We start from the raw sequence: 71376 nt of genomic DNA on the forward strand, positions 1-71376 counted from the left end.
TCGTGGCTCCACCCGAGACTAAAGGGGGTCTTTAATCCCGGTTGGAGCCACGCACCGGGGCTAAAGATCCACCTATATAAGCGGGACTTTGAAAAATTCCCACCCAAATCGACCATTTCTCTTCTTCTTCCCCTCGTTCTCCTGCCCGGCGCGGCACACCGACGACCTCGACGACGCCGTCAGGCTGCCCGCCGTCCTCCTCGCCGCCGCCTGCCGTCCTCCTCGCCCTCGCCATCGTCCTCCTCGCCGCCGCCGTCCTCCTCGCCGCGCGCCGCCGTCCTCCTCGCCGCGTGTCGTCGACACCTCCGGCCGGTAAGCCCTCCGCTCCCTCCCCAACACTCCGGCCAGTAGAAGAAAAGAAGAAAAAGGAGAAGAAAAGAAGAAAAAGGAGAAGAAAGGAAGAAAAAGGAGAAGAAAGGAAGAAAAAGGGAAGGAGAAGAAAAGAAGAAAAAGGAGAAGAAAAGAAGAAAAAGGAGAAGAAAAGAAGAAAAAGGGAAGAAAGGAAGAAAAAGGAGAAGAACGGAAGAAAAAGGAGAAGAAAAGAAGAAAAAGGAGAAGAAAGGAAGAAAAAGGAGAAGAAAAGAAGAAAAAGGAGAAGAAAAGAAGAAAAAGAAAAAGATTTTTTTGTCATTTAATTCCTATTGTTATTAGGTTTGTGCTAGATTATTAGGGTTAGTAATATTTAGAATTAGGTTAGGGTTACAAGAAGAAGAAATATGAACAAAAATAAGAAAATAAGATTAGGAAAAAAGATAATAAGAAGAGGAGGAGAAGAAAAGAAGAAAAAGGAGAATAAAAAGAGGAGGAGAGGAGAAGAAGAGGAAAAATAGAAGAAGAGGAGAAGTAGAAGAAGAGAAAAAATTAGAAGAGGAGGAGAGGAGAAGTAGAAGAAGAGAAGAGGAGAAGTAGTAGAAGAAGAGGAGAAGTATAAGTAGAAGAAGAAGTAGAAGAAGAGGAGAAATAGAAGAAGAGGAAAAAATAGTTTAGGGTTACAAGAAGAAGAAATATTTTTTTTGTCATTTAATTTTGCTATTGTATAGTGTATATGCTTAAGTGTTAATAGTGTTTCTTAGATTATTGCTTAATTTTGCTATTGTATATGCTTAAGTGTTAATAGTTTAATTTTGCTATTGTATATGCTTAAGTGTTAATAGTTTATTTTTAGCAAGAAAATTAATATAACTAGTTTATTTTTTTAGTTCATTTTACGATGCCTATCCCGCATCCTCGTCGTCGACTCGGCGGAGGACACCTGCTTGAGGAGAGGGGCCCTGTCCGGGACTGGGCTCCGCCCGGCTGGTATTGGGAGGTGCTACCTTCCGAGGGGCGTAGATTGGTGAGGAGCCAGCCCGTCGTTGACCCGATCCTTGTTTGGTGGCGGTCGCGTGGGCCAGTGAGGGTGCCGAGGCTTCCGGACACCGCGGAGGTGGTACGTCACCGTGTCAGCGAGGAGGATGAGCACGTCCGTCGCTACATGGTTGCGTTGGAGGGCAGGTTCGAGCATACCTGGCAGGTTCTTCGGGGATCTCACTGGAGCTATGATCCTGTGATGGTTCCTTCTCTTTGGGTGACCACCGCCCGCGCCGATACCCGTCGGGCGCTACGGTTCTAGATGTATCAGTGATGCTATATGTATGATAGTATTCGAGGAGTATTAGTGATAATATTCGACGATGTACGGACAAAAGAGATGATGTATTTGCTTATAATTGAATGCATGCTAATTTGAATACTACTTTATTTTACGATTTGGTTCTAGCCAAGACCCGGAACTAAAGGTCCTCCTATATAAAACGACACTTCGAAGTTTCCAACTCCTCTTATATAGTTTGTTAGTTTATTAGTTAATCAAATGTCCGTTTTTTGCAGAACTATGGATCCACATATCAGGAACCTCGAAGAGGAAGAACTTGTCGAAGATATAATCAAAGACGGCCCCGACGTTGAACCAGCTGAATCTCCGTCGTCATATCTAAACCCCTCCAGATATGGAATGGAGGTCGACCGACACGAAGATGAAGCCGATGGGGCACGAGATAGGTCCAATGACGGAGAAGGTGATAGCTCCACTGATGGAGAAGCCGGTGGAGAAGCCGGTGAAGAAATAATAAAGTCCGGCGAGGTATACATATGAAGTTCGACAATCACTTGTAATATGTGAAAAATATTGGAGATAGCTCTATATTGTGTACATATACATTCATTTGACGAATGTTTCTCCCTCTTAGGCCTCCACATCGAGCAAAGCTACGAAACGAGGCCCGACTAGAAAGTTGGATGCACGGACGCATTACACCTTTGTGGTGATATTGCCTACGGGCGAACCCAAGCTTCCTAAGAATGCTGCTGACACATTCAAGAAGCAATGCGGAGTTCTCGTTAGGGATCACGTCCCGATCAGCGTTCGGGAGTGGAACAAGCGCAAAGGGACAGCCGATAGTGACTATGTCGCCGAAAGGTATAAAGATAATCTTTGGAATGATCTCATGTCACATTTCAACCTACCAGAATGTGAGAATGAAGACGCCGCAGACAAACTGAGGGCCAAAGTCAAGCAGTGGACTCTAAAGAAGATGGCCGAACTGTTCCGTAACTGGAAGAAGAAGCTATGGAAAAACTATCTGAAGACAAAGAAAGTGCCAGTATTCGAGGGGTATCTAGCCAAGCAGGCGAATCACTGGAAGGTATTTCAAGAGTACAAGGAGTCAGAAGATGCCCAGGCATTATCAGAAAAGAACAAGATAAATGCCGACAAGAAGAAATATCACCACAAGCTGGGGCCAGGGGTCTATGAGACTGCCATCCCAAAGTGGGATAAGAAAGAGCAAGATCTGCTAGATAAAGGCATCGTACCTGAACCAATCCGTGATGAGTGGGAATTGAGAGCAAGAAATTGGTTCCTTGCGCATGACGGTTCGTACGACGAAGAAACATGGGACCTCATCTGCAGTGACGGTCTTAGGATACCCAGGGAGAATTGGAAAAGGATAGTGAAAGAAATTAAGGAGGGAAAAAGAAAGTTCACTGCAGATAGAGAGAAAGATTTTCTCACACTGGTCCTCGGCAATGACGAACATGGAGGACGAACGCGAGGCTTCGGTCCTTCTTACCCGTGATGGCTTGGGTTTGCCAGAGACCAAAGCCGAGAGAGAGCAAAGAAGCGGCAGCAGGATGAGGAGAATGACAAGTTCAACCAGTTGCTTGCGAGGATTAACGAGCAACAGAAGCAGATTGATGAGCTTAGAGGAGCAGCGCGCCAGGAAGATCCTGCATTTCATATTACCGGCGCCCCATCTAAGCGGAAAAGCAGTGTGGCTGAATCTAAGGCCCCGCCCGACGATGAACGAAGAATGATAGAGGGCGGTCCCGGCTACCCCGTGGATGGAATCAAGGAGTCAACATCATGTGAACTCCATCAGAAATTCAAGAACATATCCATGAAGGTGGCCGTCGGACAAGCTTTACCTTCTGGCCCTGATGCACGCTGGCATGGCCGTGAGACTCCAACTGGCTTTGCTAAAGTCGGGGTGGATGAAATCATGGCGGGATTTCATGATATGGAGCTCGACATAGCTGGACCCGAAGATGAGAGGACACTCGGAGAAGTACTGGGTGGAGTCATCCTATGGGACAAGAACTACATCAAGCTTCCAGGCTCGGCCCCAAGGACAACACCGCCTCCGAGTCGTCGCAGGTCACCTACACCTCCATTACCTCCAAGCCCTCCACATGACGTCGGCCAGCACAACACGAGTCCATCTCGATCACCGCCGCCGGACTTGGGTCCTCCGTCTCCGCCGCCGCCCGCTCCGGATACTAAGCGGAAGCGTGCCACCAAGAACGCTCCGCCGACGATTTCTAAGCGACGGAGCCCCCCAAAGCGCAAATGGTCGCCCCTCCCAAAGGTACCTCATGCTAATCTTCCTATCAGACCTTATGATCGTACCCCCGAGGAAAACGCCAGGATAGCAAAGGAACATCATGATGCGCAGATGAAAAAGAAGGAACCCGAGCCCCGCCCGGAATACACCGAGAAGCAAATAGCATTTGCAAAATACTTCACGACCCTTCTATCACAGTATGACTTACACCATAAGCCTGATGACTATACACGCACATTGCAGAAGGAAGTGAAAAAGAGCAGATCACGTGCAAGTGCAAGTGGGAGCAAATCAAGTTCAACCAGAAGCAAGAAAAAATCAGACGTTCCTCAGCTTGGACAACAGGCCAAACAGTCGATCCCACCCGTCAAGGTGTTAACCGAGAATGTCCCCCCTCCGGTGCAGGGGCAAGATTTCGAATTAGCAAAGAAGTGGGCGGCTGAATGGGGTATCTCGGTTGAAGCCATTCTGGCTTCCCAAGACGACAGGTTATCCAAGGTTGGGGTAGCCCCTAAGCCACAGTTTTTCATGGGAGCGCCTTTGGTCAGCAAAGATGATCTCCCAACAAATATGCGTTACTTGCATGCATGGTACTTAAGTGAATCAAAGAATAGGAGAACGATGATCGTGGTGAGTGTCCCACGGGAGTACTACGGCCGCTCCGAAGAAACCCATATCGACTTTGATGAACTCTTCCAGATGTACAATGGCGACGCCCTCGACAAATCGCTTATGAGTTGCTATTGTTTGTAAGTTTTTCAATTCATTGTCTACATATAACTTGTTTAGTTATTTCAATTCATTGTCTATATATAACTTGTACTCTATTATGCAGAATGAAGATTCTGGATTGTAAAAGAAAGAACATCCTAAATATTGGGTTTATTGACCCAGATAAAATACATATAGCGACGTTAACTGATAAACCCAAGGAGACGGAGGAAAACCTTCTAAGGTTTCTAATAGATCAAAATTTCTGTGACCACATACTGTTTCCATACAACTTCAGGTGAGGGTCTTTACTCTGTTGTGTCCATTCACTTATAAGTGTAATTGATAAGTTACTGACACACACACATATATGTATATATATATACATGTGCAACTTCCATTGAATTCTGTTGGACATTCAAATTGATACGGGAAGAGTTGATGCCTTCGACCCATTATCGAGACCCTTGGAACAGTTCCAAAGCCTGCAGGACATGCTCCAAGGGTAATTTCAATCATTCTTGCGCTCTATCGGTCTCTTTCGATGATTTTCTGATATATCAATTAATGAAAAACTTAGCAAATCATTATCCTTGTCGGGCAGGGTTTGGAAGCGGTTCAAGTGCGTGACTCCCGGTATCGAGCCTGAGAAGCTGACCTTTAGAGCGGCTCAGGTAAGTAGTAGTATGATATACTTCTATTTTCAATACATTTATGATGCTAGATTATTATTTTGATTATATATATTCTATTCTCGTAAAGTGCAACCAGCAGCCACGGGGAACGCATCTATGCGGATACTATGTTTGCGAGACCATTCGCACGTTTACCTCTGAGCACAAGGATCACAGATTCGACGTAAGCAATGAACATTCACACCTCTATTTTTACCCGTCATTCTTTGTTATCATGATTGATATTCATATTCATCTCCTCTTCTTATATAGTACACGGCCATGAGGACGGAGGTCCTACCAGAGCAACGCGCGATTGCTGTTGCAGAGGAGCTTGCGACCTTTCTGAGGACGGAAGCTATAGATGACAAAGGACAATTTAGTGTAGCTAGGGGCCATTACTCATGTTCGTCCACGTAATCGAATAGACGGGCTCTAGTCCCGATAATTCAGATCTCCATATAATTGTATATGTATGCTCGCTTGTAAGATAAGTTAATCTTATATATATATATGCATAATTATTTCTATTTAAATTATATGAAAACTAATTCCCGAACATCAAACGAGGCATCACGTTAATCTTCCGAACACCTAAACCCTAAAACCCTAAAACCCTAAAATAATTTCATTCAAAAAAAACCCAAAAATAAACAAAATCTGAAACTCTTTAGTCCCGGTCCGTGTAACGAACCGGGACTAAAGGGCCTGCCCCTGGGGCGCTACGAGGCGCCCACATGGAGCACCTTTAGTCCCGGCGTGGAACATGGCCGGGACTAAAGGTTAGGCCTTTAGTCCCGCCCCTTTAGTCCCGGTTGGTGAACCGGGACTAAAGCCCCTTACGGGCCGGGACTATAGGCCCTGTCCCCACTAGTGCTTGTTTAGCCCTAGGCGTAATCTCGTACTAGTTGCGCCACTGGTTGAGTGAACGTGTAAGGTTTGTACCGTCTGCAAAGTGCTAGCACCCACATATTATTCAAAATTTTCTTCTAAATGTCATGAGGCATGAGACACAAATTTTATCAAGAATGACCCTTGGTATATACTCTTTTGGCTCTCATTTATAACACATTCATGCAATTTTAATAATACTCTTTTGGCTCTCATTTATTTGTTGGCATAGAGCATCGTATCATATAGAAGTGTTATTCAAACATAGCTCTTTGAATATCCAACAAAATATTGGTTGCCTGATTTATATATAAGAAGATTCTTATATGTATTTAGAATACATGATTTTAATTTGATCGACTTCTTTGAACTTTTTTGTTGACTATGATATTTCCTTAGGTTCACCTTGACCTTCACCGCCCGTGTAAGAGCTTAAGTCAATATATGTTGTATCATCAAAATCTGTAGCCTTGTACATTTTTTTGTCTATACATACACTTTAATTTCGGGTTGCCAAAGGCCAGCTTCGGCGAGTGGCGTGGCTTCATAACAATTGCCCGTGAAAATAAGCTCACGGCCGATTATATATTATATTTTTGGCTGAAGTTAACACCAAAGCTTCTACTGGTAAATATTAGGGTCTAAATCCTAATGAAGTCTTGTTGACCTCAAGTATTGGCTTTACAAAAAGAGGTTATTTTTTTGCAATAATGTATGAGCAAGAATTTTAGAAACAAATGTTCTATTTTTGTTATCCATGTAACATAACTATATATCGATTCATTGTCCATGGCAATGCACGGACATTTTACTAGTAGCTATCAATCGATTCTTGTTTTTGTGTGGGTACTTGCCTTCTCCAGCCAAAGCAATAGGATGTTGTGCATGTATCGTGAAGGGTTGGCTAGTTAGGTCTAGTGATACAGTGCAAACTTCGTGCTAACTCATCGATCAAGATCAAGCCAGCTTGGGACACAAACCAAGTCGACCAGCGTTGCTTCGTTTTGTTGTCGTTCATTGTTGATCGTCATCGTCGTTGAAAAGTACTCGCCATCGGTTTAGGGCGGCTCCTCGTGTCGGCTTGCTGGAGCACTTGGAGCTCGGCGGCTTCTTCAATAGCGATCCAAGGTCGGTGTTAAGCTTTATGTACTAACCAACGCAACCAAAAGTCTGAACTGATGAAAAAAACTAGTGCAATTCACATATACCGTAACAGTCGGATGTTGATCAGATGCCGGACTGCCGGTCTAGCTGGCCATCGTGCACTTGGAGCTTGCTAGCTGCTATTCGCGCCTCTTGCATGCACATGCGCGCTAGCTAGCCCGCCTGTGCGTTAGCCGCGCCCCCGTGCGCGTCGGATGTGAGGCTTCATTGGAGGGCGTCGACAGCGAGCGGGGAGCAGCAGGCAGGCGTGGGCGCCTGTTTCACGCCGCACCATCGTCATTCGTCTCTTTTTTCACATCCTAAACTGTCAGTTGTCATGTTTTTTGCAGTGATCAACTGTTTAGTGTGATTTTGCAGTGATACATGACAACTGTTTAGTGTGATTGTAAGCAGATGGCAACTCTCTCTCTCTTATCGAATATGTTGTTTTGTCATGTTTTTTTTTAGTGTTTCTGTGACAACTGCATAGTGTGCTTAGAAGCATATGGCAACTCCAAAATATTATTTTGCCTTGCCTTTTCAGTGTTACATGATAAGTGCCTAGTGTTAGTAGGTGGCAACTCCTAAAGTTTTTAAATCATGGTAACTGTAGTAGACTAGGTCATACATGGCAACATCTGCAGTTGTTCATAAATGACAACTGCACTTAACGTGATGACAACTGCAGTTGTTCAGACATGACGACTGCAATTGAGCAACCATGACAACTGTAGTTTAGCAACCATGGCAACTGCAGTTAAACAAATATGAAAGAGGGTCCATATAGGTTCCTCTCGGGACAACCACTCGCGTCGCCTCCAGGAGGGGCGACTCGGGCGCCCTAGCCGTCGCCGTCCTCGACCTCCCTCCTCCCCTGCTTCCCCGCCGCCGCCGGAGGAGGCCGGCGAGCGAAGCTTGCCCGGCGGACGGCGGACGGCGGGCCTTCCTCCCTTCTTCACGAGGGGATCCTCTGGCTGAGATGCGACGGCGTCCCTAGACGTACGGCATGGAGGCGGAGTTGGCACGCTCGAGCGGCGGCCCGATGGGATCCTGGCGGCGCTGCGGGGGCTGCCGGCGGATCTGGGGTTCACAACCCCAGATCGGTTCTCCTCCTCGGATGATGCTGGATCTGAACAAGGTGGTGACGCCATCCCCTTCGTCAGGGATGACGGTCAGGTGGTGGGTCCTTGTGGCATTGCCGGTGGCGGCGGATCTTGGGATCCCGCTCCTGGGGACGTCGCAGGATGTGGTGGCCCGTGCAGGAGAGATGGGTTCTTCGAACAGATCTGGGTAAAAGCTTGCTTTCGGCTACTGCCAAAGCCGACGATGGCGGCGTTGTCTACGTCGTTCCCTTCCTGAAGGCATCGCCGAGGAGAAGTTCAAGGCCACTCTTTTCTACCTCCGAGGGAAACCCTAGATCAGTAGATCGGATGACGGTGACGCTCTGGTGTCGTTTCCCTTTTGGGGGCGTCATTCATGGAGGTACACACGGGCTCGAGGGATCATTGGCCGGCATCTACGGTGGGGCGGCGTTCCTTGTGACACATCGACGTCGTGGAGTCTCGGCGGCGAGGCGCAGCAAAGTCTCGGCGACGGATGTGTGATGATGAGCACGCGTAGGGAGGAGGCGATGTCTGGTGTCGTGGGGGCATCGACGGCAGGTCTTGCAAGGTCGATGCGTCAGTAACTCTTCTGAAGATGGATTGATGAAAAGCGGCGGCGACGACCTATGAGGGTGCGTTGGACCGGTTTGTGCCCCTGACCCGGTATGTGGCTCGGTCGGGGCCTCCGGCCTTAGATGTTAGGCTAGGTGAGAGGTCTGGGTATGTGACTCACACTTTCTGCACCCATTCATCATTGGATGGGAGTACCGACAAATATTGTCAAGAGGGCGGCTTGAGATATATTGATGTATTTCTTTGTAAGATCTTTGTGAATAATTAATAAAATGGTTGCATGCATCTTCGAGATGCAGAGGCCGGGGGTTATCCTTCTTTTCTATAAAAAAAACTGGTTTGGGGATGAGGACGCGTGGTGAGTGTCACGCGGGCGTGCGGGGCCGTAAGGTAGGAGGGGGGCGTGCGGACGTGTGGGTGTTACCTGTTTTGCCCACAAGTAGGCATGTAGACGGGACCGCGAAGCAGGAGGCCGGACATGTGGGCATTACGTGTTTTACCCACACATACGCGTGTGGGCTGGTTCTTTTAGATACCATACGAAACTTATGCAAGACCCTTTAATGTCCACATGTGTGGGCAATATCATGACCCTTTTCTTTATTTTCTTTCACGGTTAAGAGTTTATGCTCATCTCTCCTAAGCATGCACCATGCATTTGAGATGAGGCCAGCTGTTACCATTGGTATTTAATAGCATGGCTTGGCGCCTTGGTGTATAAACTGAGACAAGAACGCAAATGAGCACAAGCTGCAACTGTTGATAGCGACTCAAAGTCTCTCTCTAGCTACTTACTACTTCTAGAAAGTAAATATCAATGGGATATTAGAAGAAAACTGAATTACAGGATGTACGCTAGTGTGATCTTGCTCTATACCGGACCAATTTGAAGAAATTGTTCACTTGCGGAATCAAGAGAGATATCATTAAGACAACAACATGTGGGGGTAAACCAGACCCTTCATAGCAAGTTCGCAAGGTTGCATGTGTAGAACAAAACTCGACACACAGCAAGTTCATAAGCTTGTTTCTCTGCAACATAAGCCAAGATAGGGCTAGGGATTGACAGTCGCCGAGGATCCGAGCTTTAGTCATGAAGTTGACTTCTACCCCCTTATTTGTATTAACAACGTCCATTCAACTGTAACAACTAAGGTTGATGGTCTATTATTCTTTTCCACCTAGGGTTACCCAGGTCATCCTTTTCACACTTTAGTGACAACACAGAGTTTCCATTAAGGTTTTCTCATGGTTATTTGTAGGATAAAGACTCTAAAACTATTGATGGACACTCTAAAACTCTTCACATTATGTACGATGAACTGTCCCATCTTTTCTCTTTTTTGAGGGAGGCTGTGCTTACCCACATGCATCATGCATGTGAGACGAGTCCAACAATAATGCTTATATGATACAATGGCTTGCCATAGTTTCCAGGTTGCAAGAGTCACACACAAGTGTCATTTTAGAAGCAAACTTCCAATGGAGTATTATAAGATAACTGAATTCGGTAAGACCGGTGTTATCTAGGTCTGTAAGTGGATGAGTTGTCTACTAAGTTGGCATGGTTGGTTCTTGGCACTGGGTGTGAAGTGTGGTCATGAAACCAAATGTTTGCAGATTGGATTGGGTAACAATATGCTATCCTTTTACTGGATTCACATTGTTTGTACGCCAAAAAAAATTGTTAGGGAAAATCACAACCACACGCCTAAGGAGTCACTTGGTGAATTTTGGCGAGCAGTAAGGTGCGACATCGTCTACCACGTCGACCAATTTCCTTAGCTGCAGCATTCGACTTGCGCCGTGTTCCTAGCCCGGTGTCTTCACTCAACGCGGCATGGACAGGTTTGTTGGCTTCGGTCTCGTACGTACGAACGCCGACGAGTACTTTCCATCGAGTTCCGACGGGCCGATCCTTAAGTGACGCACGTACGACACGTACAACAAGCATGTAAACAGGCAACTGGATGGATCGATTCAGCGTGAACTAGTAGCAAACTTGCAAGGCTAGCTAGCCAAGCTAGCTCATGTATCCCGGCGAGACCGAGAGATCGCTTTCTATGTAAGATACGATGTACGCAACAACAATAGATGCGAGTTTATGGCAAATCAGGTGCGACACGCACATGTTGTTTTTTGCTTTGATCTTTCTTGATCTGGTGTTACAAGCACCAACCCTAGAGTGCCTTTTATACACATTCATAAGGGACTATGGAAATAGACTAGGACTAGGTATCCTAATACTAGTAGGACTCGGTTTGGCTTTTTTCCCAATCCACTGTGTACATGGCAACGTGATTAACTCACATTCACCCCCTAATCACGATGTCCTTACTTCCAACCTGGGTCCCAAACAGGATTGTTGCTTCTCATAACTGTTATCATCGATATGGCATTTGACGTCGCTTGCAGCATTTTATGGATCGTCTTTATTGTCGTCGGCTCGTCCGTAGCTTGATGACAACACTCCTTTTTGGTCGTGTCTTCAATCTTCACCTCTTCTTTGTTGCTTTGTAGACTGTCCTTCGGATCATCGACGGCACATCTTTTAAACCTGAGCGTGACCATACTTTGCTCCAACTTTGAATTCCAAGCTCTTGGCGCTTGCATCAGCCCGTAAAGTGCCTTCTTGAGCTTGTCAACTTCCGCTTGTTCGTCTTTCTTCTCGTAGCTGAGGGGTTGTCCTACGTACACTTCTTCTGTGAGATCGCCGTTGAGGAAAGCGGATTTAACATCCATATGATGAACCTTCCAATCCTCTTGTGCTGCCAAAGCTAGGAGCACTCTCACTGTCTCGAGTCAAGCAACTGGTGCAAACACCTCATCATAGTCAACTCCTTGACGTTGTACGTACCCCTTTGCAACGAGTCTTTCCTTTTACTTCACAATGGCACCCTTCGTGTCCTTCTTTAACTTGTAAACTCACTTCAAACCAATCGCCTATTGGATCGGAGGTCGGTTTACCAAAGTCCACGTGTCATTGCTCTCAATCGCCTTCATCTCCTCATCCATGGCGTGCGTCCAGCTTGGACTTTTGCTCGCCTCTACGAAGTTCGCTGGCTCCTCAACTCCGAACAGACATAGTCCGGAGTACTCGAGCGTAACTGGCTTTGTGTACTTGTAGAATTTCTTGAGGGTCTTGTAGCGACGAGGCCCTCAGGAGTCCGTTGTGGCTTGCGAAGGAGGAGACACAAATTGTGTCGGTGTTGATGCACTTGAGGAAGATGGCTGAGATCCGGGCATGTCATCGACATCCGCGTCGTCGGCGTAGTTGTCGTGACCGTGACCATCATCTTGATTATCATCGTCACTATGCGCCTCGTTGTCGATGTTGTCGTCGAGATCCCCGGCCCGTGTCGTGTGCGTCGTTGTCGCTATCTCCTTGCGACCTACGCGTGTCGCCATTGGTGTCGGCACCATGATGATCACTACCATGGTGGTCACCTTGGTTGGTCGTCTTGCCAACCACCTGGACATCCTCCCCTGCATCATCATCACTTGGAAATTCAACCGTGAATATGTTACCGTTTGGAGTATCGTCGGCTAGGGCGCTCCAATTCCACGCTTGGTTTTCTTCAAACACGACATCGCGTGAAATCCGTAGACGCTTGGTTTGTGGATCGTAGAAGCGGTATACCTTGGTGTCGGAACTCGTCTCGTATCCGATGAACACCATATTGGTGCTACGATCGGCAAGCTTTGACAGGTGCGGCTCCGCCGTCTTCACATGTGCCACGCACCCAAACGTCCGTAGATGAGACGCATTCGGCTTACGTCCGTAAATGGATTCATACGGAGTCTTGACGATCACCGCCTTTGTTGGAGCCCGATTGAGAAGATAGTCCGCCGTCGAGACAGCTTCTCCCCAAAAAGTCCCGGGGAGGTTCTTGCTCTTGAGTAAACTCCTTGCCATGTCAACGATGGTTCGATTGCGCCTTTCAACGACCCCGTTCTGCTGTAGCGTGTAAGGTGCCGTGAGGAACCTTTTTATGCCAATCTTCTCGCAGTAGTCGTTGAACTCGTTCGACGTAAACTCTCCGATGCGATGTGTCCGTAGAGCTTGAACCTTCAGCTTGTGCTCCATCTCCGTTGCAGCCTTCAGCTTCTTGAACGCTTCAAACGCCTCATCTTTAGATCGTAGGAGAACGACCCACATATATCTCGAGTAGTCATCTACCACAAGGAAGAAGTACTTCTTTCCTCCGTGAGTTGCCGGGGTGATAGGGCCACATAGATCACCATGGAGCAGCTCGAGTGCATCACTTGCACGATAGGTAGACTGAGCAGGGAACGGCCCGCGGTGCTGTTTTCCAACCAAGCACCCATCACATACTCGATCAACATGGTCGATAACTGGCATCCCGGATACCATCTCCATCTTTGACATCTTCTTCAAGGCGTAGAAGTTAACATGTCCAAATCTAGCATGCCATAGCCACGAATCATCATCACTCTTGGCGAGCCAACACTTCGGTTGAGATTGATCAAAGTTGAGGATATAGAGCCTGTTCCATGTGCGAGTAACACGAGCTAGCACGTTTCGGAGGTTGTCGAAGATCGTCATCACTCCGTTCTCGATACCCATCTTGCATCCATTCTCGTCAAGCTTCCCAATAGAGATGATGTTGTTGCAAATCTGCGGGATGTAGTACACTCCGGTGAGTATGCGATATTCGACAGATCCTTGCCCGCAAATCTCCACAGCTGAACCATCACCGAACTTGACCGAGCCTTCAACATCGTATTCCAACTCGAGGAATTTCTCCTTGCACCCCGTCATGTGGTTACTGGCACCCGTGTCAAGATACCACGACACGTTCTGATCACCGGATAACTTCGGTGTCACTTTCTTCTCATGAAGTAGCACCTTCCAGCTTGGTTTCACAACCACCGTTTCGGCGAGATCACAAACTTCGACCATCAGAAGACCTGGACCTTCGCCTTCCTGCTTTGCCAAATTTGCCTTGATCTCCCGCTTGTTAGGCTCCGGACAATCCTTTGCAAAGTGACCCATCTTATTGCAGTTATAGCACTTGACCTCAGACAAGTCCAAGTTTCGTGGCTTCTGCTCTTTAGATTGGCCCGCCTTACCACGACCTTGTGGTTTGCCTTTTCCTTTGTCTTTTCCGGTTTGTCCATCGCCTTTCATGTTACTTGAGCCTTCGCCCCCGTCACGCCTTCTTTTGCTACTTGGGGCCTCCCAATCTGCGCGCGAGTACATGAGTTGGTCACTACCTCCTCCTTTGCCTTTCCGACAGCCACGAGCATTCTCTTACCATGTCCGCAAGTGTCCGATCGCCTCTGTTATGGTCATGTCGTCGATGTCGTAAAGCTGCTCGAGCGTGCCGATGATGTACGTGAATTTATCAGTCACCGAATTGAAAAATTTCTCCACAATCTCGGTCTCATCGAGCTTTGCACCAAGCGCGCGGATCTCTCCCACCAAAGTAGTAAGACGCATGGCATAGTCGTTCACAGATTCAGTTTCCTCCATATGCAACTTGCGAAATTGGCGCTTCAGCACTTGTGCCCGAGCCTTGGTGACGCGATCTTCTCCGATCCTCATCTCCTTGAGTGCGTTCCACGCCTCTCTTGCCGTCTCAAACTCCGCCAATGTCATCAGCACGGAATCCGGCACGGACTGGGCTATGGCGGCCATGGCACCTTCGTCGGACTCGTCATCGACGTCGTCGTTCGTGATTGCTTGCCACACTTGGAGGGTTCGGAGAATAATCTTCATCTTCACCGCCCACACACCATAGTTAGCGTCGGTGAGCATCGGGTACTGGATGGGAATGTTGCGATGCGCCTGGACGTTGGCGCCGCCTGTTCCCCCACCACTGATCGCTGACTTGCCGTCCTTCTTCACCTTGTCACCGTTCTTGTTCGCCTTGGGACCGCCTTTGCCGGACTTGACCGACTCAGCATCGTTGTCCGTCATCGTAGATCGTAGATCGTCGAGGCTCTAGATACCAATTATTGGCTTTGGCCCCGTACGTACGAATGCCGACGAGTACTTTCCGTCGAGTTCCGACGGGCCGATCCTTCAAACGACGCACGTACGACATGTACAACAAGCAGGTAGACAGGCAGCTGAATGGGTCGATTCAGCGTGAACTAGTAGCAAACTTGCAAGGCTAGCTAGCCAAGCTAGCTCATGTATCCCGGCGAGAACGACGGATCGCTTTCTACGTAAGATACAATGTACGCAACGACAGTAGATGCGAGTTTATGGCAAATCAGGTACGTGTCGCACCTGTTTGTTTTTTGCTTTGATCTTTCTTGATCTAGTGTTACAAACACCACCCCTAGGGTGTCTTTTATACACATCCATAAGGGACTATAAAAATAGACTAGGATTAGGTATCCTAATACTAGTAGGACTCGGTTTGACTTTTTTCCTAATCCTATGTATACATGACAACGTGATTAACTCATAAGGTTGGGCGTCCGTGTCAATCACTATGCAAGTGGCACCCACTCCACGCCGACGTTCTCAGCCTCCACTAGGTGAAAACCGCGTCCACGTTCAACTTAAGCACATCTCCACGCATGACATACTACCATGCAGCGGCAGGCTCTTGGTTTGTTAGGATCACTTACGTTTTGGTGAATCTTTTTGGGCACCAAGCAAACTCGCGGTTTCATACTGTAGCATAAATTTAACATGAAGGGTCTCTTTTCTCTTCAACTTTCTCATGCATGATTATGTAGCTCGGACGAATGGGATAAGGGGCCCTCAAGCTCTTTCCTGTGATTTCTGTACGAACGGTTTTCTTTCTTTTCGTTTGAGTTTCATATTTTACGTTTATTTTTAATAATATGGCTACATGCATCGATTGATGCAGAGGCCGGGGGCTCGTTTCCTCCTTTTCAAAAAAAAAAGATTATATATGCTCAACTGGTATCTAGAGCCTCGACGATCTACGATCTACGATGACGGACAGCGACGCTGAGTCGGTCAAGTCCGGCAGCGGCGGTGCCAAGGCGAACAAGAACGGCGACAAGGTGAAGAAGGGCGTCAAGTCAGCAACCAGTGGTGGAGGAACGAGCGGCGCCAACGTCCACGCGCATCGCAACATCCCCATCCAGTACCCGATGCTCACCGACGCCAACTACGGCGTGTGGACGGTGAAGATGAAGATTATTCTTCGATCTCTTCGAGTGTGGGAGGCCATCACGAACGACGACGTCGACGAGGAGCGCGACGAAGGTGCCATGGCCGCCATAGCCCAGTCTGTGCCGGATTCCGTGCTGATGACATTGGCGGAGTTCGAGACGGCAAGAGAGGCGTGGAACGCACTCAAGGAGATGAGGATCGGAGAAGATCGCGTCACCAAGGCTCGGGCACAAGTGCTGAAGCGCCAATTTCACAAGTTGCAGATGGAGGAAACTGAATCGGTGAACGACTACGCCATGCGTCTTACTACTTTGGTGGGAGAGATCCGCGCGCTTGGTGCAAAGCTCGAGGAGACCGAGATTGTGGAGAAATTTTTCAGTTCGGTGACTGACAAATTCACGTACATCGTCGACACGCTCGAGCAGCTTTACGACATCGACGACATGACCATAACGGAGGCGATCGGACGCCTGCGGACGTGGGAAGAGAATGCTCGTGGTTGTCAGAAAGGCAACGGGGGAGGTAGTGACCAACTCATGTACTCGCGTGCAGATTGGGAGTCCCCAAGTAGCAAAGGAAGGCGTGATGGCAACGAAGGCTCAAGCAACGCAACGCGCGGACAAACCGGAGAAGGCAAAGGAAGGGAAAGCCACAAGGTCGTGGTAAGGCTGACCGATCTAAAGGGCGGAAGCAACAGAACTTGGATATGTCCGAGGTTAAGTGCTATAACTGCAACGAGATGGGTCACTTTGCAAAGGACTGTCCGGAGCCTGACAAGCGAGAGATCAAGGCAAATTTGGCAAAGGAGGAAGACGAAGGTCCAGGTCTTCTGATGGCCGAAGTTTGTGATCTCGCTGAAACAATGGTTGTGAAACCAAGCCGGAAGGTGCTACTTCATGAGAAAAATGTGACACCTAAGTTATCCGGGGATCACAACATGTCGTGGTATCTCGACACGGGTGCCAGTAACCACATGACGGGATGCAAGGAGAAATTTCTCGAGCTGGAATATGATGTTGAAGGCTCGGTCAAGTTTGGTGATGGTTCAAATGTGGAGATTTATGGGCAAGGATCTGTCCTCTTCGAGGGTCTCACAGGTGAACATCGCATACTCACCGGAGTGTACTACATCCCACAGCTTCGCAACAACATCATCTCTATCGGGAAGCTTGACGAGAATGGATGCAAGGTGGATATCGAGAACGGAGTGATGACGATCTTCGACAACCTCCGGAATGTGCTAACTCGTGTTAGTCGCACACGGAACAGGCTCTATATCCTCAACCTTGATCAATCTCAACCGGAGTGTTGGCTCGCCAAGAGTGATGATGATTCATGGTTATGGCATGCTAGATTTGGACACGTTAACTTCTACGCCTTGAAGAAGATGTCAAAGATGGAGATGGTATCCGGGATGCCAGTTATCGACCATGTTGATCGAGTATTGACGGGTGCTTGGTTGAAAAACAGCACCGCAGTCCATTCCCTGCTCAGTCTACCTATCGTGCAAGTGATGCACTCGAGCTGCTCCATGGTGATCTATGTGGCCCTATCACCCCGGCAACTCACGCTGGAAAGAAGTATTTCTTCCTTGTGGTAGACGACTACTCAAGATATATGTGGGTCGTTCTCCTACGATCTAAAGATGAGGCGTTTGAAGCGTTCAAGAAGCTGAAGGCTGCAACGGAGATGGAACACAAGTTGAAGGTTCGCGCTCTACGGACAGATCGTGGCGGAGAATTTACGTCTAACGAATTCAACGATTACTGCGAGAAGATTGGCATAAAAAGGTTCCTCATGGCACCTTACACGCCGCAGCAGAACGGGGTCGTTGAAAGGCGCAATCGGACCGTCGTTGACATGGCAAGGAGTTTACTGAAGAGCAAGAACCTGTCGGGGACTTTTTGGGGAGAAGCTGTTTCGACGGCGGTCTATCTTCTCAACCGGGCTCCAACGAAGGCGGTGGTCGGCAAGACTCGTATGAAGCAATTTACGGACGTAAGCCGAATGTGTCTCATCTACGGACATTCGGGTGCGTGGCACATGTGAAGACGGCGGAGCCGCACCTCTCAAAGCTTGCCGATCGTAGCACCAAGATGGTGTTCATCGGATACGAGAGCAGTTCTGGCACCAAGGCATACCGTTTCTACGATCCACAAACCAAGCGTCTACGGATTTCACGCGACGTCGTGTTTGAAGAAAACCAAGCGTGGAATTGGAGCGCCGCAGCCGACGATGCTCCAAACAGTAACATATTTGCAGTTAAATTTCCAACTGATGATGATGCAGGGGAGGATGTCCAGGTGGTTGGCAAGACGCCCAACCAAGGTGACCACAATGGTAGTGATCATCATGGTGCGGACACCGAGGACGACGCGCATAGGTCGCAAGGAGATAGCGACAACGCCGCGCACGACACGGGCAGAGATCTCGACGACAACATCGACAACGAGGCGCATAGTGACGATGACAATCAAGATGATGATCATGATCACGACGACTACGCCGACGACACGGATGTCGATGACACACCAGGGTCTCAGCCGTCTTCCTCAAGTGCATCAACACCGACACAATTTGTGTCGCCTCCTTCGCAAGCCACAACGGACTCCTCTGGGCCTCGTCGCTACAAGATGCTCAAGAAAGTCTACAAGTACACAAAGCCAGTTACGCTCGAGTACTCCGGACTATGTCTGTTCGGAGTTGAGGAGCCGGCGAACTTCGTAGAGGCGAGCAAAAGTCCTAGCTGGACGCACGCCATGGATGAGGAGATGAAGGCAATTGAGAGCAATGACACGTGGACTTTGGTAACCCGACCTCCAAACCAAAAGACGATAGATTTGAAGTGGGTTTACAAGTTAAAGAAGGACACGGAGGGTGCCATTGTGAAGTACAAGGCAAGACTCGTTGCAAAGGGCTACGTACAACGTCAAGGAGTAGACTATGATGAGGTGTTTGCACCAGTTGCTTGATCGAGACGGTGAGAGTGCTCCTAGCTTTGGCAGCACAAGAGGATTGGAAGGTTCATCATATGGATGTTAAATCTGCTTTCCTCAACGGCGATCTCACAGAAGAAGTGTACGTGGAACAACCCCTCGGCTACGAGAAGAAAGGCGAAGAAGGGAAAGTTTACAAGCTCAAGAAGGCACTTTACGGGTTGAAGCAAGCGCCAAAAGCTTGGAACTCAAAGTTAGACCGGAGTTTGGTCTCGCTCAGGTTCAAGAGATGTCCCCTCGAGCACGCAGTCTATACAAAGAACTCCAAAGGTTCAAACCTGCTAGTTGGAGTTTATGTCGACGATCTGATTATCACCGGAGATAGCGTACAAGAAATTGAACGTTTCAAGGCGCAAATGAAGAACAAGTTTAGCATGAGCTATCTGGGATTACTCAGCTATTACTTGGGCATCGAAGTGAAGCAAAGCTCCGGAGAGATTTCCCTATGTCAATCGGCTTATGCGGTCAAGTTATTGAAAAAGTGTGGCATGTCAGATTGCTACGAGACACAAGTTCCAATGGACCAACGTCACAAGTTGAGCAAGCGTAGGTCAAATCCGCCGGTGGACACCACAATGTATCGAAGCGTTGTGGGCAGCCTAAGATATTTGGTGCATACCCGACCTGACTTGGCTTATTCAGTCGGGATCGTGAGTCGTTTCATGGAGAATCCGACAACCGAGCACATGAGCGCGGTCAATCAAATCTTGCGCTATGTGAAAGGCACCATTAATCTTGGTTGCACGTACAGAAAGGGAAAGGAAGGATTGATCCTTCGTGGATATTCAGATAGCGACATGGCAGGTGATGTTGATGACCGAAAGAGCACAACGGGCATGGTTTTCTACCTTGGCCCGAATCCGATTAGCTGGAATTCTCAGAAGCAAAAGGTGGTGGCACTGTCTTCATGCGAGGCAGAATACATAGCGGCAAGCACGGCGGCTTGTCAAGCAGTGTGGCTGAGAAGACTCCTAGCTATTCTTGCAAAGCGGGAGGTGCAGAAGGTGTCACTGAAGATCGATAACCAAGCTGCAATCTCGTTGTGCAAAAATCCGGTTCATCACGAAAGGAGCAAGCACATAGATACCCGGTTCCACCATATCCGGGAGTGCATTGAAGAAGGGTTGATCGAGGTTCAACATGTGAACACGAAAGACCAACTTGCCGATATTTTCACCAAGTCCCTCGGTCGACAGAAGTTCATCGAGATGAGGAGGAAAGTCGGAGTGCAAGAAGTGAAGTCAAGCAACAAGATTAAGGAGGTGAATGTAGAAGTTAATCATGTTGTTTCTTTAGGATTAGGAAAGAAAGCCAAACCGAGTCCTAGTAGTATTAGGATTCCTAGTCCTAGTCTATTTCACTAGTCCCTTGTGGACGTGTATAAAAGACACCCTAGGGGTGTTGATTGTAACACCAGAAAAACGAAAAGCAATACAAAGCAAAGGTTCGACACGGGCCTTTAGCCATCAAATCCATCGATCGGTTTTATTCGTGTCGCTAGTTACGCAAGTTCCGTCAAATAGCCGGTCGAAGCAAGAATCGCGTAGGCATGCCTGTACAGCTGCATACGCACGTTCAAAAGCATGAGTTAATGCATTTGAGATGAGCCCAGCCGTTTCCCTGTCTACGCCTTGGCGTCGTGGTGCCTAAGCTGGGACAAGAAAGCATATCCCACAAGCTACAAATGTAGACAGCGACTCAAAGTCTCTCCCTAGCTGCTTACTAGAAGCAAACTACCTATGTGATATTAGAGGATAACTGAATTATTTGTTGTACCTTAGTATGAACTCCAGTGTCTTACCCGGCCTACAACCCATTATAGTAAACCCGTTCCTCCGATCCGGTTCATGAGCCACATAGTTTGCATCTCTGAATTGAAATTGAGTTGAGCAAATAACACTCGCCCTAGCTAAGGGTTTGCACCAAGGAACATAGGTAGCTTGGAAATGACATGCATCTCCACGTCCTTCATTACATTAATGATGCTCACGCTGTCGGAACAAGAAAGCTTCAAGTAAAATTGGTTGTTTTTCTTCAGCCCGTAAGCGTCTGCACAAATTTCCAGCATAGCAACATCGTCTAAATTATGTATCAATGTCGTTGCTGACTGAACAGTAACTTTTTGTCGAGTAACATATTTATGAGAGAAATGCAGCAGTTCTGTTAAAGAGTGATCGAGCCTAACCTTGCTTGTAGTTCTGCAAACCAAACCGAATCTTGCTTGTGTTGTAATAGTTCTCTGATCCAGTCTAGCAACGCGTTGGCAAAGAATATAGACATGCATATGGCTGTAATTCTGCAGCGGTTGGTCAGGGCATGCTCACGCACGTTTTGGTGAATCGCTTTTGGCATCAAGCGATCATGCATGGTCATGGAATTAACAGTCGGTAGATCGTGCAGCTAGCGCGACTTGGCCTAGGCACTGGACCGGATTCACGTTGCGCGTGTGCCGTATGTACTCACACAAGCTTCGCAAGCAGCATTAACATTGTGGGTGTGTTTCCTCGCAAAAAACATTATTGGTGTGTAAATGCTGATGATGTTTTCGATGTCGAGAGTGGATTTTCAGCACCTGGATGCCTAGGCATCCTCTATGAACAGTAACACCGAAACAAATAGAAAAAAAATTGAAAAAATCTGAAACTTTGCAAGATCAAAGATGATAAAAAAAATTAGGTGCTTACAAGTTTTCATGCGAAAAAAACATTTGAGGAGCTCTACACAGGAAAAACATTTTCATAGTTCAAATTTTGAACACTTTTAGCACTAAATCTGAACCTTGTTTGTACACCTTCCTCTACATGATATTTTGGCATGAAAACTTTTAAGAACCTATAAAGTTTGATCATCTTATATGTTGCAAAGTTTCAGATTTTTTCAAACTTTTTTTTTATTTTACTGTTCATAGATGGTGCCTAGGCACCCGGGTGCTGTTACACCTTTCTCTTTCGATGTCTCAAACAGGTGCAACACCCACCGACTCTGTAAGTCTGTATATGACACATTTTTATGCTCTGCCCTCAACAATTCTACGTCATGCAGGGGCCGGGGCGTCGCCTCCATTTCGAAAAAAAAAAAAACAATTCTACGTCATACAGTGGCACAATTTTAACATGATGCCTGTACATAATCATGCATATAAGCTGAAGAGAAGGATCATCCCTTTTCTTTCGTGAAAGAAAAAGAAAGGGGACTGTTCGTCGTCATGGTTGGGCTCATCTCAAATGCATGATCCTCGAGCTCTTTCCGATGTTTTTGCACGACAAACAGTTCTCTTTGTTTTCTTCCACGTTTGAGACCTTATGATCATCTCCTAAGCATGCATCATGCATTTGGGATGAGCCCAGTCATTACCATGGGTATTTAATAACATGCCTTGGAGCCCAGGTGTCTAAACGGAGACAAAGAAGCACAATCTGCAATTGTAGATAGCGACTCAAAGCCTCTCACTGGCTGCTCACTTACAAGAAGGCAAATCATGGATGTGATATTAGAAGAGAACTGAATTAATGGCGGTGCGTGAGTGTCATTTTGCTGTACAAACGTTCCATTTTAGAATTCGGACCGATCAAACGCAGCCGACCTAGATAGGGATTTACACTCATTGAGGATCCAGAGTTGTTGTCGACGAGTTGATCCTCATGCCCTTCTTCCGATCAAACACGTCCACGCATGGTCGGCTCCTCAGCCCGTCAAGCATACAGATAACTACCAGCTCAAGACTAATGTTGTTCTTCCTGACAGTTCTACATTGTAGTTTAATTTGCTTTTCCTTGGGATTTTACATCTCCGCAATCTTAGTATGAATCTTTTTTTTAATCTGCATCATTTCTGAATCCGCGAAGTACAGAAGTTCCGCTAATGAATGATCAAACCTGACTTGGCTTGTAAAGGTATAATCTTCTAATTCAGTCTCTGTTGCCTTGGCAACAAACCATGACCACCAAAAGTGAATGTGCTGATGGCACCAGCTAACCGGCAGAGCGGTGAGAGCACGACAATGTATGTCGATACTGGATAGTGGTAAACCTGAATTGTAGACCCGCAATCCTTAATTTGCTTTGATTGTATACATTGCTAGAGCAAAGGGCATAGAACAACAAAACAGCAACAAAATGAGTTCTACACAGGCCGCATAACTGAAAATGACAGTATGGTGGTAATCACCAGTGAACTCTTGACCAAAGTGACAGATCTCAGAAATTGAGAAAACCCACCCACGGTACCATGAAAATTCAAAGAATCGGCAAAACATCTCTAATTGCTGTCACTGCCACATCCATGTCATGATACCAGTTTCCACGATTCTCCTAATGCAAATTTACATCTCCACGGGTCTTACTGTAAAACAGGAGCCGGTAGTAAGTAGTAACACACTTCGCGTCACTTTCGGAGGTAATATCAGAAGTTATTTGCAGTTCCCCACAGGCTATCCAATCCTCTTGGTGGAATCTAGCAAGTAGTCGATATCAGGAGTTACGATGGCACGCTTGTTCACCTCCCCCAGGCTGCAGCAGTGCTTCTTGTTTGTGTTGATCGCTACAGCCTCTTGAGCAAATGTGCAGTCCAAACCAGCTGAAACCTGCACGTTTTATTCATCACAAGTACTGCATCATCGAAAGACGAAACATAAGCTGAAAATGCAGCACAAAAAAGTGCAGAATTCTTAAACACTTACATCAAAAAGTGCATCTCCAAGCCTCATCTTCACTTTACCACTCTTGTACACGAGCATCTTCCCCATGGGACCACCAGGCAAATCTTTTAGCTTACAGCCGTTGATCGACTCGAGTCTCCTCTTCTTATTGGTTTCTTCTGTTTCAACACCCTCACTGTCACTGGTGTCCATATCTGCCTCAGCAACTGATACAACCTGCGGTAAAGGAAGAGATGTAGGGAACTGGAAGAGGAGCAACTGTGGTGTATTCATCTTGTCCTCAGTGCCCTGTCAAACAATTACTATAATACATCAGCTTTTAGGCCACTAATACTATACAGCCGGTACAATCAGTTCGATCAATATAAGATTACAAAACTAAAAGTCTAAAAGAAAAGGAGTAACCGGCAGTTCCATCAACATCCCCACAAAAAAGACTGTGCCATCAACATGTGGTGTGTTCTTTTGCATTGATATGAATACCTGAACAAGAACGGTGTTCCTCGACATGATATCATGCAACATGATATACATACCATTAGCCCAAGTTCCTTAGCTGCAGTTAATTCAGCATCTTGTGTTCTGCTGGAAGAGAACTCTCTGAAATCGCCTTCATCAAAAAATTCTGTAGCAAAGATAAAGGAATGTCAACGGAAGTTTTGAGAGGCAAATTGTGAGCATGATGTGGCAAAAGCCAAAAAACTAATAACGAAGAACACCAGAACCTAGATCTGCCGAGTGGGGCCTCCTTAGAGGCAGAGTAATAGGAGGATGGTTGTAGCTGGGATGGGTAAAGTCCTGCAACAGTTAGCAGGAGATATTTAGGTATAATTAACAAAACAACACCCCCCCCCCACCCCTTATGCTGTTCTTGTATGGGTTTACAAACCTGAGGTCCAGCGAACTGTTTGGGTAACTTTGCAGCAGAAGTCGTAACACCAGACATCATATACTTGCTAAAACGGTTTACCTCCTCCTCTTGTTTAACTTGCAGAAGAAACGATAATTTGCAGCTGTGTAAGATGAAGGTAAATATGGAACAAATGGTAATGGCAACCTTAAGCTACTACCTGATGAAGAACCTTTAGGGGTGGGGAAGGATCTTGCAGTTGAAGAACTCACTTGGCCAAATGCAACCTGAACGCAGGCTTCTGCCGTCGTAATGGAGCAGTATGTTATTATCAAATTATAAACTGAAAACAACATAATGCCGTTACAACGGAGGTATTGAGTATGTTATTTCAGATATTCATAAACCCATACTTTCTGGACGAATCAGTGCAAACTTTTTAGTAGAATTTTGATTATCCAAATTGCAACAATTATCTAAGCCTCTAAGGTACATCAAGCTGCATGTCATTAGTTTGGACAAACGATACAATCGACTTATATCCTAGGTTAGTGCCGACTTCATGAGATAACTCCAGAGTCTAGATTTTTCCTGACCTAACACGCCTGCTTGGTCAATGCAATTCAGTAGAATTACATATTTGAACTAAGATTCCTTTCTGCTCCTTGCACTTGGATAGCTCATCGTTACTGAATAGGCAACAGCTATTCTAGATAAACACTGTCAGTATGGACTGTTCAATAATACAGAGATACTGATGTCTTCTTTGTCACAATTCGTTCAGCAGCTCTCAGCGATACAAAGGAGGTTGCTTCTAGAATCTTAGGAAGTTTGTGCAACAGCAACTGCAGTTAACTGATCAGTTATTTTTCATCGGAGATAGGCTAGTGAATGCAGGATTGCACGGGAAGTACAGTAGATATTGTGAGGCAAACAAATACTGACCATTTTTCTCAGCCTTGAATCTTCTTTCGAGGGCACCTTTACTCTGCATATGAAACCAGAGAATAAAACACCACCAACCTAAATCAGGCACGTAGAAATCGGACCCAGACATACAAGTACCTGTGGCGTTCTAAGTTTCACCAGTAACTCCTTATCAATTGTGTCAAGCTCGCTCTCCTCTTTCGGTTCCCTGTAGAATCCCAAATTATTTTCAATGCGCAAGCACTGTGCCTACTTTAAATAGAAAGGTTGACTAGCACAAGCATGCATAAACAGAGCATTGGTTAATGCACATTACATCTTAGGGACGCTTTTTGGTGTTTTCTTAGCAGGCACCTTGGGCGAAAATTTAAGCCCGACCTGCAAGCACAAAGTGAAGAGAAGAAATGGTAAGCAGCAAACACACTGACTTATGTGCATATCAGATTTAGCTGGAGAAAACACTCACCTTGCGGCGATTGGGTGGAATGGAAGCAGAGCCATCCTTCTCTTTCCCCTTTTCGCTCTTGTCGTCCATGAGACCCAGTGGAAGATCTACTACAAGAATGACATGATGAGGTAAAAAAACTAAAAAACTTGGGTAAAAAGAATGGCATGATGCGGTGAAAACTTGGGTACAAGGGCGTCCCCCAAACAAGTTTTGGCAAGTAATTAGTGTGCACTTTGTCCATGGTCGACTTCCATAATATTCCGGAGTCCAGGCTAGTGACACAATTAAGCAACAGCTCGAGCTTGCCGAGCGAGCTCCAGGAGCAGCACACTGCGTGTGGCATGCGCATCCACTCGTGCTCATCCGCACGCATGATCATGAACACTGACTGGCTCGTGAGCTCTGAATGCGCAGCAGAAGAATCCCTGGCGCACACAGGAATTACGCCGAACAGCTTCATGGCGTCGCCTAGGCCCTCCCGCGGCTCACCACGGAAACGAAACCCCACCCCACACCACCACCAAAAGGTCCGGATTCCAAAACCCGCGCAGAGCACGACCGGACGACAAAATCTACGGCGGCACGACGATCGCCGGCATTGCGGCAGGAGAGGACAAACCACGAGCCCCGAGCCTCCGATCGAGCTCCTCTGCTCTCCCGTCCGGCCAAGGCACCGCCAGCAAGAGGGGCAGCAAAGATAGCCAAGAAGGCAGCGAAGCAACGCGACGGCCGGATCCAGTTCCGAGGGGAGGGCTGCCTGCTTACCTAGGCCGTGGGGAAGAAGGCAGGGCCGAACAGCGGCGGCGTAGAGAGGCGCGCGGTGATTCCCGCCGGCCGGCCGCGCAGCCGAGGGTGGGGCGATGGAGGTAGGGGAAAGTGGAGAGAGCAGAGGGGAGGAAGACGTCTGGGAACAGCTTTGCAGTCACAGCGGGAGGAGACACATGTCACGCCGGCAGAAGGGCCGCTGGAAAAGGCGTGGACGGCGACCGTAAATTAGAATCCCGTTGGTTCCGTTCCTGTCCTGCAGCCAAGTGGCACACGCACATCGTGTTTGCTCGCTCAAATAAAAAGGTTGACCAAAGACAGACAGCTACACAAAAAAAAAAAAAATTGAGTGGAAGCTACACATTTTCGAATCTTATTTGAATGACCGATTTGACAACAAAATAATTGGCTCTGAGCATCCGGACGATTTGTTCGACTGATTCTGAGAGGAAATCTCATTCCTTATCACGAAACAAATAATATTGTCACGTTGCTGTTTACTGTAAGTTTGTAACACGTGGTGACATGACACACGTATTGCACATCTCGAATACTGCTAAAGTAGGCCGATTACTAGGAGCCAATATATGCAACCCTCGATCACATCAAGTGATCGACTTGGTAAGCTATCAACACAAACTGCAACCAGTGCAATCCTAAATCTTATTAGAGTGGCCTAAAATGCCAAGACAACGTGGATTCTGCAAAAAAAGAAAAAGGTACCTGGCTTTTATTTTGTATTTTATTTGCTTTCCGTAAAAAAAGGGTGCATGACAAACTTGGCATCGACCGATTCCTAGGAATCAATGTAACCTGCAAAATCAAGCCCGGAAAGAAGAGCGAACCAAGCATTGCATGAGCAACAAGAGTTACTCCGAATAGCCAAGGAGGACATGCCTATACATACTTCGAATAGCTCTATTTTTTCCTTCTTCGACAAGGAAAAACAGAGCTATAGCAAAGTCAGATGAGATGTACACGTATATGCATGTGGTGTAGGCAAGTCATCCTTGGCTACCGAATCAGCTCTGTCCCTCATACAAGGCCCCTCTTCTAAGTTGTAATTTCTTTCATATGTTGTTGCATTGCATGGTTATATGTGCCTGACTACTTATAGCAAGCACAAAAGGTCATGCATGTGCATGGGAATAATCAGAGTCTGACCATCTTTGACATTTATCAATTGTATATAGCCCACAGAATATATTCAGTTAGGTTTGGTTTTGGTAGATTCTTATCTCTTATGCTTATTTACGGTGCAGCTTAATAAGGCTGGACACGTGCGTACAAGGGTCAAAAGGTTGACTATTTGTGTTTGGTTATAGTGGACGGACATCAAATTATAGGCTCCATATTAGGTGTGTGTCATCTCACATATCTAACTACAATTCTTGTGCCTTCCTTCCTAAATATAAGCATTTTTAGAGATTTTGATATAAACTACACCCAGAACAAGTTGAATGAATTTACACTCTAAAGGACGTCTATATACAATAGTCCGTGATGAAATCTCTAAAATGTCTTATATTTAGAAACGGAGGAAGTACACGTGATTTGGTGAACCAATATATTCATTTCCCTTCCGCGGGCGATGGCTAGGGAGAAGCTTGGTTCCCTCCAAGCTCATCAACGAGATCGTACACTCGCCTCCCTGTGTGTCGCTCTAGCAGCCGACGGCGGGAAGAGGACTCCCGATGCCTTTGTCCAGCTAGTACTTTAGGTTAGTTTTTTTTCTTGCGAAAACAACGTTGTGGCGGATGGTGATCTTCATGTTCCGGCTGGTCTTCCGGGCTCTGACCCTCCCGAGTTCTTTTGTCGAGACTATGTTGATAGAGCTTCAACGTAGACTCATGTCATTTCCATGGGACGACGACATTAGTGTATCTCATCGTACCTACACGATAGCTAGTTTTGGTGTCATGTGTTTCAGATTAATTCAATGCATGGTTCAATGAAGACAACTACAACTCTCGGGTGTTGGTCCTTAGTGGAACGTGCACGGAAACTACCGACTATCCTCAAGAAGGTGAGGCCGCCTCTGGTAAGCAAGCGGCGTTTGTGGCACGTCCGCAACTCGTTCTAGCGGCAGTAGTGAACGATGAGTGCTACAAGAACCTTGATTTAATTTCATTTTGTCTGTGATGCTTTGTACTTCTTGCGAAGATTTGGATCTTTTCGTAAAATAAAACACTTTTCTAGGTTGTATGTGCTTCTTTTATTACTACATTTCCAAAATATATGACACCTTAGATACGGGCGCTCTTCAATATGCAATATTGATGTTTGAGTTTAAATATATACACTATCACCAAAAGAAAAACATTTTTAAATTATTTTCTTGAAAAAATTAATAGTACGATTTCTACATACCACACCACACTACTAGAAAAAAGGTTATTAGTGGCGCACCAGTTTTTGCTATTAATGACGCACTATAGGTGTGTCATTATTACCACACCACTAGTAACAAATACTAATGGCGCATCTCTGGTGCGCCATTAGTATTGCAGGTAAGAGTGGCGCACCTTATAGTGCGCCATTACTATTGCTACAGGTGCGTCACTGGTAACTTTTTTTTGATTTTTTTTGTTTTTTTTTTAATTTTGAAGGCGGGAAAATAGTAGTGGCGCACCGTCTAACCCCCATCGTGCGCCATTGCTATTTTTGAATTTTGAATTTGGATCTGGATCTAGATTTTGCTCATTTTTTGGCTTGTTTTTTTGCTCTTTTTTGTTGCTTGAATTTTTTTCAAATTTCACTCTCGACCTGGATCTGGTACGTTCTTTGTGCCGGGGGAGCTCCACATGTGGTCGAAAGTAGAGGAGTAGGGAGGAGAGACTGTGAGAAGGAGAGGAGGGAGGAGAGACCGTGAGGATCAGGAGAGGAGGGAGGAGGAGGTCGCCGGAGAGGAGGAGGAGGACCGTGAGCAGGAGAGGAAGGAGGAGCACCGTGAGGAGGAGAGGAGGGAGGAGGAGGTCGCCGGAGGAGGAGCACTGTGAGGAGGAGAGGAGGGAGGAGGAGGTCGCCGGAGGAGGAGCACTGTGAGGAGGAGAGGAGGGAGGAGGAGGTCGCCGGAGGAGGAGCACCGTGAGGAGGAGAGGAGGGAGGAGGAGGTCGCCGGAGGAGGAGCACCGTGAGGAGGAGGTCACCGGAGGAGGAGCACCGTGAGGAGGAGGTCACCGGAGGAGGAGCACCGTGAGGAGGAGGAGGTCACCGGAGGAGGAGCACCGTGAGGAGGGGAGGTCGTCAGAGAGGAGGAGATGGACTGGAGGAGAGGAGGAGAGGAGGAGATGGAGTGGAGGAGAGGAGGAGAAGAATCTCGGTGTAAGTGGCTGGCGGGCCCTTTTAAACTTCTGTCCCAACTTAGCAGTGACGCACCTTGCACTGGTGCGCCATTGCTATTGTTTTGAATTATGAAGGCGGGAAAATAATAGTGGTGCACTGTTCACTGATGCGCCATTGCTATTTTTTTGAATTATGAAGGCGGGAAAATAGTAGTGGCGCACTATTCACTGGTGCGCCGTTGCTATTTCTTTGAATTGTGAAGGCGGGCGGGAAAATAGTAGTGGCGCACTATTCACTGATGCGCCATTGCTAATTTATTTATTTATTGCATTTAAAAAAAAAATTACCTCCAGATCTTAAAAGCATCATAACTTTTTTTCTGTTAGGTTTTTGGGGATTCTAAAAACTTCAACGAGGTTTCCCCTGTTGAATTCAGATGTAATTTTTCGAGTAGATGATTTTTCATATAAAAAACCTTTTCATCGGAGGTCGTATGCAAAAGTTACGTCCATTTTACCGAAACACGGCGGCCTTTTGCAAAAAAATTCAAAATTCATGTTTGTTAATTTTCCTAACAAATAGAACACATAGCACATGGGCATCTATTTTTAAATTTTTTATCATTTTCTTTTATTTTTTAAAAAACCTAAAAGGCGATCCCAGGGGTGTGTGTGTGTGTGACGTTAGTAATGACGCACCACGCCTAGGTGCGCCACTACTATGTAGCATAGCAGTGGCCCACCTAGGTGTGGTGCGCCATTGCTATGTCTGGTAGGGGGATGGACCAAAAAAATAGCAATGGCACACTGCTCATGTGGTGCGTCATTAGTAAAAACATAGCAATGACGCACCTGATTATGGTGCGCCACTGCTATATAAGTGGTGTGCCACTAGTAGAGATATTGGGGATAAGCCTTTTTCTAGTAGTGCCAACACTACCGGAATAACCTACTATGCCGTCGGTCCAGGGCCGTCGGCATAGGCCCAAAAACCGTCGGGATAGGCATATGTCGACGGTGGCCGTCGGCAACTCGTACGTCGATGTATCAGAGGGCGGTCGTCGGCATAGGTGGCTCAGCCGACCGTGTTCATACAATCGTCGGTACAAATACACCATCGGTAAAATTGTACACATGATGGTCGTTGACGACGACGCCGTCAAACCTACGCCAATTTACGTATGTTTAAGTTTATATAAATTAGATTTGAATAAATCAAATCTAAAGTTTAAAAAATGTGAAATGAAAACTAAAAAACATATAATATATATGCCGATGGCATTACCGTCGGCATAGATTTGCCACGTGGATTATGATGAATAAAAATGTGTAATAGCTATACCGACAGACGTCGTGAGGGCCGTCGACATAGTTTTAACGACATCAACCCATCATATGAGCCTGGGTCAGCGGGCTCACATATATGTCGATGGTTGTTATATGCCAACGGCCCCATCGGCTTAGATGAAGATATGCTAAAGACCATTCTACCCCGACGCCCCCGTCAGCGTAGAGGAAGGTATGCCGACGGCTTTACTATGCCTATGGCCTTTCCCAGGCCATCGGCATACCGCCATATATGCCGACCGGGGGGGGGGGGGGCGTCGGCATAGAAAAGCCATCATGTATAGTGCGAAGACAAAAATGTTGCGCACAATGAGAACCTAAGACCACAAATGTAGTGCGAAGTGGTCAAATTTCTTAAATATGGTGAGCAAATATAGTCTGGGTGAAGGTGGCTAAATCCTTAGCACAAAAATGATCAAATCTTTGGTTTAAGATCTTGCTGTAAAGTTTCGGTTTAGGTGTATGCCTTAACAGGGACGTGTTGCGTGTTATATATAGAACAGAGATTACAGAATCTGGTTGTTGGTTGTAAGATTGATCTCCAAGCAATATATATACAAAGAGATAGAGATCAATCTTAACCACCTAACCACCAGAGTTAAACAACACACGCCGAACCTTATCTCCATGTATCCTATTTATAAACACACCGAAATATATGTTTACAATATATACTTTAACACAGCCCCTCAATCATAACTTCACCAAGTTGAGATTGTGTTTGAAGTCTTCCATTTTTCGCCAAGACAAGGCTTCGGTGAATCCATGTGCTACCTGGTCATTAGTGGGGATGAACCGAATACCAAGTAGCTTGTTTGCTACTCGTTCTCGCACAAAGTGATAATTAACCTCAATATTTTTGGTCCTTGCATGAAATATTGGGTTTGCTGACATATACTTAGCACCAATATTATCACACCAAAGCCGTGCAACTGAAGAATGACTTACACCAAGTTCATTAAGTAGGGCTTGAACCCAAATCAACTCAGCTATGGCATTTGGTAATGCTTTGTACTCAAATTCAGTACTTGACCTTGGCATAGTTGCTTGCTTCCGTGCACTCCAAGATATGAGATTTGGTCCAAAGAAAACAGAAAATCCCCGTGTAGACCTTCTGTCATCAGGGCAACCTGCCCAATCAGCATCTGAGAAGGCACTCACCATAGTTGAGGTTGATCTTGTGAATTTTAACCCTATACTCATTGTCCCTCTGAGATATCTCAGAATTCTCTTAACAGCAGTCCAATGTTGAGAAGTAGGAGTATGCAAGAATTGACATACCTTGTTTACTAGAAAACATATGTCAGGACGTGTAAGAGTTAAATATTGTAAGGCTCCTACTACCCTTCTGTATTTTGTAGCAACTTCAGCTCCCAAAATTTCACCTTCTTCTTTAGACAACTTTTCAGTAGTGGACAGAGGCATGTTTGAGATTTTGCAACTCATCATACCTGCCTTTTTCAGTATATTTGATACATATTTCTCTTGACTAAGAAGTATACCATTAGTTACCTTCTTAACTTCTATTCCCAAGAAGAAATGCAAGTCACCAAGATCTTTTAGAGCAAAGTCCTTTTGAAGATCTTCTAGCAATGCATTTGTTGCCTCCTGTGATGAACTTGCCACAATAATATCATCAACATATACCAACATGAAAATGGTAACATTGCCTTTCTTGTAGAAGAAGAGTGAAGTGTCAGCTTTGGAAAACTGAAAACCAAGCCTTCTGAGCTGTGTACTTAGCCTAGAGTACCATGCTCTAGGTGCTTGTTTCAAACCATACAATGCCTTATCAAGCTTGCATACATAATGTTGTTTTCCTTTCACCTCATATATACCCAGGTGGCTGTCTCATATATACTTCTTCCTTTAGAACGCCATGAAGAAACGCATTCTTCACATCTAATTGACGAAGACTCCAATTATTTGATACTGCAGTAGAGAGAACAAGTCTGATAGTAGCTTCTTTCACAACAGGACTAAAGGTGTCCTCATAGTCTATACCATATCTTTCTTTAAATCCTTTTGCTACTAATATGGCCTTGTACCTATGTATCTCTCCATTTGCTTTCTTTTTTATTCTATAAACCCATTTGCAATCAATAATGTTTCTACCTCTTGTAGGAGTAACTAAATGCCATGTCTTATTTTTCATAAGAGCTTTATATTCTTCATCCATTGCATTTTTTCAATTCTTGTTTACAAAGGCTTCAGCTAAGTTAGAGGGCTCACCCGTGATAGCTAGACCTCCAAAACGACGGCCTTTGTCATACATGACCGTACCATCTGTATGAACTTTTGGCACAGTGATACCATGTTGTGATCTTGATCTCTGTGTTGATGTTGGAACTGCTATAGGAGTTGGTGTCGGAACTACTACAGGTTCACACAATTCAGAGAGCTCCTGAGCAGCATGGGTATCAGCGATCGGTACCTCCAGATCATTCTGCAGGTTCACCGACTGCTGAGCAGCCGTTCCAGCAGACGATCCACCTGAGCCGACACCGCTGGATGGCTTGACAGGCGATGATGAGTCCATCTCGAAACTGCTGCCAACACGTGAATCATCCTCGTGTTCCATGTTTGTCCCTTGCTGCACAAAATCATGATGCAAAACTGAATTTCCTCCAAAGTTAATAGCAGGATTTTCATGAGAATTACCCAAGCGATCATTAGCTATATGTTCGTCCCCATGATCAATAGGATTAGAAGTTTCTGAAAGAAGAAGAACTTCAGACCGGAGAGTGGCTCCAGCGTTTGGATTCAGTTGAGCAAACGGAAACATCGTTTCATCAAATACAACATCCCGTGAGATGTAGACACGACCAGCAGCAACATCAAGGCATTTAAAACCCTTGTGAAGATTGCTATATCCAAGGAAGACACACTGTTTGGATCTAAACTCGAGCTTGCGAGTGTTAAAGGGACGAAGATTAGGCCAACATGCACAGCCAAAAGTGCGAAGGGCATGATAGTTGGGTACTTCATGGAACAACTTTTCTAATGGAGTTAAAAGATTGATCACCTTGCTCAGAATTCGATTTATCAAGTATGTAGCAGCAAGAAAATCCTCATCCTAAAACTTCAAGGGCATGGAGGCATGAGCGAGGAGGGACAGACCAACTTCGACAATGTGACAGTGTTTTCTTTCAGCAAAGCCGTTTTGTTGATGAGCATGCGGGCACGAAACATGGTGTGTGATGCCAACTTGGCAAAAGAAGAAGTTTAATCGCTCATATTCACCACCCCAATCAGTTTGCATAGCGATGATTTTATGATCAAAAAGTCGCTCAACTAGTGCTTGAAATTCATGAAACACTTGAAATACTTCAGATCTATGTTTGAGAATGTATATCCAAGTGAATTTGCTGAAATCATCAATAAAACTGACATAGTAATTCTTTTTATTGATAGAATCGCAGGAAGGCCCCCATACATCAAAGAAAATGAGCTCTAAAGGAGCATTGGAAACACTACTAGAGTTCGGATAGGGAAGTTGATGGCTCTTGCCTTTTTGACCAGCATCACACACTCCCTCTTTATTCAACTCGCTATCTGAAAAGGGAATTTTATTTTTCCTAAGAACATGTTGAACGATTTGCGAAGAAGGATGACCTAATCGATTGTGCCACCTTGATGAAGAGATCTTGGTGGCGCCAAAAGCTTGCCTGCCCAGGCTTAACGAAGCTGATGCAAGGGGATAAAGACCGGCTCTACACCTGCCTTGGGGGAGGATGTTCCTCGTTGCCTTGTCCTTGATGAAGAAAAGCCGAGGGCGAGTCTCAAGAAAAGTGTGGTTATCATTGGATAAGCGATGAGCAGAGACAAGATTTTTTGTAGCATCAGGCAAATAGAGAACATCTTTTAGATGAAGATTACGAGTGGGAGTTCGAACAAAAGCTTGACCAACATGAGTAATTTTCATACATGATCCTTTGGGCATGTTCACCTGATCATGCCCATTGTACCTCTCCCGCATGGTGAGTTTGCCGAGCTCGTCGGTGATGTGATCGGTGGCTCCAGTGTAGATGTACCAGTTGGTGTCGACGCTGTAGGATTGGTTGGCAATGGCGTTGGCGCTTTTGTCCTTGGTGAAGGCGATGTCGAAGCGTGTGTAGCACTCGATGGTGGTGTGGTTTGGCCTTTTGCAGATTTGACAGAAAACCTCAGGAAGCTCATCACATACACTCCCGTTGCCATGACCTTGGCCACCAATGCCGACATGACCGTTGCCACGGCCACCGTTTCCTCCATTGCCACGACCACCTCCATTGTTGCGGTCGCTTCCGTTCCTGCCGCGGCCTCCACCGCGACTAAAGCCTCCCCTGCGGCCGACACGAGAAGTGGCGTTGGCAGAGGAGTGAGAGGATGAATTCCCCTCGAACATGGTGAGGCAACTCTCGAAGTTGATGAGCTGAGAGTAGAGCTCGTTGGTCTTGACGGCGATGGTCCTGGCATAGACCGAGGAGACAAACGACATATAGTCGAAGTCGAGACCAGCAAGGATGTATGACACCATGTCATCAATCAGAGAGAGGCTTGCCGATGGTGGCCATCTCATCCCTGAGGGCCTTCATGCCGCCAAGGTACTCCGAGATGGTGGAGTTCCCCTTTTTGGTGGTGGAGAGGGTGATCCTCGTGTTGACGGTGGTCGTCTGCGTCTGGGAGATGAAGATCTCCATAATGGCAATCCATGTTGCTGACGCGGTGATGCAGCTTGCGATCTGAACCATCACAGGAGGTGATATGGAATTGAAGATGAAACTCAGAACCTGAGAGTCACGAGCCCTATCGATCTCATATGCCGGGTTAGGCATATCGGTGGGCTTGCCGTCCTTGTCGACGATCTTGGGTGTCGGTTCCTCCCTCTCAGGGTTGAGGTAGGAGACCAGTTTGGCGCCACGGATGATGGTGAGGGCTTTCGCACGCCAGACATTGAAGTTGGAGCGATGAAGCTTTTTAGCAATGGGTATGAGGACGGGTGCAGCGGGGCAGCAGAGCTTGAGGAAGACATGGCGGCGCAAGGAAGATGTGCTAGAGGAGCTAGGCTCTGAATACCATGTAAAGTTTCGGTTTAAGCGTATGCCTTAGCAGGGACGCACTGCATGTTATATATAGAACAAAGATTACATAATCTGGTTGTGTCGTGGTAACGATTCCGACAATAGAAAGAGGGTAGGATAACGGAGCATGATCTATCAAGATGCACATGGGTGACACGGTGGTTTTAGCGAGTTCAGGCCTCTCACAGTGGAGATAACAACCCTACATCTCGTGCTCCGGAGAGGCTTTGTTTTATCTGTCATGGACATGAGTTACATGGTGTAGAGAGAGCCAGAGCTCCAGGGAAGGAATGAGCCCGCAGGGGGAGAAGAAGAAGAAGATGTCCCCAGCTATGTGTAGGGGGTGGTGGCTTATATAGAGTGCGCCACCTCCTCACCTCTTATGTTACAAGATGGGGCATTGATGCCATAATGTCAGCCCACTACAGATGTCTTGCCGACTGTTGGTATTTGCATGACCGAGTGAGTCATACGGCCGAGTGGTTGACTGTCATCCGAGTGGATGGAATGTATTTGTCTGAGTGGATCCGTACCGAGTGGATTAAATGTTGTCACGATCCAGTAGGAATTTCCCTTGTAGTCCTTAAACTAATAATGAGGTCCCTTGGGTAGGACGTATTGGTCAGACCTATGACCCTACCCTAGGGCTATATCCCCGTCATTAGCCCCCGAATGGATCAGGGTCCGAGTGGTGAAGGTGTCGATGTAAATCTTGTAGCAGCAGACCGAACTTGAACGTGCTTCAGGGCCTTGCAAAATTACGCGTTGATTGAAGTCTTCATCATTCGCCCTGATCGATTCCGCTGAGTAGTACGTCTGAGTGAACTTAAGAATTAAAGTAGATCCGAGTGACCAACAGGATCTTGAGACTCTGACTGACTGCTGGTAGTCGGTTGGAATCTGTTGAACTTGGATGTTGTTGGTGGACCTGACCAAGCAGAATGTTTCTTTTTTGTATTTCTCTTCCTGTGGGGGCACGCTCAGTGCACCCACTGGGTGTAGTCCCCGAGCCTCTGTCGGACTAGATGAGTCTGGCAGAGGGCTTAAGACTTCCAGTGCTTGTCATGTTGAATGTTTGTTGAATCTGCATTATATGATTTCTGGATCAAAGTCAAGTCTCCGAGTTTATTTTTTAACTTAGGCGATACGGGGTCGCAGCTAAGTTCCCGAGTGTGCAGCGTGTCTGCACTCGGAGTTGTTTTTAACTTAGGCGATACGGAGTCGCAGCTAAGTCCCCGAGTGTGGAACATGTCCGCACTCGGAGTTGTTTTTAACTTAGGCGATACGGAGTCGTAGCTAAGCCCCCGAGCGTGGAACGTGCCCGCACTCGGAGTTGTTTTTAACTTAGGCGATACGGAGTCACAGCTAAGCCCCCGAGCGTGGAGCATGTCCGCACTCGGAGTTGTTTTTAACTTAGGCGATACGGAGTCGCAGCTAAGTCCCCAAGTGTGGAGCATGTCCGCACTCGGAGTTGTTTTTAACTTAGGCGATACGGAGTCGCAGCTAAGTCCCCGAGTGTGGAGCATGTTCGCACTTGGAGTTGTTTTTAACTTAGGCGATACGGAGTCGCAGCTAAGCCCCCGAGTGTGGAGCATGTCCGCACTCAGAGTTGTTTTTACTTAGGCGATACGGAGTCGCAGCTAAGCCCCCGAGTGTGGAGCGTGTCCATACTCGGAGTTGTTTTTACTTACGCGATACGGAGTCGCAGCTAAGCCCCCGAGTGTGGAGCGATGGCGCGCGGGGCAGCCAAATGATGAAGACGTGCCACACGGAGTGGCGATGCGCATGGCATCCGAGTGAGGTAGACGATTCTGGCTGAGTGGCAACGCGCGGGGCGGCCAAGTGATGTATGTCGAGGAGGCGTACGACCCACTGACGGCACGCGGGGCGGCCGTGTCCACTACGTCATTGCGGGGGCTTTCGAACACGTGAAAACGCATGAATGATCGTTGCGGCGACTGAGCCTGAGCAGCGACGAGGATGGCGCACGGATGTGTTGAGTAACCTGTGTATGAAAAATAGCACAAGCCAGCATAAAAATTATCAAAGTAATATGATCTTTTCTGAAATAGTTCGTATAAATAACACCCATAGACACCCACTGGGTGTGTCAGGTGCTTGCTGGTTCGGAACAAGCAAGAGTTTAAAAGGGTGGAGGATCGGACTGAACTCGTTTGAGTTCCGGATCCAAATAAAGCAGAGTGAAGTGCTCCGACATGAAAATAACCAATCAAGTGCAGAGGTACACTCGGTGGTGTGGCCTCCGAGTAAACGTCATGTGTAACTTACTTACATTCGGTAATGTGGAAATAACTATTTAATTTAATGCAGTATGTGAAGAATGACTTAGCTGTCTGACGTCGCGCGAGCGGTCGAGCGAAGTAGACACGTCCGACTGAGTGGCGATGCATGTGGCGGCCAAGTGACGAAGACCTGTCTCGTCGAGTGGCGAAGTGCAGAGTTGCCGGGTGATGACGACGCGTCCAACAGAGTGACGATGACGTGTCTCGCCGAGCGGCGATGCGCGGAGCTGCCGAGTGATGACGACGCGTCCAGCAGAGTGAAGGCGCGCGGGGTGCCCGAGCGATGATGGAGCGTTCAGCAGAGTGACGGCGCGCGGGACGGCCGTGTGACGATGGCGTGTCTTGCCCAGTGGCGATGCATGGAGCTGCCGAGTGATGACGACGCGTCCAGTAGAGTGATGGCGAGCGGGGCGACCGAGTGACGATGGAGCGTTCAACCGAGTGACGGCGCATGGGGCGGCCATGTGACGATGGCATGTCTCGCCGAGTGGCGATGCGCAGAGCTGTCGAGTGATGGCGACGCGTCCAACAGCGTGATGGCGCGCGGGGCGGCCGAGTGACGACAAAGCGTTCAGTAGAGTGACGGCGCATGGAACTGTCGAGTGACGAACGAGCATCCAGCCGAGTGACGATGCGCGGAGTGATTGAGTGACGAAGGAGCGTCTGGTCGAGTGATGGTGCGCGGAGCGACCGAGTGACGAAGGAGCATCGAGTCGAGTGGCGATGCGCGGAGCTGCCGAGTGACGAAAGAGTGTTCAGTTGAGTGGCGACGCGCGGAGCGACCGAGCGACGAAGGAGCGTCTCGCCGAGTGACGGCTTTCCTTGAAAAGATCCATCCAATGACCCTGCCACTTTTTCATGTAAAGGCTCGATTAAATGCTGAGTAGTTATGCATGGTTAGCCATGCACACATGCATGCATGCAGCCACTAATTGATGCAGAAATAGACGCAAGTAGTGAAAACGCGTCGCTTTGGCCGCCATTATTAGGAAACCGACGCTGAAAAACCCACTAATTGGCCGCTTAATGAGGCGGTCAATTAACTCCTCGGAAGAGTTATGAGGCCCACGTCCTTCCTTCCGTTACTTTTCCTGCATGCGGTTAATCAATAAAATGGATGTTAGACAAAATTGACCAGCAACGTGGGAGCACCGGTGGGCTGTGCTCGTGTGCGTCCAATGCATAGCTCGAGCTACTGCGAGGTCATTTCCCTCGATCCCGAACAACATCGGGATTTGAGGAAGACGCCGGAGGAGGTGCCCTGCGTGGGAGTTGCGGGTGCCACGAGCTCCGATGGTCGTGTTTCTGTTCGGGGAGCCGGAGCTGCACGCAGGTCGGAGTCGTGCCTCGACGTCTGTGGAGCTGGGCCGAGGAACCAGCTCGCTTTAACGGTCGCCCATGTGTGGGCGCTTGGCGACGACAGCGTATATGAGACCGAAGATGACGGCGGGCACGCGACGGCCCTTCTTCATCCGGCTACCAACTGGAACAAAGGAAGGCAATCCATTTTGTATGAACCCGTATGCATACAAAAGAAAAGCAAACCATCATTAAATCATTGTTTGATTGTAAAAAAAAAAGACAAGATGAGAAGAGGAACTCCCTGATACTTAGCATTTTATTCATCTGTAGATTGTGTGATGGCCGGGACTCCCATAGTCTAATATTCGATGATGATTGTTTGATCTCCGGGAGATCATCCTAGAACAGCTTGGGTTAGTCAAGATTGAAGAAAATACCATTTGCATCATGGCTCGATAGACGCGATGCCCCACGGTGGGCGCCAAATGTCGTGGTAACGATTTCAACAATAGAAAGAGGGTAGGATAACGGAGCATGATCTATCAATATGCACATGGGTGACACGATGGTTTTAGCGAGTTCAGGCCTCTCACAGTGGAGATAACAACCCTACGTCTCGTGCTCCGGAGAGGCTTTGTTTTATCTGTCATGGACATGAGTTACATGGTATAGAGAGAGCCAGAGCTCCAGGGAAGGAATGAGCCCGCAGGGGGAGAAGAAAAAGAAGATGTCCCCAGCTATGTGGAGGGGGTGGCTTATATAGAGTGCGCCACCTCCTCACCTCTTATGTTACAAGATGGGGCATTGATGCCATAATGTCAGTCCACTACAGATGTCTTGCCGACTGTTGGTATTTGCATGACCGAGTGAGTCATACGGCCGAGTGGTTGACTGTCATCCGAGTGAATGGAATGTATTTGTCTGAGTGGATCCGTACCGAGTGGATTAAATGTTGTCACGATCCAGTAGGAATTTCCCTTGTAATCCTTAAACTAATAATGAGGTGCCATTGGGTAGGACGTATCGGTCAGACCTATGACCCTACCCTAGGGCTATATCCCCGTCAGGTTGTTGGTTGTAAGATTGATCTCCAAGCAATACCTATACAAAGAGATAGAGATCAATCTTAACCACCTAATCACCAAAGTTAAACAACACACGCCGACCCTTATCTCCATGTATCCGGTTTATAAACACACCGAAATACATGTTTACAATATATACTTTAACACTTTCCTGGCTACGGTGAATTATTTTTATTAGCAATAGTTGAAGTACTAACAGTAGCAAGGTGTCACTCATGAAGAGACTGGAGGTTTGAACTCTTTGTCAACAAAAAATGCGAGGTACCTGAGAAGATTGTGAATTTCAAAACTATGTGACTCTAGTCTTCATTTGACATTCACAAATATAATGATGTGTGTTTTCGTCACGCTTGGTATTTCTCAAAAGAAAACTGTGAACCCACTATAAATGATGATATTAACTGATTTTTTGCGGTGAATAAAGTGATGAGTTTTTTTTTTTTTTGCGAGAAAATACAGTGACGAGTCTAACTTTTAAATTCAAGATAAACTATGGAACTTGATCGAATTGTTACTTCGAGCGTTTGTCTTTGCCTTAGAAATTATTCTAAGGTTCATGAGGAGTTTCGACCTGTTTTTTCACACACACAAAAAATACTTCCTCCTATCCATATTTACTTATCGCTCACTTAGTATAACTTTGTCGCGTTGGACGTAATGCACGAGAGCCGTGAGAGTAGCAGGACAATTTCGAGTGATGGGCCGGCAAGAATCAGGTGATAGTGTTTTCCAATGGAAACGTGTAGGGCCGATCAATCGATGGAAAATCACACCCTTATGGCATAAAATGCACGTCTTTCTACGGCCATGGTTTCTGATCGTCCACCTGTTCGGCAACTTTCTGAAGTCAATATTCCTTTTGACATCCTGCCTCCGCTAGTCCTCTTCTTTCCGTTTTAATTAACACAATGCACAAACATCAGATGATCTAGTCATTCGCAACACCATCAAACGTTTCTAGGCTCGTTTTCTGAGAAAAGAAACAGCCGAAGTTTGTCTTTTGACATCTAGAGTGCTTTCTTCCAACAAGTAGTGCAGCTGAAACCTTTTGAGTCCGGACATGATAGATTATGAAGGACTGGTACAGAGATTTTCCATCTGTATGTGCATGTGCACGTCGAATCATATCATCGGCGTAGCTGCACGATGCACGAATCAGGAGCTGCTAGATTGGGCATCTGAGCTCTGCCGATAGGATCAGTTAGTTTAATTAGCTGGGGTGATTACTCCACTTGTCCTCACGCAAACAAAAGTAGGCCAGCCGGGCTCTGACTTCTTTTCTTGTAGCTCGGATGCAGCTAGAAGCTAACCTCCCAAATCAGCCAAAAGCGTCAAGGATCATGTAGCTCCGATCATAATAACGAGGCTCGATGAGAACGACACATCAATGGCAAGACTAACGACGCGTTTTACTCTCTGAATTTCGCCCAAATGACACAGCGAGAATACATGACCCTTTGGGCTTGTGAATTTGATAGTACAAAATCAGGCCGTGAACTCTCGAAACAGGCTTTCGCCCCGCTTTATATATAAAGCATAATCAGGCCGTGAACTCCTTGGCCTTGTCGGGGCCACGGGGACGGTAGGCGGCGATGGTGATGGGGTCGAGGAGCAGCGGCAGCAGCTCATCCTGGATGCACGTGTAGATCTCCCCACAGTTGGTCTGGATGATCTTGGCCAGGTTCATGGCGTTCTGCTTGTCGTGCAGGACGCTCTCCTCCTCCGGCTTGTGCCCATACTCCGTGGCGAGCAGCTCGGAGAGGCGCTCCACGTGTCTCTCCAGCTCCTCCTGGAAGTTCTCAAAGAGGCCCTGCGCGACGGCCAGGTTGTCGCGGTCCGCCGGCCGCATCCGCACCTTGTCGTCGTCGTCGTCGCTGCCAAACATGTAGTAGGCGAAGACGTAGGAGCGCAAGAGCACCTGGCGCGACCGCAGCAGACCGCGGTGCGCCTCCATGAGCCAGGTGCAGTCCCGGACGAGGGGCTGGTCGTGCAGGGCCTCCAGCTGCTTGGCCCGCTCCTCGATGGCCGGGCCGAGCTTGTCGTGCTCCAGCTTGTACGAGTCGCCGTGGATCTTGAAGCGGTCGTAGTAGTGCGTGTAGCGGTCCAGGTTCCGCTTGGCCGTGTCCACCTTTTTCTTCTCCTCCCCGGTGAAGCGGTTGCAGCTGTGGCCGTCGATGCTGTCCCAGGTGTGCTCGTACCCCGTGGCGGCGCCGCACTTCCAGCTGCACCATCATCGATCCATGGGTTCAGATTCAGAAAGCCAAGCTAGTGATGGATCACGCCAAGAAGCATGAATGCATGCAATATCGTTCGTTTTACGACATGTTCATTCACCGACGGGTGGGAGACTGGGAGGTCGAAATTGCTGCTTACCATAGATACTGGCCGCACTTGCAGGTGACGAGGTTGCAGCCGCCGTCCTTGACGATGGGCTTGAAGCACTTGGGGCAGCTTTTGGTGTTGGCGAGGATCCAGTTGACGGTCTCTGACTCGCCGTTGCACTTGACCTCCCACATGTCCCACATGGTGCACGGGCACGGCGAGTGCGCTCCGGCCGCGCACGCGAAGCAGAAGCCCAGGCCGCAGGGGCACTCCACCTCGCAGTAGCGCTCGCCGGCGCCCACACGGATCGCGCGGCCGCAGTGCGGGACGCTCGGGCACCACTTCACCGAGTCGTTGCCCTCGAGGTATGACTCGAGGAGGAAGCGGTCGAAGCGCCTGGCCGTGTCGGGGTACTTGCGGGCCAGGAGCTGCTGCACCACGGGCTCGTCGCAGACCACCGGGCACTTCACCCCCATGCACCGGATCTGCTTCTTGCCGCTCTCCACCGACGCCTTGAAGTGCTCTGTCCAACCTGAACTGACACGATTTATTAACAGCGAAAATGACACCATTAAGGATTGATTACCCTTGCACATCATCTAGTTGCTCGATCTAAGGTCACGGAAAACGGGATTGTTTATCTATGGAAACCAGACACATACATATTCTGTAGGGTATATTCGTTTATTAATATTGCTCACACAAAATGCCTAGTACACCTTCCAACTATAAAATCAGACAAATCTAATCCACAATCACACCATTCAAATGCGGATCTAACCATTTTAAAACTGTTTTAGATGATGTTATTTCAACTTCACAATTAAAACTACTTACTCCTAAATTTTGGAATTTCTGTGAAATTTGAATTTCTTTTGGCGATATGGTTGTGAGAATAAAGTTCATACAAAATTCGGAGTTCCTGTCAATTTTCAAAACTGAAGACATGTGATTAAATTTATGATATTTTTCTTTTCTTTTGGATAGATTGAATTTCTAAAACCCAACCTTTTCAGAATTGTTCCTAGTTTTTTTATATTATGATATGAAGGTAATGCGGTAGACACTGGGCACTAGTGGTGAAGCTACCTAAGGGCCGATCCCTATCATGACCTGCCCTGCCCTGCCCTGCCCATTAGAAATGGAGTGCTGGACCATGGAACACCAACCCAGGAGCAATTTTCTTAGGAATGACCCTTGGGGTATTCTGCCCCGTTTTGATACTTGAGGGTTAGATTTGTATGGTATTAGGTGTAATTCGCACTTTCAAATGGGCGAGGGGTTGCAAACTGCACTTTATCCTATCTTAGAAATTGTGTCCAACTATATACTAGGATTTACAAAAATGTGCAACTGGACAGTTGCACAAACTCCTTTTTGTATACTTTTAGGACTGGTGATGCGCAACATAGTCAACTTAGAAATAGGAATTTCATATGCTACCGAGAAATAGATAATCCATTAACAAAGACAAACTTTGGAACAACTGCATTTTGTGAGAGAGCGAGAAATTTGCTTGGCTAACTCGGGCTAAAGAAATGTGTGTCAACCTTGTATAGCTCAATAAAGTACACTGTTGAAATTGTTATGCGATGTTACCATGTAGTATAGTAGTATTATATTTTCACAAATTTTGAAACTACGAGCTGGATTTGCGATGCCCATACATGACAATTAAATCGTGGATGTCAAGTGTACGCCCTTGTTCGTAAAATCCTATCCCTAAATCCCAGCAAAAGAGTTCTTAATAGGTTTGTAGCCGTGAAGATAATAACAAGATAAACATTGTTTTTTTACAATCTTGTGAAGATAATAACAAGATAAAAAATTGTGAAGGGGGAAACTCACAGTCATTGCAGAAGTAATGGCCACATTCCATGGTGGAGACGGCGCCCACAGAGAATTCATCAAAGCACACCATGCAGTTCACCAGTCTTGAGGGTGGCGCCTTGCCGTTGATATTCTCCTGAAGCACGATACCTGCCTCCCTGAACATGTGGTCTCGCCCCTTCCTGTCGAGGTGGTCGTAGATGCAGTCTATCTTCCACCGGTGGTGGATGAGGAGAGCGCGGGCGTTGTGCTGCTTAACGTTGAGCAAGTTCATCACCATGGATAGATCTTGTTGCTGTAGGTAGAGGACCAAAGAGAATATTGTACATTACTTGTCTGATGATCACAGTTAGGAGGCATGTGTAGTTTGAACTCCAAGCAGTGCCTAGTATATAGTAGTGACTCTAGTTACCTGTGCAGTGGAAAGAGACTCTTGTGTAATTGCCTGCAATAACAGATGGAAGAGTAGTTCAGTAGTGTATCTTCTGATATACCGTAAAGCAGCAGAATAAATACAGTTAATCGAACTAAAGCAAAACCCTTGATCGGAAGAAAAAAAGAGTGTGGGAAGCTTCAGACTAGGTTACTACAACCACAGCAATCCAACAATCGGCGTCCAGGAGAATTTCTGCATCGTACACGCAAATTTTACATTGATAAGAGTGAAAGCCCATGCGAGACTCAGAGGGAGTTTGGTGAAGTGAAATCTCGCTTTTGAATTTCTCCAAAATTCCAGTGTGTCAGATATTCGCCAGGAGATATATTATTAGGGTTCATGTGATCCAATGGCCTCTATAAAAAGAAAAGAAAAGCATATGGACTGTTGTAATCCAAATTCCCTTGAAATACTTTGAAAGGCAGAGAAAACAGATTAAAATTGTGATGAACTAAATTTCTTACTGCTAAGAGTAAAAAACAAACAAATCAAGCTATGCGACTGCTGATAACCCGACCAAGTCGTTAACGGCGCCCTCCTCTTTATCGATACGTATATAAAACTGCATCGCATCCATTTAAATTCAGAAACCAGTCGGCGCAATGAAACCATGCCATAATCCTCCGTCGGAAGCCCATCTTGAAAGAGTTTCTGAAACCTGACGCCTAACGCCTTGCCGAAATTAAAGCATGCCGTAGCAGGCTCAAATTTAATCGCGCAGATTAGGAGTGAACCCCAGGACCCTAATTTGTTGATTTCTTTCTCTCTTGGATCGATTTGGTAAGGGTTCAATGGGGCGATATCCGAGGGCGCAATGGGCGGCTAGCCCCTCTGTACGTGCTGCTCGCGATGGGTTTACTTACTTACTTACTTACCCAGCAATCGGCGGGGCGTTCCGGCGCCGGCGTGTCCTCCTCGACCAGGCCGTCCTCGTCGGCCTCCATCATCATCATCTCGTCGTCGTCGTCGTCTTCTTCTTCTACTTCGTCATAGTCATACTCGTAGTCGTAGCAGTCGTCGTCGCTCGCCATACCCGGCAGGCGAGGAGTCCGCCGCCGGCGCCGAGAGGGGTTTTGGATGGGTTCGGTAGCGGGGCGCGCGGGGATGGCGGCGAGGCGAGGCGAGGCGAGGCGAAGCTTGGCTGGCGAGGGTTTGGAGGCCGCGGGCTTAGCGCTATGATCTGCTCGGCAGCATGTACGATTGCGCAGTCGGGTTTGTTTAGGACTCGGCTGGGCGTTCGCCTCGTGCGGATGCCGTTGTGCTCAAGATCCTCGTTCACTCCGGTCACGAAATTTGTCATCTACTCCGGTAAATACTCGTACACATTTTCCTTCTCTTTTTTGTGGGCCCATCCTAGGCGCCGGTCAACCGGCTTCTCTTGTGACGTGTGCTAGGAATCATCCGGCTGCTACGCTTTGACGACCGCGTCGGGTGCTTCAACGGCCGTGGCGATGCTACGATGGCAACCCGGTTGCTTCGATGGTGCTGTGGCGTCGTGCTTCGACGGCCGCAACGGGTGCTTCGACAACTGCGACGGTGTTGCGACCAACCACAATGGTGGCATGCTTCAAACGGAAACGACGATGTTGTGATGGCGTGCTTCGACGACTATGGCGATGCTGTGACGGAGGCCCCGGTGCTTCAACAATGTTGCCACAATGTGCTTCGACGACTATGGCGATGCTGCGACTGAGGCCCGAGTGCTTCAACAATGTTGCTACGACGTGCTTCCCGACCGTGGTGGTGCTGCGACAATGATGATACAACTGCTTTGATGAACTACAATGACAACGCGGCTCCTCCGCAGATGTTGTGGTGGGATGCTTTAATGGTCGCGAACGCTCAAAACATTATTGTATCCAAATCGACCATGACTCTCTGAAATTGCTAGTACGAAATCCAACAAACACCCACGAGTAGTGCCAAGAAAATGGTGTTGGAATTCTTGTTTGATGCTTGCTATCAGCTTCATTTTAAGATTTTGCTTTTTGAACATATTATTTTAAGATTATTTGGAGCATCATATATATAACTATGGGGCAAAACACTACACGTGATTTAAAATGTAAAAAACAAGCGGAGGATTATGTACCGTTAGGCGAGTAGGCTAGATGCTAGTGCTACACAGCTACGAGAGGTGGGTTGACGAACTCACGTGATGGACAGAGGCGCCGAGCGCGCTCGGAGCGCCACATGATAGCCTGCGATCAGACGGCGTGTGACGCGGCTGACAAACCAAAAATCATTCGACTGCATTTAAGCATTTTCCTTCTCTTATTCCCTTGCGATTCGACTTCTCTTATTCTATTTGTACATGATACTGTTAAACGACATTGTGTTGAAAAGGCTATAGTAAGGCAATAGCGAGTCTATACCCGGCTATTTTAAATTATGCTTCCACCGCATCTTTTAGTGCACAACGCCAAGGCCACTAATGGCTCGGTCCCGTAGTTATCGCCGTCCCCGCATGAAGTTTGTGGTCTCAATGTCTCATCATGCAGCATTGCCTCTTGTGGAACCGCAGTGCTCACGTCGTGTCGCTTGACGGTGAGCCACCCAACGGTCCATAATGTGCCACACACAATCGTGATTGGCCTGTTCCAAGTTTGAACACGCGGCGACCATGGTTGCAGCATCGCGGCCGGTTGACTCGTACACCTAGAAGTTACAGCGGTTGGTTCGTAGAATCTGTAGGTTGCAATTGTACCATAGTGGTTGTCATGTCCCGCCATCGAGCATTCCCCCGCCGCCATTGTAGCCCGTGAAAGATGTCGTCGTAGCACGCGCCCATCACGATCCCAGCTTCGCCGCTAGCCTGCCATAGCATTGTCGGGGCCCGACCCCAACATTTCCATCTATTGGTTGTAATGTCGTGGAGTGTCACTCCCAGCATCACCAGAGCATGGTCCCATCATCCCCATCTTGCTTGAGTGAATTATTTGTAGACAACAACATTAAGTTTCAACTATACCTTTAAGTAATCCGACCTTCCTTGACATAAACAACTTTGCTAGCTATCTATGATGTAAGTACAAATTACTATATTTAGTAAGTTAAATCAAACCAAATGATCTACATCATGGATCATGAAAACTAGAACCTCAATTATATTCCCTCCGTCCAAAATAAGTGTCTTAGGCTTAGTATAACTTTGTACTAGAGCTAGTACAAAGTTGAGACAGTTATTTTAGGACGGAGGGAGTAGTTTAGAATAATATAATTCTACAGAACAATTCCATATTCTTTGTCTTAACCCTAGTTCCTAAACAACATTTTATTTGTAAACCTACATTGATTGATCCTAGTAACCATGACTAATTATCAATCAACATATGCAATCTTAAGGCAAGTTCTCAAACATATCTTACCTGATTGTCTTTAGTTGTATCATATCACATTGTTGAGTCATTACTTGAGTTAAAACCTAATAAAACCTAGAGAGTAATCGTTGAGACAAACATGTCACAACGTAACAAATGGGAAGGGAAACGTATAGGTATGCATTATATTCTTACAATATTATTTAAGGATGGTCCTTATTGGATGATTATAATTATTTCAGATTCTAGAGTCTCCGAAATCAATTGCTTTCATTTGAATTTCGTAACCAAGTATGTCTCTAGGTAAGTTCATACCTAACTCATATCCTCTGTTTATGCTTTCACAAAAGCACGTTTATAAAATTCTGTTACTTATCATGCCTATTCACTGAATTGAAATAAAGTTATATTTTAAAGTATTATAACAGTGGTGGGTGTTGGAACCCAGGATGGAACAGTTGGAGAGATTATATTCACCCTTGATTGATTATGTGACAAGAGTACACTTATATACAAGAGGTCCACTAACCCCCTACATGATAGTCACGCAGGCCATGATCCTATAATTGTGGATCTATACATCTATGTGGCATACATGTGTACAAGATTCTAACACCCCCCCTCAGCCGGAACGCCATGTGCGAGGACGTTTAGGCTGGACCGAAAGTCATGAAATATCGGTGACGGTAGACCCTTCGTGAAGATGTCCGCATATTGGGAGGATGATGGAACATGTAGAACTTGAACTTCTCCAATTGCTACGCGATCTCTGACGAAGTGGAGATCAATCTCGACGTGCTTGGTGCGCTGATGCTGTACGGGGTTGCTGGCGAGGTATGACGCACTAATGTTGTCGCAATAAACAAGTGTGGGACGGCGAGGAGGATGGCGTAGCTCATGAAGGAGTTGTCTCAGCCAACAGGTTTCGGCAACGCAGTTGGCAACACCGCGATATTCAGCTTCTGCACTCGATCGGGAGACGGTTGGCTGTCGTTTTGAAGACCAGGAGACGATGTTCGAGCCGAGGAAGACACAAAACCCAGACGTGGAGCGGCGAGTGTCCGGGCAGCCGGCCCAATCAGCGTCGGTATATGCCACAAGATCGGGTGAGGAGGCTTTGTAGAGCTGAATGCCGAAGTGAGAAGTGCCCTGGAGGTAACGTAAGATGCGTTTGACGAGCTGCATGTGGACGTCACACGGTGCATGCATGAAGAGGCATACTTGCTGAACCGCGTAGGAGATGTCGGGCCTGGTGAGGGTGAGATATTGCAGGGCGCTGGCTAGGCTCCTGTATTTGGTGGGTTCGGAGAGGAGTGCACAGGAGGAGGAAGACAACTTGGAGCTAGTGTCAATGGGTGTGGAGACGGGCTTGCAGTTTAGCATTTTGGCTCTGTCAAGGATCTCTAGGGTGTATTGTTGTTGGCATAGGAAGAGACCCGAAGGGTTCGGCGTGAAATTTATCCCAAGGAAGTGGTGGAGATCGCCCAAGTCAGACATGGAGAACTCTGCCTTGAGGTACCTAATGACGGAGTGGAGTGTTTGTGGTGAGCTGGCGGTGAGGATAATGTCGTCGACATACACTAGTAGATATGCAATGGTGGAGTCGCGATGGAGGATAAATAATGAGGAGTCACTTTGGGATGCCCGAAACCCGAGAGAGAGAGCAGAAAGTGTTTGAAGCGGAGAAACCACGTGCGTGGTGCTTGTTTGAGCCCATAGAGAGACTTACGGAGGAGGCATACATGATCAGAACGAGAAGGATCGACGAAGCCAGCAGGCTGGGAGTAGTAGACCGTCTCGTGGAGATCTCCGTGGAGAAATGCGTTCTTGACATCCAGTTGATGGATGGGCCAAGAGTTGGATGTGGCGAGACTGAGGACGACCCGAATCGTAACAGGCTTGACCACCGGACTAAATGTTTCGTCATAGTCCACACCTTCTCGTTGAGTGAAGCCACGAACCACCCAACGAGCCTTGTACCGAGAGAGAGAGCCGTCCACATTGAACTTGTGCCTGAAGATCCACTTCCCCGTGACCACATTAACACCTGCAGGCTTAGGCACCAAAGACCACGTAGAGTTGTTCATTAGAGCATTATATTCGTCTAACATTGCTTGGCGCCAATGGGAATCTTTGAGAGCAGATTTATATGTGGGTGGTATGGGTGAAATGGAGGAGGAAGTGGTGGTGGCGAGGAACAGCCGTTTGGGCATGCAAAACCCGGCCTTTGAGCGTGTGTGCATGGGGTGGTTGTTTTTGGTTGGAGCGATGGGAACGGCTTGGCGTGGGCGACGTGGAACAGGCGGAGTGGGCGGCTCAGAGCCCGAGGAGGATTGTCTGGGACCCAGGACAGGGGAGGCAGGTGCGTCAGGTGCGGAGGACGAGGAAGATTCGGTGGGCGCGGTGTGCGGCTCAGACTGCGAGGAGGAGGCGGGAGTGGCGGCAGGTGCGGGAGAGGGGGTACGTGGTGTGCATGCATTGGTTGGTGGCGATGCGGGCGTCGCCCGAGCCGTGGAGGAGTTGTTGGGCGGGCGATCCAAGGAGATTGCGTGGGGCCGACGGGAGTTGCGAGGAGAAGGCGCGACAGGTGCGGGTGCAGGATCCAACGCGGCCGAGGTAGGTGGGATCCATGCAGCGGGATTTTCTATGGACGTAACAGAATGCGGCAGGGTGTGGGTGGCTCATATGGAAAGACCGTCTCATCAAAAATGACATGCCGAGATACGATGACACATCGATTTTGGAGGTCATAGCAACGGTAGCCTTTGTGCTCGAGAGGGTAGCCTAAGAAAATGTAGTGGATGGCGCGGGGGGAGAGTTTGTGGGCTGCCGTTGCGGCGATGTTAGGGTAGCAGAGGCATCCGAAAACCCGGAGATGATCGTATACCGGCGGTGAGCCGTAGAGGAGGTAGTGGGGCGTGTTGTTGGCGATGGCTCGAGATGGTCGGCGGTTGAGGAGGTAGGTGGCAGTGTGAAGGGCTTCCACCCAAAATGGTGGTGTGAGACGTGCGTGAAATAGGAGGGTGCGTAGGACGTCATTAGTGGTGCGGATGAGCCGTTCGGCCTTGCCGTTTTGGGGAGAGGTGTGAGGGCAGGAGAAGCGGTAGATTATACCGTTGGTGGAGAAGAAGGAGCGAAGGGTGTTGTTGATGAATTCGCCACCGTTGTCGCATTGCATGCTTTTGATGATGGTGTGGAATTGTGTGTGGACGTATGTAAAGAAGCGTAGCAAAACGGTGGATGTTTCGAATTTGTTACGCAATGGGAAGGACCACGAGTAGTGGGTGTAATCATCGAGTATAACCAGGTAATATTGAAAGCCAGAAAAACTTATAACGGGTGATGTCCACAAATCACAGTGAATTAAATCAAATGGGGCTGATGAGCTACTAAGAGAAGGAGAAAAGGGGAGCCGTGGTTGTCGCCCAAGCTGGCAAGCATTACAAGGAACATGCGGTGGCTTATTACATGAGCTAAGAAAGTCCCGAGAGATGGTGGAGAACGACGGGGCGCCTGGGTGGCCGAGACGTTGGTGCCAAATATCCGACATGGAGGTGGTGGCGGCCATAGCAGTAGGCCGGTTGGTGCGGGAGCCGAAGAGTGGGTAGAGGCCATCGAAGCTAGTGGGGATCAGGAGCACCTTCCGCGTGCGAAGATCCTTCACAATGAAACCATAAGGGTAAAATTCGATAGAGCACAAATTGTCGCGAGTAAATTACCGAACGGAAATGAGATTTGTGACTATGGTGGGAGAGACGAGGACGTCGCGGAGTGTGAAGGGGTGGGAGAAAGAGTGGTGGAGCCAGTGGCGGTGATGGGAAGGCGATGCCCATTGCCAACAAGGACGGTAGACGGAACATAATGCTTAAATGAAGAACTAGACGGGGAGAGGATACCTGGGTTGCCGGTGATGTGGGAGGTCGCACCACTGTCGAGGAACCAGTCCGGTGGTGGGGTGGCCGAAGGGGCACCGTGGCTGTGGGAGGCATTCAGCATGGCGACGTGATCCCATGACGGTGGTGGCGGCGGGTAGTAGAGCGCCGGGGGGTAGTGCGCGGCATGCGGCTGGGGCACGACGTGCTGGATCTTGTAGGCATGGGCGTGAGATCCCGGGCGAGTCCCGAGAACACCAGCGGCGTTGGGAGGGGCCCAACCGGGGCGCGGAGCAGGGAGAGACATGCCGTACGGAGCGAAGTAACCGGTGAAGGGAGCCGTAGGCGGGGCGGGAGCGGGAGTGCGTCCACGCCCTCGGCCACGACCGCGGCCGCGGCCACGACCGCGATCACCACCATCACCGTTGTGGTCACCACGACCCGTCGGAGAAGGAGCATGCGGGGCGGTCTGAGAGCGGTCAAAACCACGATCGATAGGCCGATCGCCCTGACCGCGGTTGCCGCCGCCAGAGTTGAAGGAGGCGGAGGAGCCACCGCCGTGGATAGCGAACGCCGAGGCGCCTTCCTCGGCGGCACGCTGGGTCATGGACTCCTCAGCGAGAGTGACCCGAGAGAGCACGACGTCGAAGGGAAGTGCTTGGTCGCCCAACACGACGCGGATGGTGTCGAGACGCTCGTCGAGGCCGTGGAGGAACTGCGTGGTGAGGTTGATCTCAGAGACGGGGTGATCAATGTCGGCGAGGCCATCCGTGAGAAGTTTCATGCGGCGGGCATACTCCGGAACGGGGAGGTCAGCCTGTTTGAGATTGCGATACTGGCGGTTGAGGATCATGAAACGCGCGGCGCGATTGGAGAGGAAGTAGTCCTGGATCTTCTTCCATATGGCAAAGGAGGTGGTGGCACCGACGACGTGATCGACCATGGAGTCGGCGAGGGTGGCGTAGAGCCATAAGGCGACGTGGGCGTCGAGCTCAAGGTACTGAGCATCGGCGTTGGGTGGAGGAGGTTGATCAAGGAGATAGGTAACGCCGTAGCGGACGAGGACCATGAGGAAGAAGGACTTCCATTTGTGGTAATTGTGATCTGCAGGATTGAGGAGAAACTTGATGTGGTTGGTGATATGATCATTGAAAATAGGATGCCGCGGTGGGGGAGGTGGCGCCGGAGGTGTGGAGGAGAAGAGGGGCGCGAAGGTGGACCGAGGGGCGACGGAGCCAGATGCCGGGGAGGAGGCGCTCGTCTGGAAGACAAAGGGGTGGGAGGCGGCGGCGACGGTCGTCGCGGAGGAGGCCGCAGAGGCGGCCGAGGTGACGGGGGCGGCCGGGGTGATGAAGAGCAGAGGGGCCGGGGAAGAACCGTCGGGGGTGGTGGCGTCGATCGCAGGGGAGGAGGCGGCGCCGATCGCACGGGAGGAGGCGTGCGCGTCCATGGGAGGTGCCTGGTGTCTGATACCAAGTTGGAGAGATTATGTTCACCCTTGATTGATTATGTGACAAGAGTACACTTTATACAAGAGGTCCACTAACCCCCTACATGATAGGCACGCAGGTCATGATCCTAAAATTGTGGATATATACATCTATGTGACATACATGTATACAAGATTCTAACAGGAACTGTTGGATGATAGGGTTTCAGTACACTCGGCTTAAGAACCAAAAGCAGCAGGCATTCCAGCGTCGTACAAATGGTGTTGACCACATGACCTGAAATGGAAAGGGCGATTTAGGGGTACCAACCCCTTGTCGTACAATGCCATCATACATGTACCACCCATAGCCCAAGTAAGAGGCATTGTATCCACAACGTCTGGGAGGAAATATAGGAACGGAGTATTTCTACCAAGAGGGGGTGAATGGGAGTTTATGATTTTCTTTCGGAAACTTTAAAACCTCGGAACCTAGCAGTGGAGCGAATGAAAAATAGACTACATGAGCGAATGCTAACTTGCAAACGGAAATTAAACGAATGCATCGAAGAGAATCACATGATTGAGACTTATGATACAACACATGATGAAAGAAGGATAAATGTATTGATCACTGGTGTTGCTTGATTGCGACAAGGAATTTGGTAGACCAATTCACCCTTGTGCAAAAGGACTACATCTAGTTGGAAACTCTCTCTGCCCTATTCTTCTCGACAATTTGCTCGTCAACCAATGTTGTTTATTCGTGGTAGATGCTTGAGGTCATCTCCAAACTTTTACAGACTTCTTTGAGAACCAAAATTACTCTTGGTATCTGAGGAGATTGACACCTAACCGTATAGAGAGTTCGCAGCTCTCAAGAGTAATAGGTGGATCATACTGGACTTAGATTCAAGTGATGCTAAACCACTATCTAAATTTTCGGCTTTGTTTTTTTTCGGTGAATTTTAAACTCAAATCACTCAGGAGAGAGGGTTGCTCACACAAACTTCTCATAATCAAACGGAGCAGCCACTGGACAAAGTTGGTGCAAGGTGGCTATTTATAGCCACAACCTTCCCTGATGGGAAATGGCCATTTTAGACACGCGATCCAGCCAATGGCCAACCAACACATTCTCAACAATTGTATTTTGGGAGCAATGGTAACACAACTTAAGGAACAAATAATGATGACTCCTCGGTCAGAGACAAATCTCTCGCAGCGAAGAAGAACATAGTCTCTTGCAAGCAAGTATTTACTCAGAACACAAAGAGATTTCTCTCACAACTCACATCGGATTGGGTTTAGCATCAGCGAATCAAAGTTTCAAACACTATACCCCTCTTAATATTACGGTGGTCCTATGACTCTATAAAAAGAAACAAGAACAAAAAAATAAATGCTACATCTTCGCTTCGTCTTCAACTTCTCGGTTGTAGTCAATTCCATCGGCCACACACCGAACCAATTGCTTTGCATTAGCAATTTTTGGGGGTCACTCTTGTCGGCATAATCTTCGGTGGCAATTCTCTCTACCATGTAGGACATTATCTTCGGCATTTGAACCAAACTCATCATGACTCGAGGAACCTGTTACTCTGCGTGCACTAACGAACACATAAGTCCCTTACTGTTTATATCAATAATCTCCCAAACATAAGGAGGCAAATCATTGCACCAACAATCTCCTCCCTTTTGGATGATTGTTGACAAAATAGATAATCATCAAAGTAAAGATAGATGGAGAACACTACATAGGGGCGCCGCATCTATGTCTTGCGGTGCGACGCCCAACTAATCATCCTTCTAATGCAAAAATAGTGTTGCTTTACTAATTAGATTACTTTAAAAAACATTGCCTACCGCCAAACCCTCGTCATGCAAATTCAATGATGTCATCGGGTTTGGTCTAAAATGACCGAATTTTTAAAAGTTTTATCTCTCAAACCGTTAATTCAATCGATGATCCGTTTTCACCGTTGACTTTGTTTCGACGAAATCTTCAAAACTAGATCCCATTTTGACATGTTTCGACAACTTTTTTTTGCTCGTACTTACCACATTTGATGCACTTACTTGTCATATTAGTAACTACTTACTTATCTGATAAAATATAACTTAATCATCATATTTTTAAAAATTACGTATAAATATGACGTCTTGACATAATTAAACTGGCAAACACAAACAACTTTTTTTGGGTGATTACGAGTGCAAAAATATGACAAGTCGGCATATTTAAAATCGACGACCACAAAAAATCTTTTTTGATAATCGTTTGTAAATATAACAACTCGACATAATTAACCTAGCAAGCACATAAAATATTTTTCTAGCAAAGTTATATGTAAATATGACAAGTTAACATATTTAAATTAGCAAACACAACCTATGACAAAATTATTCACATAGCTTGCCAACAAAATTACACCAAATTACCGGAATTAGTTTTCATATTATGAGCCACTTAGTGGCCAGTTTAAAAATAACTTACTTGCCTACTATTTTTACATTTTGGTTGTCCAGTGTTTAGAGTTGCCATCTTTAACTCATGTAGCTTGCCAGAAAAAAACATTACACACTAGTAATTGTCATTTTTATTGTGCCGAGTTGCCATCTTTAATTCATGTAGCTTGACAGAAAAAATTACACAATGATACTTGTCAATTTCATTGTGCCGAGTTATCATTTTATTCATATAGCTTGCCAAAATAATTACATCAAATTACCAGAATTATAAGTTGTACTTGCTTACCTAGTTAGTTATGTTTCTAAAAACTGCACATCTAGTCATATTAAAAATACCTACCTACCAGGTTTAAACCTTTGTAATCCTATACTATAGGCTATGATCGTGTGGTTGTTGCGAAGAAAAAAAACAGCATCCAGTTTCATGCAAAAGAGAATAGCACTAGCCACGTGCATACCTGCATACGTGTAAAGTGTAGTGTACTGTAGAAGGCTATAATCAGATAGCGTATTGTGTACCATTTCTCTAACGAGGTTGTTTAGAAAATAGTACAACTCAGATGGCACCTGCTTGCGTGCGACCCGAGCCGCCGCACGGGACCGCCAGCATGAGGCGCTTCTATTTAGATTTTTCCCAGATAGATACGTGAAAACTAATTCGAACAAGAGTGAATAATTGTTACTTTTCTCGAAGATTAAATAGACTCCCCCTAAATGTATGCAGGGAAATAGATTTGAGATAAACTCTCCTCCAAGTATTAATGTATACAGAGGAAATTTCAATCTTTTGAGATAATGGTTCACACTGATGAGATGAAATTCATCGAGAATGTAGTGCAATCATTCATAACTTCCGATAATAATTCCACCTGCAAAATAGATACTTCGAGTGAAATGGAGCAACAGGGGGGTTTATTAACATTACAGCACAAAAGTTACCAAGAGTAATAAAACTTCACTCTAGATAAGCATAAATCAACAGTTGCAAACTCGAGAGAAAACATGTCCAAGGAAATAACCAAAGGAAAATCTATTGAAAACTCGATGATTATCTCCCACTTTTTGTCAACAAGTGGCAAAAAGGTGACAAATAACATTATGCTTGAGGAGGTTGATGTGAATCACTCCGAGGCATCCCCACAAGAGTTGTCTGAAGTTTCTTCTTCTTTTCATGTGACAGGTGGTATTCGAATCGCTTATTCGTCATCGGCAGTAGATTTTCCTTCAGGTAGATTAGCTTGGAGCTGAGCGGATGAGCTGGGAACATTGGGATCAGCCGATGGCGGAACAAGTGAGAAAACATTTCCTTCGAAGGGTTTGACGGTCGGTGATGTGACTTCACACTCTTCGAGCAATTTGTGAAGCTTTAGATGAAGAATATCACGTATAGGATCACGACCAGGCAGAGGAGTATTGCGCTCTTGGAAATATTCAACAATGAAGCCTTCTTCAATATAATCGTATAATTCTTGGAGGTTCACATTCAGGAGTTGTTTCTCAATAAAGAACTTGCGAGCAGTTTCCAGAGTCTATCTCTCCTTGTTTTAATCAGTGATCAGATGCATCAGCCTGGTGCGATTGTTGATGGTATTGAGCTCGAAAGCAAGATGATCTTTTCTTGTCTATCCTCTATGATATGCTTCAGAAGAAGTTATTGCGTCCGGAAACTAATCTCAAGCTGAGATCGAGGTTGAGGTGAAAACATTTTTTCGCGCCGAGGAAGATGGAGTGCATCAAATTTTCTATGATAGTCTTAAATTGATGAAGATGATTTACCCAAAGTAAAATCTTCCATGACTTGCAATGTATTGCGAAGATGAGGTATGAAGTTCTTGTGACTAGCCTTCGTGAGATACATTGTGCTCATAGCATGATCGACAACTTTCTGGATCAATGGCGCGTAGACCTTGATGCAAAATGGATATTGAACATAATCCTTCAGAATACACAAAAACATATCTTCAAGGTCGAAGATGTATCGCTCATAGATGACATATGAGGCATTCCAAGAACATCTGAGATGGACTTGTCCGAATCCATACCATCGAGAGGGAAAATGGTGTAGGAGAGCATATGATACAATGTGTGGTTCTCGAAGGTTAAGTGCTCGGAGCGAGCAGGACCAGAGTAGTCACAAATATTTTCTTCATTCATTGTGCACTGAATATCTTACTATCACATTGTTGTTTATCTTGTGTAATATAAGTTGTTGGTGTACATAGTTGAGCCTGATGTATTTAAGTTTTGTGTTCGATAAATAAAATGTTAGTTTTATTTCGTATTTATTCAAATTTAAACCATAATTGTTTTAAAATGCATATTCACCCACTCTAGGCAACATCCACATCCTTTCACAAGGACATAAGATACGGAATCAAGACCGCGGTGCACTACAATAGAGTTATGAGTCGCAGACTAGTATATATATAGACCAGGAGTTGTAGCTCTAGAGCTATGAGCTTGTAGTTAAGCCATGTTGGGATTTTTTGCAAGTTTATTTGGCTTTTGTATAAATCTCTTGCCTCGTTTCTGGTAAGTAGAAGCTTGTACACTTTTGGGTATGTGATTTCGTTTCTATAATGAAATGGTCCATTCGCTGGTACCGTTGTACTACTCTAATTGGTGTGCTGCTGAGGAAATTATGTTTCTTTAACGGAATACCAAGACTAACACATTACACCTTATAATGGTGTGTGAGGATCACCGCAGTAGATATGCATTTTTGGCTTCACTCTCAATATTTAGTCGGTAACCCTTCAAAAGTAAACTTTTGATGTCTTACCCTTGTGCGTATTGTGGCCTTTGTCTTCACTGATTTTGCATACATCAATCTTTGAATTTTCTCGCTACCCCACCACTTGATGTCCTTATTGTAGTTGCGATAGAATTGCCGCCTTCAAGAATTTTTTTATTGTGTTCCTAAAATATTTCTTTACTTGAAACTTGAACTGGTATTTATCTTCTAATTATTTAAATGGATCGGCTCAATGTAGCTAATGTGATAGCCTTTTGCTACCAAAGACCAAGCTGAGTAGATTAGTTCAGGTTTGACACCCCCCCCCCCCTCGCCCAATTGGGCTATATCTATTTATTTAAAAAAAATCTCCATGTTCCAAATAAATTATTATACTAGCATTGGCTTTCTCAAAAAAATAAAATAACCCTTGGTTGCATGTCTCTAAAATAAAAGTAGTCACAACATATATGTCTTATTTGTGAGCAAGTGTAAGCCGAATATGAAACAACCAAATCCACCCATGCAGTATAAACTTCAAATTGTACAACGGGGAAAACTTTAGCTCTAATAAATTGTCACCATTGGCCTCTCCAAATAGAGGAAATCTTATTGCTAACAAATAAATTACCCTTTTTCATGGACCTGCAACATTTATTACGAGAATTTTGCTAGTAGATGTATCAATAATAAAGTTATGACTAAATCAGAAAAAATAAATCGTTGCAACATGTACCACTTTAAATATGTTGAAAGAACACGATGGTTTTGTAATGGATCCGCCATAAGCTTTTCAAGCAGAATCCGTAAAGCCGAGGATCCGCGCGGTGCCCGAATTAGTGTTGTGGCAATTGGTCTCTGCTCGTCAGGTATATATGTATTCTCCTTAGTTCTATCACGTTTCCATTCACCTTCGAGCTTATAAAATTCACACCACTACCCTGTCAGAAAAGAAGATGAACCATATTCCTCCTAATCTGGACCTCCCACAAAGTAGCAAATAGTGGGATAGTGCTTGCAATGATACAAGTAGAAGCTAAGCTAGGCAGAGAATCTAGCTTGCAAATAAGTCCTTACAGTCCTACTGCCAACTCTAATCATATATTCACGCCCAAAGGAAGTGTAATGGTGTTGATTTGGTATCGTAGATGCTGATAATTCTTTTCTTCTACATAGACTTTGTTAAAGTTCACAAGCTTATTTGACTAAACACAATAATGTACTCCCTCCGTTTCATAATATAAAAATGTTTTTGACACTACATTTATATTACAGAACGGAGGGAGTACAATATAAATATGGAAGTAACTGAAACGGAGGAACTACTCTGCCTTATGCGTTAACCCAATCACTTGCAAAATGCGCTTCTACAAACGAGTAGCAAGCTGTGGATTAACTTCAACCCAGAACCTTGATCCTTATTACCTCGCAAGTCTCACTGAGAAAAGAACCAAAGATGGATGCTGCACTGTTCTTTGTTTATTTCATCATGTGGCTGCTAGAATCGTATGCCCACTTACTCCTTCCTCCACGCAGTTTGTTAATGGTCCATGGTGCTACAATGCATTCGATTCTCCAACCAAAGAAATAGTAAGAAATAGGAATGTTCCTGCAAAAATGCTTTGATGTTCACTCAAATCATGGTCTTTTCTTGCTCGATTTAGCACTATAAAAAGGGGCATGGAGTTGAGAAGAGAGATGCACGCAACACCAAGCCAGGACAATGGAGTGTGGTCACTGCGGCGAGCGCGTGTCCATCCCGCGGGGAGCACGCGCTGTGCACTGCGCGCACTGCCGCGGGGTGACGCGCGTCGGCCGACGGCACGGCGCCGTCGGTTTCGTCGTGAACATGATCACCAACATGGCTGGCGGCGGCCGCACGAGGCCGGCAACGCCGCCGAGGCTGCGGGAGGCGAACTACCCCAGAGCCCACGGCGACAAGCGCGCCCTCCTGGTCGGCATCAGCTACGCGGGCACGCACCTCCGTGAGCTGAGCGGCCCCATCACCGACGTCAAGAGCATGAGCTTCCTGCTCACCCAGAAGTACGGGTTTCCAGGCCAGTGCATCCTCGTGCTCACCGGTAACGACGGACGAACACCTGAGAACTCACCCACCACCTGCGCTGCGTACGCATTTGTTTGTCTGATGATCGTCGTTCTCGTGCTGCATGCCATTGCCAGATGAGGAGAGCGACCCGCACAGGACGCCGACCAAGTCCAACATCCTGCTGGCGATGCGGTGGCTCGTGCACGGCTGCAGCTCCGGCGACTCCCTCGTGTTCCACTTCTCCGGCCACGGCGGCCAGGTGGGCGACGAAGACGGCGACGAGCGGGACGGGAAGGACGAGGTGATCTGCCCGCTCGACTCGGACCCGGACGACTACGGCAGCGACATCCGGGACGACGAGATCAACGCGGCCCTGGTCCGGCCGCTCGTGCACGGCGTCAGGCTCCACGCCGTCGTCGACGCCTGCCACAGCGGCACCGTCCTTGATCTGCCCCACCTCTGCAAGATCAAGAAGTACAGCAACGAAATCAGCCACCTTTTCCCCTGAATCCTCCGCACCGCGATCAAAAAGCAACGATTAATTGACGATGATGCCATTGTTTTGCCATTTTTGGAGGAACGGAGAATCGGAATGGGATGACGAGAGCCCTCCGAACGGCGCCTGGAAGAAGACAAGCGGCGGGCAGGCGGTCCTGATCAGCGGCTGCGCCGACACCCAGACGTCGATCGACGGGATCGGCGACGAGCTCGTGGGCATGGGGGCGCTGACGTACAGCTTCTTCACGGCGGCGCTGTTCGCGCAGCGGACGCCCACCTACGCGCAGCTGCTCGCGACGATAAAGGCGATCATCCGCGAGCGCAACGCCGACGGCCGGATCAACTGCAGGCTCCCCGCGCCCGTCTGCTCGCTCGTCCGCAAGGTGGTCAACTTCAGCGGCGTGCAGGAGCCGCAGCTGACTTCTTCGGACAAGTTCGACATCAATCGGACGCAGTTCCTCCTATGAACAAGGCAACCACCTACCTCTGCCCTCAACAGACGTACGTTCTTCGTGGTGAGACCTGGATTGTGTGCTAGATCAATCAAGTCGTTGTGGCTTCTTTTTTCTTTTTTGCATGGTAATAATACTAGTGTCTTAGGGCATGTATAATGGTTAATAAGATAGTCTTATCTTAAATCTTGCATTGTAATATAGAGATGATAAAAAAAAGTCTACAATGAGTCATCTCTTAGCCTTATTTTATGTAACTAGCAAAAGGGCTCGTGCGTTGCAATGGAAGAAAAAAATACGACACGTTTTTAATCTTTTTTATAATCATTTTGATTTATTAAAATAATAAGCTAACTAACCAATGTAGTCAGTCCTATCCTATTTTGTTGAGAAATCAACCCGTCCATTGTTAATTCCACCATGATGAGAAATTGAGCGGGACAAGCAAAGCAAAACAAAAAGGCTACGTGTATTGATCAATGGACTGTTATCTTATTTCACTCATGGGGTAGAGAATGTGGGATCAGATGACAAACTGAAGGTGATGTTCCATTCTCTGTCTCTACAACAATACAATCTTACATTCAATACATTCATTCATCAGCAAACAAATCCCCACAAAACAAAATTTCTTGCCGGTGTTTGGCACACGGTTGGAGGCATGGGGAGGGGATCTCACCAGATGATGAGTTCCTGCCGGAGGAGGGGATACGATGAGGGGAGCAAGGGTTAGGCGTCTCTATCTGGCCATAAGGAGTCGCCGTTGCCGCGCCATAACCTTGGAGTTCCCCGTGTGAGCCATGGAGGTCCGCATCAACCTGCAAGTACTTCGCTCCGCCGCGCCTTATTCGCGCGCCGCCGCCGTTCTGCATCGAGCAGACGCATCATCCCCAGTCACTGTAGCTGTCGCGTTGATTTGATCCAGAAGCTGTGCTCGAGCGCCGAAACGGGGGCAGCAAGCGGGCAGAGGTACGGCCGCGGAGGCGGGTGGGTTGAGATCGACAACAGTGATGGTTGAGGTCGACCGCGGCGGCGAGTGGTGTCGCAGCGGCCTAGGCACAGGCCAGGGTGGACCAGGGTCAACGCGATGCGCTCGAGCGCCGCAACAGGGGCAGTGAACGGGGAGAGGTACGGCCGCGGAGGCGGGTGGGTTGAGATCGGCAGCGGTGGAGGTTGTGGTCGGCCGCGGCGGCGAGTGGTGTGCCGGTGGCCTGGGCACAGGCCAGGGTGGCCCAGGGTCGACGGGAGGAGGCGATGCGTACGTGTATAATTTTTGCAGCGAATCGTTTTTTCCTTTTGCGTTGCAGATAAATGATGGAACAAAAATTACAGGGGCTTTTTTATAAAAATGTCGCGGTGGGTTTTCCGACGGAAGCAATAGCCGTTTTATTATTACTAGCAAAAGGGTCCGTGCGTTGCAACGGGAGAAAAAAATACCACACGCTTTTAATCTTTTTATAATCATTTTGATTTATTAAAATAATAAGCTAACTAACTAATGTAGTCAGTCCTATCCTATTTTGTTGAGAAATCAACCCGTCCATTGTTAATTCCACCATGATGAGAAATTGAGCGGGACAAGCAAAGCAAAACATAGAGGCTACGTGAATTGATCAATGTACTGTTATTTTATTTCACTCATGGGGTAGAGAATGTAGGATCAGATGACAAACTGAAGGTGGTGTTCCATTCTTTGTCTCTACAACAATACAATCTTACATTCAATACATTCATTCATCAGCAAACAAATCCTCACAAAACAAAACTTTTTGTCGGTGCTTGGCACACGGTTGGAGGCATGGGGAGGGGATCTCATCAGATGATAAGTTCCTGCCGGAGGAGGGGATACGATGAGAGGAGCAAGGGTTAGGCGCCTCTATCTGGCCATAAGGAGTCGCCGTTGCCGCGCCATAACCTCAGAGTTCCCCGTGTGAGCCATGGAGGCCCGCCTCCACCTGCAAGTACTTCGCTCCGCCGCGTTGTCGCCGTTCTGCATCGAGCAGACGCATCATCCCAAGTCACTGTAGCTGTCGCGTTGATTTGATCCAGAAGCTGTGCTCGAGCGCCGAAACAGGGGCAGCAAGCGGACAGAGGTACGGCCGTGGAGGCGGGTGGGTTGAGATCGACAACAGTGGTGGTTTAGGTCGGCCGCGGCGGCGAGTGGTGTGGCAGCGGCCTGGGCACAGGACAGGGTGGACCAGGGTCGACGCGATGCTCTCGAGCGCCGCAACGGGGGCAGTGAGCGGGGAGAGGTACGGCCGCGGAGGCGGGTGGGTTGAGATCGACAGGGGTGGCGGTTGAGGTCGGCCGCGGCGGCGAGTGGTGTGGCGGCGGCCTGGGCACAGGCCAGGGTGGCCCAGGGTCGACGGGAGTAGGCAATGCGTACAAGTATAATTTTTGCACCGAATCATTTTTTTTCTTTTGCGTTGCAGATAAATGATGGAGCGCGGGTTGAATAACAAAAATTAAGGGGATTTTTTATAAAAATACCGTGGTGGGTTTTCCGACGGAAGCAATAGCCGCTTTATTATTAGGTATAGATGTATAGATTAGTTATTTCTATAAACATGGTGAGACATATTGTGCTAAGAGATCACCTCATGTCTTCTCTTAAATAAGAGAAGGCAAAGCTTTTTTTTTCGTATTCTCTTTCATCCATCTAATCATTTATCCTATGTAGCACTCCTAAGATAACGCATTCTACATGTCCTTATTTAACAAACGGCTAGTATTTGGATAGAAGGACACCGGTCAAGAAAAGCACGGATTGTTTTTTAAATTCTACATGTCCTTATTTAACAAACGGCTAGTATTTAATAAAGCACGGATTGTTTATGGCGGTGTGTCATGTAAATTACCTTCAAAGTTGTAAAATATTACCAACCAATGTCATTTATAAATGATAAAAACATTTCACACATGAAAATCCCCTCACAGAGCCGGTCCATGTAGGAACCTCCTATACTGCGCTATCGGCACTGGAAGAACACGCGGCGCGTCGTTTGAGCTGACCCATGTCTGGCGGGCTGTTTTTTAAATTTAATTTTTATTTTATATTTTTCTATTGTATTTCAATATCTTCTAATTTAAATAATTTGAGACTTCAAAAAAGTTTAGATTTTTCCAAAATACGCATGTTTAAATAAAATATTAGTAAATCATAAATATTTGTGGATTTCTAAAATAATTAAGATTTTATAATAAATGTTTGCTTATTCAAAACATATTTATAATTTCTGAAAGAAATGTTAGAGAAATAAAAATGTGTCCATAATTTATATAAAAGTTCGCGTATTAGAAAATGTTAATAAAATTTCGCCAATTAAATAATTCTCGTGAATGGAAAATATCCGGAAAATTTAAAATTGTTCATGACTTACAATTTGTTTTATTCATTCATGAAATGTTACCCCAAATTTCCAAATTATTACGTACCAATGTCATCTATACATGATAAATAAACACTTCACACGGGAAAATCCGCTCACTGTGCCGGCCCATGTATGAACCTCCTATACAGTGCTGTGGGCACTGGGAGAAGACACCGCACGTCGTTTGAGCTGGCTCATGTCCGGCGGCCTGTTTTACGATTTTTTATTTTTATTTTCTATTTTTCTATTTCATTTCCAATTTTTATAATTTAAGTAATTTGGGACTTAGGAAAAGTTCGTATTTTAATAGAATATGCAAATTTAAGTAAAAAATTTGTAAATCGTAAATGCTTGTGGATTTATAAAGTATTTACTATTTTGTAATAAAATATTTGCTTATTTAAAAAAGTTTAGAATTTTGAACAGAAACGTTCGGGGAATAAAAATGTGTTCATAAGTTTTTTAATATTTTGTGTACGAAAAAATGTTAATAAAATTTTGGCAATTCAAATAATATTCATGAATGGAAAGATATCAAAATCTAAAAAATGTTCATGACTTACAAAATATTTTATTCATTCATAAAATGTTAACTATTTTAGAAATGGTCGCGCATTTCAAAAAATATGTTTATATCAGAAAAAAAATTCAAATCAAAAAATGTTTGCTAATTTCGATAATATTTTGCAGAAATTTTCAAAAAAATATTTGTCAATTATATAATATTCGCAAATTCAGAAAAAAATATTTTGAAAAAATACTCAATTTTTCTAAAAAAGTTTGCAAATAGAATAAAATGTTGGAAAATTTTATAATTATTCACAAATTTGAAATTTTGTCCTGATTTCAAATATGTGCACGAGTTTTAAAAAGTGTTCATGATTACGCGGAATTGAGATTGATAGTGTATCTAAGTGATGCAGTAAAATGTGTTTATGGCCATTGGAAATTATGAAAAAAGTATCCATTACAACACACGGGTCCTTTTGCTAGTGAATGCATAAAAACATTCACACGTGTGAAATCGACGACCCCTTTACCACCAACAATAATTGAACACACATGTAATTATTGTATGGATGCGAGTACATACAATAATTGAACACACGCATACCACATAAGGGCATCTCCAGCACCGACCCGCAAATTCGTTCGGTATATGTCGTTTTTATGTCTGGACGTGGTTCTTGTATTCACGATAGTGTCATCCAACGCTAATTACAAAATACCCGACTAGGAGAAGAAATAGATGATGACCATGCATGTGGTGGGTTATTTATGATGTATTGTTTCGTTAGGATGAAAGAGAGGAGAGGGGACCATATACATGAAGAGAGAGAAAAAAGAGGACCTTTTGATCGATCAAGTGCGGAGAGGGGACCATACACATGAAAAAGAGAAAAAAGCGGACATTTTGATCGATCAAGTGCATGTCTGGATCGGTTTAGCTTCCTCATGTTTGGTTCCCTTGGAATGCCCTAAGAGCATCTCCAGCCGTTCGGTCCCAGGGACGTAAAATAGCGCCGTCTCGGGGCGCGCTGGCGGAAAAATCGTCCTGGGAGGCTCGGGTTCCCAGTCGCCCCCCAACCGTCGATATCGGCCCATTTTCGACGCAAATTAGTCCACTTTTGACCCATATTCGGCATGCTTTGACACAAATTGAACAACAATAGTGTTTTTTATCACATAGTTCATCACAGAAATCAATATAAATAAAAAATAATTCAACAAATCAATAGAAATCAAAATAGTTCAACAAAATGTGTCCATAGTCTTTCAACATATCACCGGGAGCTCCGTATGCAAGCATCGTGATAGCTGACGTGCACTTCTGGAGTAAGGTGAATCCAAGGGTGACGGTGCAATCATTTTTGCACTTGAAGTAGCTGTCGAATTCCCTGGTGGAATTCACGATCCCGAGGACGAGCTTCCGGCTCATCCGATAACAACGTCGAAATACTTTGTCGCCGTGCAGAGGAGTGTCGGTGAAGTAGTCGATGTAGAGCAAGCGATAGCCTTACAGTTGTTGCCTCTGCTTTGCCTTCAGCCGGCCCGACGTCGAGCCACCTCGCCTCGGTTTTGCATTGCTTGCGGACAGGGCGGCTAGGCGCTCTTCATATTGGGTGTCGTCGTCGGCTTCGTCCTCCATTAACACCGCGAACGCCTCCTCGTCGTTGGAGTCCATCGACTAAGCAAATGGCCGAACACCTGACGGGTGTGGCAGATGCGCAGCCGCGTGGGTGGTCGGAGCGCCGAAAAACCTGCCAAGAAGCAGGGGAGGCAGGGGGCGAAGCCGTGGCGTACCCTTCCTTCGTCGACAGGGAGATGACCTTTATAGTGGCGGTAGATAGGTGGACGGCACCGGGATCGGCACGACGGCGAAAGGTGTAGTGCACGAGGGGCGAATCTGAAGGAGGAAAAACTGTTTTCCCACCTAACAGGAGGGGCCGACGCACCGTTTTTCCTTCCGTCGGCGGCCCCGGTCGCCCCCCAGCACATTGGGTTCGGCCTAGGACCGCCGGGGCCAATATCAGTCCTAGCCAGCGAAAAACGAACTCCTGGGGAGCGACTGGGCCGTTTTTTCCCGCCGGCGAAAAAAAATACCTGAGAGAGGCTGTTGGGGGCGCGGCTGGAGATGCTCTAAACATTACATACAACAATTGAACACATTTTCCGCCTGTTTGGGAACAAGATCATTTAGCCATGAACAACTTGGTAGAAATAAATTAGCTCTAAGCACCCAAAGTCAAACTTCAAAATGTTCGGCCAAACTTATATTAAAAGATATCAACATCTTCAGTATTAAAGTTCATATAATATAACAATTATTTCACGATGCATCTAAAGATATTAATTTTCTATTGTGAATGTTGATGTGTTTTCCTATAAAGTTTGTTAAACTTCATAGAGTTTGATTTCAGACAAATCTTATATGCAGACTAAAGAGACGAGATTAACAGCAATGCCAATCAGAAGTGCTGAAGCAGGTCGTTACTTATATCATCCCATCAGAAAGATGTAGTTCCAGAACAACGCTTAGTACAGACACCACAAATACCTGGATGAACCCGTACGTGCTTCACTTGCAAACCAATAGTAATCTATATTAATAAGTACTACTTAGGTAATTAGGTTAGGTCCTCCCAGTGCGAGGCATCCACTAACCTCAGAGCACAGCCTAAATCATTTCTTACTGTACGCCCACATCTGCATCAGATGCATGTCAAGGTGGTCTTCACTCTTCAGTTGCTGCCACACCATCTGTCCGCCCTGAGCAGCACCGAAGTGGAGCTTGTCACGCCCGGAACTCCTTGGCCCTGCCCTCAGCAGCACCAAAGTGAAGCCTGTCACGCCCGGAACACCTTGGCCCTCACAGGGCCGTCCGGCGTGTACGCGGCGATGTCCATGGGTACCGTGAGCAACGGCAGCAGCTCGTCCTGAATGCAGGTGTACATCTCACCGCAGAGCCTCTCGAGGATCTTGGCGAGGTTGACGACATCCTGCTTCACCTGCACTATCTCCTGGTCAGGCAGCGCCGGGATATCCGTTACGAGCACCTTGGACAGCTGCTCCACGTGCTGCTCCAGCTGCTCCTGCTGGTTCTCAAATAGATTCTGCGCTGGGACCAAGTTGCCCCGCTCTGACCGGTGCGCCCGCAGTTCGCCGCCGAACATGTGGTAGGCAAACGCGTATGATCGTGACACCACCTGCCGTGACCACAGCAGGCGTTGGTGTGCATCGGTCAGCCAATCACCGTCCCTGATCAGCCTTGGCCGTAGGTGATTCGACTCCAGCTGCTTCACTTTCTCTTTGATGGCCGGCCCCAGCTTTTCGTGCTGCTCCTTGTATGAGTCCTCGTGAATCTTGAACCGGTTGCAGTAATGCGCGTATCGCTCTAGCTGCCACCTGCCGGTGTCCACCTTGTCCTTGCTCTCCTTGTAGCGGTTGCAGCTGTGGCCCTCAATGTTTGTCCATGTGTGCGCCCTACCTGTGGGTCCACCACATAGCCAGCTGCATTCATAGAAGAACTAATAATCAATAACTGACTTAAGTCAGAATAGGATGCATGCAGCAGGTAACATAAGAACATTCCTCAGAGAATGTGTGAATTAGCCATGTAAGCACTCAATAAGCATGTGCGGGAATAATGGGATGAAAATTATCCCAAAGGCACACTGATGAGCAGTTCGCAGATTGCTGATCAGGCAGTCGGGCAGTCGAGCTCACATGTAAAAAGAGCTTACCACAGATACTGGCCACACTTGCACTTGACCAGGTTGCAACCATCACGCTTCTCAATTGGCTTGAAGCACTTGGGGCAGCTCTTGGTGTTTTTAACGATCCATTTGATGTTCTCTGATTCGCCATGGATCCTGGTGTTCCACTTCTTCCATATGGTACACGGGCACGGTGAGTGCGTCTGCTCCGTACAGTTGAAGCAGAAGCTGACACCGCAGAGACACTTGACCTCGCAGTAACGATCACCGGTGCCCACACGGATTGCGCGTCCACAGTGTGGGATGCTGGGGCACCACTTCACGAAGTCATTGTCCTCAAGATAAGACTCCAGTAGGAAGCGGTTAAAGCGCTTGGCTGCATCGGGGTACTTCTGGCCAAGTAGGCGCTGCACAATGCCCTCATCGCAAATAGCCAAGCACTTCACCTCCATGCAACGTATCTGCTTCTTGCCACCGTCTATGGCTGCATTGAAGTGCTCTGTCCAACCTGGAACAAAATTGAAGTGCCCCGGTAAGCAAATGTTTTTGTTTGTATTTTCAGGGGCTACGGGTAAGCAAGCGTAGACGTGCTTTGCAAGTGATTTTAATCCTCTGCTGTTGCTGCTGCTGGTGGTTGCATTGCATAAGATCAGTCATTGTACAGATCAGAACAACTGTACACCTTAAAGTAACTGTAAAGGGTCAGAAGATAACTACTGAGGAGAAGGCATGATGAACTCACAGTCATTGCAGAAGCAATGGCCACAGTCCATAGTTGAGACAGCAGCCGGGGACAAGTCATCATCAAAGCACACATTGCACTGGACACTTGTCGAGGGTGTTCTTGAGGCACCTATTAGCATGCTATTCTTCTCCTGCAGTACAATGCCTGCTTCTCTGAGCATGCGGTCGCGCCCCTTCCTGTCAAGGCAATCATAGATGCAGTCTATCTTCCATCGGTGGAAGATGAACAGAGAGCGTGCCTGGTGCTGCTTTATATTGAGCAAATTCATCACTATGGACAAGTCTTCTTGCTGTAGGCAGAGTGGATAAAGAAACAGTCAGTGAACCTCGACTAGCAGTAAACAGACTGAATCCAACTCTTAAATCATAAGAAATGACCAGCATGGCCCATTACCTGGGCTGCAGAAAGGGTGTCTCCTGTAATAGCCTAAAACAACAGTTATAAAATGTTAAAAACTTAATTACACAACCATAAGAATCTTAAAAAAAATGACATTCTACTGCAG

General features: G+C 46.8%; 4 protein-coding genes across 4 annotated transcripts in view; 1 reads left to right on the top strand and 3 right to left on the bottom strand.

The window, feature by feature from the left end:
• Positions 1–23231: 23231 nt before the first annotated feature.
• On the bottom strand, positions 23232–26893 carry LOC123447740 (DNA-directed RNA polymerase III subunit rpc4-like). Its single transcript, XM_045124388.1, has 11 exons — positions 26743–26893; positions 25996–26081; positions 25846–25907; positions 25668–25737; positions 25548–25590; positions 24823–24903; positions 24642–24739; positions 24478–24550; positions 24289–24377; positions 23774–24040; positions 23232–23677 (listed from the first exon to the last, which is right to left on the bottom strand). Exons 2-11 carry the CDS (start codon positions 26062–26064, stop codon positions 23525–23527), a joined length of 1005 nt encoding a protein of 334 aa, XP_044980323.1. The 5' UTR covers positions 26065–26081; positions 26743–26893; the 3' UTR covers positions 23232–23524.
• A 15655-nt stretch (positions 26894–42548) lies between these two features.
• LOC123451109 (probable E3 ubiquitin-protein ligase ARI1) lies at positions 42549–46745 on the bottom strand. The gene is made up of 5 exons (XM_045128118.1): positions 46590–46745; positions 45691–45723; positions 45297–45573; positions 43500–43980; positions 42549–43348 (listed from the first exon to the last, which is right to left on the bottom strand). The coding sequence occupies exons 1-5, from the start codon at positions 46743–46745 to the stop codon at positions 42667–42669; spliced, it is 1629 nt and encodes a 542-aa protein (XP_044984053.1). The 3' UTR covers positions 42549–42666.
• A 14502-nt stretch (positions 46746–61247) lies between these two features.
• Positions 61248–62853, top strand: LOC123451110 (metacaspase-1-like). The gene is made up of 3 exons (XM_045128119.1): positions 61248–61622; positions 61723–62062; positions 62166–62853. The coding sequence occupies exons 1-3, from the start codon at positions 61265–61267 to the stop codon at positions 62551–62553; spliced, it is 1086 nt and encodes a 361-aa protein (XP_044984054.1). The 5' UTR covers positions 61248–61264; the 3' UTR covers positions 62554–62853.
• A 6032-nt stretch (positions 62854–68885) lies between these two features.
• LOC123447741 (probable E3 ubiquitin-protein ligase ARI3) overlaps positions 68886–71376 on the bottom strand; it is a 3587-nt gene continuing 1096 nt past the window's right edge. Inside the window, exons 2-5 of the mRNA XM_045124389.1 lie at positions 71265–71297; positions 70869–71160; positions 70154–70634; positions 68886–69920 (exon numbers count right to left, since the gene is read on the bottom strand). Coding sequence (XP_044980324.1) covers positions 69257–69920; positions 70154–70634; positions 70869–71160; positions 71265–71297 — 1470 coding nt within the window. The 3' untranslated portion in view covers positions 68886–69256. The remainder of the gene's footprint in view (positions 69921–70153; positions 70635–70868; positions 71161–71264; positions 71298–71376) is intronic.

Source organism: Hordeum vulgare, chromosome 4H, assembly GCF_904849725.1.
Source record: "Hordeum vulgare subsp. vulgare chromosome 4H, MorexV3_pseudomolecules_assembly, whole genome shotgun sequence".
NCBI classification, from domain to species: Eukaryota; Viridiplantae; Streptophyta; class Magnoliopsida; order Poales; family Poaceae; genus Hordeum; species Hordeum vulgare.

Coding starts and splice junctions, on each gene's coding strand:
- LOC123447740 (XM_045124388.1), bottom strand. CDS start 26,064: ATGGACGACAAGAGCGAAAAGGGGAAAGAGAAGGATGGCTCTGCTTCC. Junction 24,551..24,641: donor AACAGTTCGCTGGACCTCAG/GTTTGTAAACCC, acceptor TAACTGTTGCAG/GACTTTACCCATCCCAGCTA. Junction 24,041..24,288: donor CTAAGGAACTTGGGCTAATG/GTATGTATATCA, acceptor ATTGTTTGACAG/GGCACTGAGGACAAGATGAA.
- LOC123451109 (XM_045128118.1), bottom strand. CDS start 46,745: ATGGCGAGCGACGACGACTGCTACGACTACGAGTATGACTATGACGAA. Junction 45,574..45,690: donor AGTCTCTTTCCACTGCACAG/GTAACTAGAGTC, acceptor CTCTACCTACAG/CAACAAGATCTATCCATGGT. Junction 43,981..45,296: donor CCATTACTTCTGCAATGACT/GTGAGTTTCCCC, acceptor GTGTCAGTTCAG/GTTGGACAGAGCACTTCAAG.
- LOC123451110 (XM_045128119.1), top strand. CDS start 61,265: ATGGAGTGTGGTCACTGCGGCGAGCGCGTGTCCATCCCGCGGGGAGCA. Junction 61,623..61,722: donor GTGCATCCTCGTGCTCACCG/GTAACGACGGAC, acceptor TGCCATTGCCAG/ATGAGGAGAGCGACCCGCAC. Junction 62,063..62,165: donor CACCTCTGCAAGATCAAGAA/GTACAGCAACGA, acceptor CCATTTTTGGAG/GAACGGAGAATCGGAATGGG.